The sequence below is a fragment of the Lithobates pipiens genome, unplaced genomic scaffold (genome assembly GCF_037356315.1).
Source record: "Lithobates pipiens isolate NorthernLeopardFrog02 unplaced genomic scaffold, aLitPip1_a1.2 Scaffold_22, whole genome shotgun sequence".
In the NCBI taxonomy this organism is placed as follows: Eukaryota; Metazoa; Chordata; class Amphibia; order Anura; family Ranidae; genus Lithobates; species Lithobates pipiens.
In genome coordinates this window covers 11,854,541-11,926,629 of record NW_027507784.1, presented here as the reverse complement: position 1 = coordinate 11,926,629, position 72,089 = coordinate 11,854,541, and the positions used below count along the sequence as shown (strand labels likewise).

General features: G+C 43.8%; 1 protein-coding gene across 1 annotated transcript; it reads left to right on the top strand.

Moving 5' to 3' along the window:
• Positions 1-41,597: 41,597 nt before the first annotated feature.
• On the top strand, positions 41,598-71,489 carry LOC144000381 (uncharacterized). The gene is made up of 4 exons (XM_077494187.1): positions 41,598-42,035; positions 48,324-48,447; positions 62,418-62,491; positions 66,909-71,489. The coding sequence occupies exons 1-4, from the start codon at positions 41,708-41,710 to the stop codon at positions 67,454-67,456; spliced, it is 1,074 nt and encodes a 357-aa protein (XP_077350313.1). The 5' UTR covers positions 41,598-41,707; the 3' UTR covers positions 67,457-71,489.
• Positions 71,490-72,089: the final 600 nt, after the last annotated feature.

The following is a 72,089-nucleotide window of genomic DNA, read 5'->3' as shown; positions in this document are numbered from 1 at the left end:
TATATAGGCAATGTGAGTTAGGAGATCAGGAGTGGCATCTATGCAGTGTCAGGAGGACACACCAGGGGGGACACCTTACAGGCAGGTGGTACAAAAAAGATTGGTTTTGTTAACATTCACCTGGTTGCTGACTCCACCTTACATTGGCAGCTTAGCATACAATTTTACAGACGTCTCCATTTTACAATTGAAGGATGTTGGGCAGGAAGATATGACAGGGCCACCCACCAAATGAATGCTGGCCAGTTCATTAGGAACCAGACAACATTCTTTCAGTGTTTGGTCAGCTTTAAGGTGCAGAGACAAACCAAAGTCTCAGCACAGCACAAAGGAAGCTGAAGACCTCCAATGTGTCTCAGCAATCACTAACCAACCTTTATAAAGGAAGGTGCACATTTCCAGAATTTATAACTGTTAGCATGGGGGAATTACATTTTGTATAATTACTTTCAGCAAGTGTTAGCATGTTGGAATTGCTCTTATGTGTGAGTTAAGCCACGTACACACGGGCGGACTGTCTGACCAACTAAGTCCGTCAGACAATCTGACGGACAGTCCGTCATACTTTCGAATGAATGGACTTGACCACACACGATGAACAAACAGTCCGTTTAAAGCTTGACGTGTACAGCACGTACGACGGGACTAGAAATAGGACGTCCAATACACAGCAATGCAACCTTCCGCCATGTAAATCCTTTCTGGGCATGCGCCATACTTAGTCCGTCCAACTAGCCTACTGACGAGCGGATTGTCCGCTGAAACCAAAGTTGGACGGACAATATTACGAAAATTCCGAAATACTTAGTCCGCCAGACTGCACGCTGAAAAAGTCAGCTGAAGCCCACACACGAGCAGACTGTCCGCTGAAATGTGTTTCGGCGGACTAAGTTGGACAGACAGTCCGCCTGTGTGTACGCGGCTTTAGCCTGAGGCCAAAGAGTTATACCATGCCCTACACCAGAAGAATAACATCTTCTCTGTGCCAATGACACCTATTTCCATCATTTTGAGGGAAGTAGCATGAAACACTGATTGTCCTCCACCATTTCTTTACATGTTACACTTGCTCTACAGGCCAAAGACATGAAGGAAAGCTGCTGTATACTATGCAATGCCTTGTTCACTAGTGGTCCATTCTGAGTCCATAGGAAGGTCTTGCTACACAGCAGGCCCCAACTTTCAATCTCTGCCATTAGAAAAGTAGACCATACAGCCACCAATCCATCCCTCCAACAGAACCTTCATCAAAGGCCACCACCACCTGCTTTCCCAAACTGGCTGTATCTCCTTCCTTTTACGTGTCACTCTCCATTAGCCGGAACATTAACATGAAGGTTTACACTTCGTTCCCCGATCCCCATTCACTGTAGGGTTTCACTTTCTCTCTGTACTCCCCAGTAAATCAGACTTGACAGTTCATTTAGCCAGCAACTTTATTTACTAAATAAAGTTGGCATAACATATAAGACTTCTTTAAAAAGCTTAATTCTAGCGCTCACATGGGAACACAGCAGTTCATCAACATGGATAGTGTTCCTCTTTTAAGCAGGCAGTAAGTAACACAGGAATGGGGGCTATGTATGGTGTATCATGCATTTAGCTTGTAATAGTTCCCAGCCAATGGTAAATGCCAACCAATAGTGATTCTTCTCCTTGATGCCATGTATTCTCTGGTCCTTTCTCAGACTTTGAAGAACGAAGGAGCCCATGCACCCCAAGTTTGCAGAGGCATGAGAAGCAGACTCCTCAGAATTACTGAGGATTACAGTATCTGAAACTGCCTCCTCCCAGCCACTTACTACTCCCAATGGTTCTGGCATTTACCGTAGCTTGTAATAGTTCCCAAACCATGGTAATTTGCTTGCTATACAGTCCCTTTTCAGGGTCCAACTAATGTTTAAAATTACATCTCTCCATGTATGGTCCTTCTCAGTCCCTTAACAAATCTCCAGCCACACACTGGCCCAACCCCCTTCCCACTCAGATAACACTGCCATGGGAAGCTCAACAGGCCACACAGCAGACACATCACATTATATTAACCCTTCCATTACTAGACAGAACTTTTTAAGGCAATACACAAATTACCCAATTGGCACCTGCCTACATACCGGCAAGTGAGCAAAGGCTTTAAATTCTATGTATGAATGTCCTTTAATCAGTATCACTGCTTGCGGTACCAATTAGTGATGGACGAACTTCCGCGGGACGTTTCACGAACGCAGACCGCGGACTTCAATGGGAGGCGAACTTTGCAAACCTATAGGTCAAATTTGCAGCCACAAAATAATTAATAGCTGTGCAAACATAGTCCCACCACATGGCCAATGACATAACACATGTATGAGGTGAATCTGGGATCGACAACTACAAGCATCTGGGACCAGGGTAGGCAAAGAAGAGGGTGCAGGAGATGATCACCAGCAGCGTGACATACAGCAATGACACCTGCACCGTGATAGAGTCATCTGACAACAGCACTGTGATAGAGAGCACTGACATCAGCAGCGTGACATAAAGCACTAACACCAGCACCATAATATACAGCACTGACAGCAGCACCGTGATAGAGAGCACTGACATCAGCAGCGTGATATACCGCACTGACACCTGCATCATAAGCAGCCCCAGGAGGAAGTCAGCATACCACAGGGATGGTGGGAGCCCCTAATAATGAGCATAGCACAGGGATGGTGGTAGTCCCTCATAATGAGCATAGCACAGGAATGGTGGGAGCCCCTCATAATGAGCATAGCACAGGGATGGTGGGAGCCCCTCATAATATGCACAGCAGAGGTACAGCCCCAGGAGGAAGTCAGCACAGCACAGGGATGGTGGGAGCCCCTCATAATAAGCAGCCCTAGGAGGATGTCAGCATAGCACAGGGATGGTGGGAGCCCCTCATAATATGCAGCCCCCGGAGGATGTCAGCATAGCACAGGGATGGTGGGAGCCCCTCATAATAAGCAGCCCCAGGAGGAAGTCAGCACAGCACAGGGATGGTGGGAGCCCCTCATAATGAGCATAGCACAGGGATGGTGGGAGCACCTCAAAATATGCACAGCAGAGGTACAGCCCCAGGAGGAAGTCAGCACAGCACAGGGATGGTGGGAGCCCCTCATAATAAGCAGCCCCAGTAGAAATATGACACCGCTCAACCTCTTCAAAGAGGAGGGTACGGGCATATAGTACGGTGTGCTTTTTTTGGACAAGGAAGTGAGCCAGATAAAGAAAGAAGGTCTTTGTGCTCGTTTAAAAAAATTGTTTATAGGCATATACATGGTCTACTGGTCACATGTGTTGAATTCCTCCGAGATCTATGCCTCATTCATTTTTAGAAATGTGAGGTAGTTAACACTGTCGTGAGCTAGACGTGTACGCTTATCAGTCACGATCCCCCCTGCTGCGCTGAACGTCCTTTCGGACAGGACACTAGGCGAGGGGCAAGCCGTTCGATTGCAAATTGGGCAAGCTCTGGCCAGAGGTCAAGCCTGCCCACCCAGTAGTCCAGGGGTTCATCACTCCTCAGAGCGTCCACATCGGCCGTTAACCCAATGTAGTCGGACACCTGACGGTCTAGGCGTTCCCTGATGTTGGATCCGGATGACACCTGTCGATGGGTCGGCTGAAAGAATGACCTCATATCCGAAGTCACCAACACATCTTCAAACCGGCCTCTTCTTGCAGGCGCTGTTGGATTGGTACCCGCAACTCCTTCTCTGGGAGTGGGAATTGCTCCTCTGCCAGCGCACGCAAAGGCACAATGCAGCATTTCTCGAAGCAAGGCCTGGAAGTGCTGCATTCTGACAGCCCTCTTTGACGGTGGTAACATTTCTGCCATTTTGTGTTTGTACCGGGGGTCTAAGTACCTTGCCACCCAGTACTGGTCCTTGACCCTTATGCTTTTTATACGGGGGTCCCTATTAAAACACTGGAGCATGAAGGCCCCCATTTGCACTAAAGTGGAAGCGGTGTGGTAGCCTGGCTCCTGCTCATCATCCAGGATAATGTCGTCCTCTTAATTCTCCTCTCCCCATCCACGCACAACAGGGATCCCAGAAAGGTTTAAAGCATGCTCTTCTTGCTCCTCCTCATCCGCCCCAGCACCATCCTCCTCTGACTCCTCTTCGGACTCCTGTTGTTGACTTGTTTCAGATAGAGTAGCCCCCCTGGGAATTCATCCAGCATAGCGACTTCCTCATCTTCTCGCTCCTGCTCCTCCACAGCTTGATCAATGACACGACGCAATGCACGCTCCATAAAGAAGGCATAAGGTACCATGTCACTGATGGCGCCATGGTTGCGACTGACCAGTTTGGTGATCTCCTCAAATGGGCGCAGAAGTCTGCATGCGTCGCGCATGAGCAGCCACTGGCACGGTGAAAAAAAACCCAGCTCCCCAGAACCGGTTCTGCCGCAGAGTTCATACAGGTAGACATTAACTGCACGTTTCTGCTGGAGCAGCCTATCAAGCATATAGAAGGTTGAGTTCCATCGCGTCGGGCAATCGCAAATAAGACGTCTGACCGGCAGATTGTGTCGCCGCTGAATGTCAGCAAGGCGAGCCATGGCCGTGTAAGATCTTCTGAAATGGCCCGAGATTTTCCTTGCCTGCCGCAAGATGTCCTGGACCCCAGGGTATTTGACAACGAATCGCTGCTCTACCAAGTTTAAGACGTGTGCCATGCATGGCACGTGCGTGATTTTGCCCTGTTTCAATGCGCTAAGCAGATTGGCACCTTTGTCACACACCACTTTACCAACTGTCAAATTGAGCGGTGTTAGCCACTGATCTGCCTGTGAGCGCAAAGCTGAAAGGAGTGCCGGGCCAGTCTGGCTCTTGGCTTCCAGGCACAACAGACGCAGCACGGCATGGCAACGTCTCACCTAGCACGTCGAATAGGTTCTGGGGAGCTTGGGCAGTGCAGCGGAAGAGACGCTAGCAGTGGAAAAGGAGGAGTCAGCTGAGGAGGAGAGGGAGGAGGATGGAGTAGGAGGAGGAGGAGAAGAAGAGTCAGCCCTGCATGAAATCCGTGGAGGTAAAGCCAAATCTACACGGGTGCCACGGGGTACATGCTTGACGGCCGTCAAAAGGTTCACCCAGTGGGCAGTAAAAGTGATATACCTTCCCTGCCCGTGTTTGCTAGACCACGTGTCTGTGGTCAGATGTATCTTGGCACCGACACTGTGTGCCAGAGATACATTCACTTGCCGCTGAACATGGCCATATATCTCTGGGATGCCCTTCTGTGAGAAATACTTCCTTCCTGGGACCTTCCATTGTGGTGTTCCAATGGTCACAAATTTGCGAAAGGCCTCCGAGTCCACCAGTTTATATGGCAGTAGTTGGCGGGCTATGAGTTCTGACAAGCCAACCGTCAACCGTTGGGCAAGAGGGTTATCCAGCGTCATCATTTTTTTACGCTCGAACATTAGGCCCACGGAAGCCTGTCTTTTTGCAGAAAAACGTGAGCTTGGTGTGATGGAAGGTGGAGTGGAGGACAATTGTGAGGAGAGAGGAGAAGGAGAAGTAGAAGACGGGGCTGGACGGTGAGAGCCTGGAGTGTGGCTTTGTGTGTTCCGTTGCTCCCACTCGACTCGGTGATGGCTGCTCATGTGCCTTCTTAAGGCGGTCGTCCCTAGGTGAGTGTTGGGCTTACTGCAACTAATGCGTTGACTGCAAAGATTGCAGATAGCAACGCTATTGTCAGCAGCGGACACGTTAAAAAAAGCCCACACTGCGGAGCCATGTGACGGTGTCCTGGGAGCGCCAGATATGACCGTACATGGTCGATGACTCGCTCCTGATACATTTGCAGTCTGCTTTGTCCCTCCTGTGCAATGTAAGTTATTCCTGCTTCTCCTCCCTATCTGCTGGTCCATATCTCCCTCTGAACTCCCCTCCTCTTCCTCTCTTGTGGGCACCCACGTGACATCACTAGACACGTCATCATCAACGTCACCTTCCCCACTGCTATAAGTAGAGATCTCGGAGTAGGCAGCAACACCGGGGACCAACCTCCTCCTTGGGCTGATCTGGGTAATGTCGTCAGACTGCTGAGTAGCGGTTGTTGCTACCTCCTCTTCCTGATCCGATACCAAGAGTGGCTGCGCATCAGAAAGGTCTTGATATGGATCAGAAAATAATTCCTGTGACTCAAGCGGAAGGTATGTGGTGGTGGTGGTGTTGTTGGTGGTAGTGTCTTTGGGGGTGCACATAGCAGAGAGTGAAGAAAAGGGTGTAGATCGAGAGGATGAGGAGGGTGCAGAAGAGTAAGGCTGAGCGAGCCACTCAACCAAGTCTGGTGTGTCCTTTAAAGTAATTGAACGCACCTTCTGCAACTTCCCACTTTGGCTCAAGCCTGTTGCTCCTGCCCTACCCCTACCACCCCTGCGGAAGGGCCTGCCTCTTCCTCTGCCTGTCATTTTTTAAATGACCCTGTGACAAAACTCTCAGGCCGCGTACACACGCGCGGACTGTTCGCCCAACCTTGTTCGGCAAACAGTTTCAGCAAACAGTCCGCTCAAAATTTGCATGAGCGGACTTGCCCACACACGAGCGGACTGTTTCAGCGAACTGTTTGCCAAACAGTTCGCTCAACTTTTGAAATGAACGGACTCGCCCACGTAAGGAGGAGGCAAATCCGCCCATTTCGAGCGCGTGTACAGGTAGGCGGGGCCCGCGACGGAGACGTCGCGGGCTCCGCCGCCTGGAATGGGCTTAAAGGGGAACCCCAACGCCGAAAAAAATCGGCGTGGGGGTTCCCCCAAAGTCCACACCAGACCCTTGTCCGACCACGCTACCCGGCCGGCCAGGAAAGGGGGGCGAGCGAGCGCGCCCCCCCTCCTGAGCCGTACCAGGCCGCGTGCCCTCAACATGGGGGGTGCCTTGGGGAAGGGGGGGCCGCGCGGCCCCCCCACCCCAAAGCACCTTGTCCCCATGTTGATGAGGACAAGGGCCTCTTCCCGACAACCCTGGCCGTTGGTTGTCGGGGTCTGCGGGCGGGGGGCTTATCGGAATCCGGGAGCCCCCTTTAAGAAGGGGGCCCCCGGATACCGGCCCCCCACCCTATGTGAATGAGTATGGGGTACAATGTACCCCTACCCATTCACCTGTGAAGTAAAGTACAAAAAAAAAACACAACACAGGGAAAAAATATTTTATTGCACAGCTCCGGGGGTCTTCCGTCTTCGGGGGTCTTCTCGCCGGACTCCTCCGCTATCTGTGTGTAGCTCTTTTGCTAGCGGAGGAGTCCGGCTTTCTTCCTCCCCGCCGCCGGCCTCTTCTCCCGACTTCGGGGGTCTTGTCCCCCTCTTCGGTTCTTCTGCCGGGCCACCGCGCCTTCTTGTAGCTCTTTTGCAGGCGGTGGCCCGGTCTTCTGTCGCCGCTGCCTTCCGTTCTTCTGTCGCCGCCTTCGGTTCTTCTGCCGGGCCACCGCGCCTTCTTGTAGCTCTTTTACAGGCGGTGGCCTGGTCTTCTGTCGCCGCTGTCGCCGCCGACTTCCGTTCTTGTTCTTCTTCTTGTTCTTCTTGTTCTTCTCCAGGAGATGTTGACACGTCGCTCCCTCCGGCCGGAATGCCAGAGCCGCGCTGTGCGGTCCCTTATATAGTGACAATGGGGCGGGGTCACATGGTATATGTCACATGGGTTGGTCACATGGTGACCCCGCCCCCTTACGATGTCATAGTCCCCATGTGACATCAACCCATGTGACCAACCCATGTGACATATACCATGTGACCCCGCCCCATTGTCACTATATAAGGGACCGCACAGCGCGGCTCTGGCATTCCGGCCGGAGGGAGCGACGTGTCAACATCTCCTGGAGAAGAACAAGAAGAACAAGAAGAAGAACAAGAACGGAAGTCGGCGGCGACAGCGGCGACAGAAGACCGGGCCACCGCCTGTAAAAGAGCTACAAGAAGGCGCGGTGGCCCGGCAGAAGAACCGAAGGCGGCGACAGAAGAACGGAAGGCAGCGGCGACAGAAGACCGGGCCACCGCCTGCAAAAGAGCTACAAGAAGGCGCGGTGGCCCGGCAGAAGAACTGAAGAGGGGGACAAGACCCCCGAAGTCGGGAGAAGAGGCCGGCGGCAGGGAGGAAGAAAGCCGGACTCCTCCGCTAGCAAAAGAGCTACACACAGATAGCGGAGGAGTCCGGCGAGAAGACCCCCGAAGACGGAAGACCCCCGGAGCTGTGCAATAAAATATTTTTTCCCTGTGTTGTGTTTTTTTTTGTACTTTACTTCACAGGTGAATGGGTAGGGGTACATTGTACCCCATACTCATTCACATAGGGTGGGGGGCCGGTATCCGGGGGCCCCCTTCTTAAAGGGGGCTCCCGGATTCCGATAAGCCCTCCGCCCGCAGACCCCGACAACCAACGGCCAGGGTTGTTGGGAAGAGGCCCTTGTCCTCATCAACATGGGGACAAGGTGCTTTGGGGTGGGGGGGCCGCGCGGCCCCCCCTTCCCCAAGGCACCCCCCATGTTGAGGGCACGCGGCCTGGTACGGCTCAGGAGGGGGGGCGCGCTCGCTCGCCCCCCTTTCCTGGCCGGCCGGGTAGCGTGCTCGGACAAGGGTCTGGTGTGGACTTTGGGGGAACCCCCACGCCGATTTTTTTCGGCGTTGGGGTTCCCCTTTAAGCCCATTCCAGGCGGCGGAGCCCGCGACGTCTCCGTCTCGGGCCCCGCCTACCTGTACACGCGCTCGAAATGAGCAGACTTTCCTCTGGGCGGGAACAGTCCGCTCATTTCGAAAGTACAGCGGACTGGCCCACACACGGGCGGACTGTTCGCTCAAACACAGTTTCAGCGGACAGTTTTTCGGAATTTCCGAAAGACTTTGTCCGTCCAACTGTCCGCTGAAACTGTCCACTGAAAGCCCACACACGAGCGGACTGTCCGCCCAAACACTGTTCAGCGGACAAGGTTGGGCGAACAGTCCGCCCGTGTGTACGCGGCCTCAGTCCCTATACCGATGAAGGACTGCTGCAGTATAGGGCAGCGGTCAGCAGTAGTGCACCTCAACCCTATGTACTGTGGACCTATACCAGTTCTTAAAGAATGGCAGACTATACCTCACTCAACCCTATGTACTGTAGCACCCTAGACAGACCAATTTACCAGTCCTTATAAGGGCCTTTGTGGACCAAGTAGGTTGTGTGTGAGTGATTAGCAGACTGTACGTCAGTCCCTATACCGATGAAGGACTGCTGCAGTATAGGGCAGCGGTCAGCAGTAGTGCACCTCAACCCTATGTACTGTGGACCTATACCAGTCCTTATAGAATAGCAGACTGTACCTCACTCAACCCTATGTACTGTAGCAACCTAGACAGACCAAGCTACCAGTTCTTATAAGGAGCTTTGTGGAACAAGTAGGTTGTGAATGATTAGCAGACTGCAGCAGAAGGGCAGCAGTCAAGTATAATATTCTTTCTATATTTGGAAGAAAGAATATTATACGTGTACAAGCCTATTACCATACCACTGATACCAGTCCTGAAAAGAACCTTTGTGGACCTAATATAGTAACAACTACTGATTAAACGGACCCTCACTGCCTGACACACTGCTTCCTGCCTGTCCCTATATAAACTGACAAAACAGAGGGTACTGGAACAATAACTGGAATAGCACTTTTGTGGACCTGATAGTAACAGCTAATGATGATGACTAACTGACTCTCCCTGCAGCACACACCGTCCTGTCCCTTTCTCTAAACTGACAAAAGACACTCAGGCTGCTGCAACAATCAGTAGCACAGCAAACCTATATACACCTAACACCTATACCAGTCCTGAAAATAACTTTTTTGTACCAAATAGCTAGCGATTTGGGTCACTGGAATCTCTCCCTGCTCCACACAGCAACCTCTCCCAATAGTGACAGAAGAAAGAATGTAAAATGGCCGCCGGATCGGGTGTATTTATAAGTTAGGGGGAATGTCCAAGTGTCCATGTGCTGTAATGTCTCAATTGGCTGTCCTGTACCCCATGATGGATGTGTCATCATAGGTCAAAGTTCTTTTACACAGTAAAAACGGAAGTCAGCCGAGCGAACGGCGCCAATAGTCCGCCGAAAGGGCGGACCGCGAACAGCCGAAATTCACCGCAAAACGACCGCCGGGCGAACCGTTCGGCCATCACTAGTACCAATGTCAAATTCTAAATGTAAGAAATAGAATGTACTCATTGTGGGTGACAGCATGGGCAGGATATTGAAATGTTTGGTTTCTGTTGCTGTCGGAGCCCCTGCTGGGTATATTGACCACTCTCGCTAGGGCAGAACGTGATGGCAAATACATAATTTTTAGACATGTGCATTAGTTTTTGTCCAAACTTCGGGTATTTTTGTTATCGTTTTAACAAACGATAACACATGTGTAGAATCCAAAAACCGAAAAATCCGACATAGGAGATTGGACATGACGCTGACAATAGTGATCTGTGTCCATCGAACCTGTGGTCGAATATGCCTAACCTTAGCTCTATTAGTCCAAGATTATTCTACATAGAGAGAAAAGGTTTGACATAGAGAGAAAAGATTCGACATAGAAAAGTTTTGACATTGAGAGAAAAGATCCGATATTATAGAGACAATAGCAAAAAAGGTTGAATGTGCCTAACCTAACTCTATTAGTCCAAGATTATTCTACAAAGAGAGAAAAGATTCGACATGAAGATTCAACGAAGCAGTCGCCGCGAGCGGACATTTATGGTGAAATGCTCCGCCCATAGGCTATAGAAGAATTCTAATGTTGGGTGACTAGTAATAATAATTAATAAATATAATTATTACTAGTGTCATACAACATTAGAATTCTTCTATAGCTTGTAGGCGGAACATTAGACCGGAAATGTACGATTGCGGCGTTGTACAGTTTAGCTGCTCCGTCAAATCTTCTTAGAACATTCGACAGACACCATAAGCCTTCAATGACAGATTCCACCTTAATAATTTTGGATTTTCAGACGAATGCTTTTATTAACAAAAAAAAAAATAGATGAAAACTAAATAAATGTATTTTTCCAGACGAAAACTAAATTCTGAAAAGAAATATTTCAGTGTGCACATGTCTAAAATTTTACAGTTGTCACCAAAACATGAATACAGGAGAAATCGTTCAATGCAATGGGGGTAATAACAACAGCCATCCAAAGGAAATTCCTCTCATATATGAGAGATTTTCCCCTCACTTCCCCCCCCCCCCCCCCCCCGATGTCCTCAGGACAGGATATGAAGGATAATCTCACCAATGGGACATGGACAGCAAAAAGTAAACTTACAGAGATTTTAACCTCTCCCTAATCTATTGCAAAAATACACTTTAATTCATGTTTTGAGAAGGCAACATTGTATGAGAAAATTGTTTATTTCTTTCTCTTTTTCTCTAAACCAACTGTATATCCTATCTTAGTGACTGTAGAATTTAATGTCTTTTTTCCTCTTGTCTAGCGTAAATTATATAACTTCTCCTGGGGAAAGGAATGAATTGGAGAATGTTTTTCAAGCAGCCAGAAGGCTGACTGGTAAGCCTAGAACTAAAATGCATGGCAGATTTCAATCGCCCCCCCCCCCCCCCTTTTTTTTTTTTCATATAAGTATACTGTCCTGGGTTTTTTTTTTTTTATATATGTGGGAGGCGGGATAGGTATCCAGGGGTTAACAAAAAAGTACACAGGGATCTCTACGAAGTTGTCCTTTTGCAATAAAAAAGTTTTAATAAGTTTTTATAATTTTAAATAAATTTACCTTGGTTTTTTTATAATATGTTTAATATCCATGAATTTGAATGAATGTACTATCTAGTATTTTGTTATGCATATGTTGAATTATGGTACTGGGATGAGGTAATGTGTCCGCTCTACAGCATCGTCCTGAGATCAATTGGTTATCAAACTATTGCTGTATATTTGTGAGTTCATGCCAAATAGATTGTATTATATAGGGCTATGGCATGATGGAGTAGGTATTAGGCCCTTGTAGTTAGTCGGGGGTCGATATGATTATCCAGCTATGGCGATCAACACTGCTATTAGATTACATTGAGCCTACGGACGATAGAGTGTCCTCAGGTTACAAGAAAATAGCCGCCAACAGATTATTTAAAGCGGAGCTCCACCCACCGCTGCAAAAATTAAAAGCCAGCAGCTGCACATACTGCAGCTGCCGACTTTTAATAATCGAACACTTACCTGTCCTGGAGTCCAGCGATGTCGGCACCTCAGCTGATGTTTCCATCAGCTGTCGGGTGCTGCCTCCATTGCGAGTAAAGCCCCATACACACTATCAGATTGTCTGCTGATTTTTTTCCATCAGATTTACCAAAACCATATAATATGAGGTCAAACCTTAGTAATTTCAATGTGTATGCAATCAGGCAGGCCCTTGTACTACATGGTTTTGGTAAACCTGAAAGAAAAAATCAGCAGACAATCTGATAGTGTGTATGGGGCTTAAGGGAACCCGGCAGTGTAGACTTTCGGCTTCACACTGGGAACCCTACTGTGGATGCGCAAGACTCTGACCCTCTCTCCTACTGGCCCGGCGACAGGGGGAGGAGGAGGAGGGAGCCCCAGTCGTGACGTCAATAGCCGTGACTGAGGCTCCCAGAAGTGGGGAAAGCATACCTGTGAAATAAAGGTATCCTGCCCCCCCCCCCCCCGAAAGGTGACAAATGTGGCACTGGAGGGGGGGAGGAGTACAATGAGTGGAAGTTCCACTTTTAAGTGGAATTCCCCTTTACCAGACTTGCCAACTGTCCAATCACAATCCCCCGAGGAAGATACATCACATGCCTGTATCGACACGTGTTGGGGAGGGGACAGGACGATGCAGGAGATAGCTGGTCTGTCTCTAGGTGGAGGAACCTACGATCTCATACGATTTCAGCTTTTTATGCTTTACATAGAGTGGTGCACTGAAGCACCTGTTCCATGTGAGTATCCCAGACTGAGACGCTTGTTCAATAAATATATTTATTAAACAGTATCACAGTATCTAGCCCTTTTTTTTTATCCTATATGTATGTGGAGACAGCACTATTGGGCAGCCCAGGATCCCACAATATTCACAGAACCCAGAGGTGGTTCACATGCGTGGTTTGACTGAACTTAATTGTGAGGTCACACGCTCTGAGGTGAGCGATTAATACCTAAGGGGTGGGAGCCCCAGTGTGTGGTCACATGAACACGTTTAGATTACCATAACAATAATCAACTTTTTTTTTATATAGACTTTATGAATTAATTACGTTGCACTGACCCAGGAGATTCACTGTCAGTGCATCATATTCATGCACATTAGCACTTTATTGCTGGGTATATTGACCACTCTCGCTAGGGCAGAACGTGATGGCAAATACATAATTTTTAGACATGTGCATTAGTTTTCGTCCAAACTTCGGGTATTTTTGTTATCGTTTTAACAAACGATAACACATGTGTAGAATCCAAAAACCGAAAAATCCGACATAGGAGATTGGACATGACGCTGACAATAGTGATCTGTGTCCATTGAACCTGTGGTCGAATATGCCTAACCTTAGCTCTATTAGTCCAAGATTATTCTACATAGAGAGAAAAGGTTTGGCATAGAGAGAAAAGATTCGACATAGAAAAGTTTTGACATTGAGAGAAAAGATCCGATATTATAGAGACAATAGCAAAAAAGGTTGAATGTGCCTAACCTAACTCTATTAGTCCAAGATTATTCTACAAAGAGAGAAAAGATTCGACATGAAGATTCAACGAAGCAGTCGCCGCGAGCGGACATTTATGGTGAAATGCTCCGCCCATAGGCTATAGAAGAATTCTAATGTTGGGTGACTAGTAATAATAATTAATAAATATAATTATTACTAGTGTCATACAACATTAGAATTCTTCTATAGCTTGTAGGCGGAACATTAGACCGGAAATGTACGATTGCGGCGTTGTACAGTTTAGCTGCTCCGTCAAATCTTCTTAGAACATTCGACAGACACCATAAGCCTTCAATGACAGATTCCACCTTAATAATTTTGGATTTTCAGACGAATGCATTTTTTAACAAAAAAAAAAAATAGATGAAAACTAAATAAATGTATTTTTCCAGACGAAAACTAAATTCTGAAAAGAAATATTTCAGTGTGCACATGTCTAAAATTTTACAGTTGTCACCAAAACATGAATACAGGAGAAATCGTTCAATGCAATGGGGGTAATAACAACAGCCATCCAAAGGAAATTCCTCTCATATATGAGAGATTTTCCCCTCACTTCCCCCCCCCCCCCCCCCCCGATGTCCTCAGGACAGGATATGAAGGATAATCTCACCAATGGGACATGGACAGCAAAAAGTAAACTTACAGAGATTTTAACCTCTCCCTAATCTATTGCAAAAATACACTTTAATTCATGTTTTGAGAAGGCAACATTGTATGAGAAAATTGTTTATTTCTTTCTCTTTTTCTCTAAACCAACTGTATATCCTATCTTAGTGACTGTAGAATTTAATGTCTTTTTTCCTCTTGTCTAGCGTAAATTATATAACTTCTCCTGGGGAAAGGAATGAATTGGAGAATGTTTTTCAAGCAGCCAGAAGGCTGACTGGTAAGCCTAGAACTAAAATGCATGGCAGATTTCAATCGCCCCCCCCCCCTTTTTTTTTTTCATATAAGTATACTGTCCTGGGTTTTTTTTTTTTTATATATGTGGGAGGCGGGATAGGTATCCAGGGGTTAACAAAAAAGTACACAGGGATCTCTACGAAGTTGTCCTTTTGCAATAAAAAAGTTTTAATAAGTTTTTATAATTTTAAATAAATTTACCTTGGTTTTTTTATAATATGTTTAATATCCATGAATTTGAATGAATGTACTATCTAGTATTTTGTTATGCATATGTTGAATTATGGTACTGGGATGAGGTAATGTGTCCGCTCTACAGCATCGTCCTGAGATCAATTGGTTATCAAACTATTGCTGTATATTTGTGAGTTCATGCCAAATAGATTGTATTATATAGGGCTATGGCATGATGGAGTAGGTATTAGGCCCTTGTAGTTAGTCAGGGGTCGATATGATTATCCAGCTATGGCGATCAACACTGCTATTAGATTACATTGAGCCTACGGACGATAGAGTGTCCTCAGGTTACAAGAAAATAGCCGCCAACAGATTATTTAAAGCGGAGCTCCGCCCACCGCTGTAAAAATTAAAAGCCAGCAGCTGCACATACTGCAGCTGCCGACTTTTAATAATCGAACACTTACCTGTCCTGGAGTCCAGCGATGTCGGCACCTCAGCTGATGTTTCCATCAGCTGTCGGGTGCTGCCTCCATTGCGAGTAAAGCCCCATACACACTATCAGATTGTCTGCTGATTTTTTTCCATCAGATTTACCAAAACCATATAATATGAGGTCAAACCTTAGTAATTTCAATGTGTATGCAATCAGGCAGGCCCTTGTACTACATGGTTTTGGTAAACCTGAAAGAAAAAATCAGCAGACAATCTGATAGTGTGTATGGGGCTTAAGGGAACCCGGCAGTGTAGACTTTCGGCTTCACACTGGGAACCCTACTGTGGATGCGCAAGACTCTGACCCTCTCTCCTACTGGCCCGGCGACAGGGGGAGGAGGAGGAGGGAGCCCCAGTCGTGACGTCAATAGCCGTGACTGAGGCTCCCAGAAGTGGGGAAAGCATACCTGTGAAATAAAGGTATCCTGCCCCCCCCCCCCCCCGAAAGGTGACAAATGTGGCACTGGAGGGGGGGAGGAGTACAATGAGTGGAAGTTCCACTTTTAAGTGGAATTCCCCTTTACCAGACTTGCCAACTGTCCAATCACAATCCCCCGAGGAAGATACATCACATGCCTGTATCGACACGTGTTGGGGAGGGGACAGGACGATGCAGGAGATAGCTGGTCTGTCTCTAGGTGGAGGAACCTACGATCTCATACGATTTCAGCTTTTTATGCTTTACATAGAGTGGTGCACTGAAGCACCTGTTCCATGTGAGTATCCCAGACTGAGACGCTTGTTCAATAAATATATTTATTAAACAGTATCACAGTATCTAGCCCTTTTTTTTTATCCTATATGTATGTGGAGACAGCACTATTGGGCAGCCCAGGATCCCACAATATTCACAGAACCCAGAGGTGGTTCACATGCGTGGTTTGACTGAACTTAATTGTGAGGTCACACGCTCTGAGGTGAGCGATTAATACCTAAGGGGTGGGAGCCCCAGTGTGTGGTCACATGAACACGTTTAGATTACCATAACAATAATCAACTTTTTTTTTATATAGACTTTATGAATTAATTACGTTGCACTGACCCAGGAGATTCACTGTCAGTGCATCATATTCATGCACATTAGCACTTTATTTCACTATTTGTCACTTTATATTACGTCTGTTAGTGATAGAGATTTTCTGATCGGATTAAGCCATCGTACACACGATCAAACAATCCGGTGGAAAAGTCCAGCCCAGCATCCTCTGGAACCGTGACATCATAATGGGCGAGAACATCATCATCCGGTGATGTCCCTATATAAGTCGCCGCACGCCGCGTGCCTGTCAGCGACAAGACAACAGCTCAAGAAGAGAAGAACAGAAGACAGCGGCGACAGAAGACCGGGCCACCGCTTGGAAAAGAGCTAGAAGAAGGCGTGGTGACCCGGCAAGAAGAACCGAAGAGGGGGACAAGACCCCCGAAGTTGGAAGAAGATGGTGGCGGCGGAGAAGAAAGCCAGACTCCTCCGCTAGTAAAAGAGCTAGCAAAAGAGCAGAAGATAGCGGAGGAGTCCGGTGAGAAGACCCCCGAAGACGGAAGAAGACCCCCGGAGCTGTGCAATAAACTATTTTAACCCTTGTGTGTTGTGTTTGTTTTACATTTTTTTCACAAGTGAATGGGTAGGGGTACATTGTACCCCATACTCATTCACGTAGGGTGGGGGGCCTTATTAAAGGGGGCTCACGGATTCCAATAAGCCTCCCGCCCGAAGACCCCGACAACCAATGGCCAGGGTTGTCAGGAAGAGGCCCTTGTCCTCATCAACATGGGGACAAGGTGCTTTGGGGTGTGGGGGCCGCGCGGCCCCCTTCCCCAAAGCACCCCCCCATGTTGAGGGTACGTGTCCTGGTACGGCTCAGGAGAGGGGGGCACTCGCTCGTCCCCACCCCCTTTCCTGGCCGGCTGGGTAGCGTGCTCGGATAAGGGTCTGATATGGACCTGGGGGGGCCCCCACGCCGTTTTTTCAGCGTAGGGATTCCCCTTTAAGTCCATACAAGGGACGGGGCCAGCGACGCCTCCTTTGCTGGTCCCAGCTACCTGGAGCCACGTTCAAAATGAATGGACTTTCCTCCGTGTGTGTGGGCAAGTCCGTTCATGTCAAAAGTACGGCAGATAGTCTGGCGGTATGGCGGACCTAGTCTGCCACAAAAGTGTCATGTGTGGGCAGGTAGCTCGTTCGGAAAGTCCGGCGGACAGTCCGGCGGATAGTCTGATACGTGTGTACACGACATAAGAGTGGAAAAAGCAGCTATATTATTGATATCTCCACAAATAATGAGGTGGTCTCTGCAGTAAGGTGTCAATGTTTCCATCAATGTTTTATAGAATTTCCTTTGGTGTGAGTTTGGACAGTAGATGTTGACAATTCTGATGGGGTGATTATCAATGATAGCGAATAAGATAATATACCTACCAGAAGAATCAATAGCTACATGTCGTGATTGAAAAGAGACCGAATTACGTATGGTAATCATCCCACCACAATGTTTTTTTAGGTGCATTAGTGTAGAAACAATGAGGGAAAAGCTTATGCACACAATTTGGGGGATTAGCGCTTGGAGAGTGCGTTTCTTGGACAGAGAACACATCTGCTGTTTGGCACAGTGCTTCTTTCCAGAGAAGGTTCCTTATACATAGCGAGTTTAAGCATTAAGGCTTTTGGCATTGTAGCACTACCCCCAGAAGGAGCTGCTGGTTAGATTTGGGCTTACCGTTACCGTCTGTTCTCCTCGCATCATAAATAAAGTAAATGGCCCAGTAATTTGAGAGACCGACAACAGATCCACTTGAATGGATTTTATTTGCAAAACGTAGACAATGAAACAGTCTCTTAACTTAGGATCAGAGGGTTGGAAAGGAAATTCAGGTACTCATAGTGTCAATGTGAAAATGTTAAAGAACTTGCTTACTTTGACTGCATCCAGAGAATAGCCATTCACAACTGGATGTTCACTCAAGTTGGACAGTCCTTCTCTCACAAGGCCTAGCAGCCAACGAGGTGCTTTCTCAGGAACAAGTCCCTACCACAGATGTTGTTGTAAAACATACAAGATCATTTTTCTGCCACAGATGTTGTTGTAGAACACGTAGGGAAACAAAACTTGAAGAACACTCGTGGGATACCTGGATCTTTCAGCCAGCTTGGTGATATCCACGAGACCGGATTCTCTTGGGTACTTCAGCTCCTCCAGGCTATTACTAAGAAACCAACCCATACGTGGCCTTCTTCTGAAGAGTCCTCCCCTGGATAGCGTGAATTCACTGGGTCTCTCCCAAACCAGAGATGACACACAAACACCTCAGAATCCTCCTTTAGTTTCCTTGCCTTGGGCTAGCCAGCCCCGAGACATCAAAATCGGGTGAATCCGCACCCCAGGCCAAAGCCTTCCTGGGGGCTGGTCAGGAGGACCAGAACCATGAAGTCAGTACATCATTCTGGACCGGAACCCCGAACCACGTGACCTCCGCATCTTAAATACCCTCTCCCAGAAAACACAGCAAGAGCGCCACTCCCACTGGACGGGCTCCGAGAGAGAGTAACTTAAGCTCCTAACCAGACCATAGTTCCATGCCTGTCAGAAGAGACAGTGCCCCCTGTGGCCAGGCCGAACATCTCATAGTTCAGTCAGACTGATGCTGAAGTCCAAATTTAGACAATTGTATACGAACCAAACTGCAGTTCAGGCATAACTTTAACTTTGAAAAACGCATGCTCTTCAGGAGCCGCCACTACAGCATTAAGAAAAATAATAAGAATAGCCATGTATAAGGAAAGGGAGAGGAATGCCCAGAGGAATAGAGAAGGATTATACCAGTGATTATTATATTATAACCAACCGACATATCAATGTATCTTACCATGCAGTATGGCAGAACATGGAAACCACAAAAAAAAAAAAAAAAACAGTAACAGAAAGGATAGGATGCTCCAGCTCCAGGAGCAGTAGAAACCAGGATTAAGAAGATGGTTTGTTGCCTAAGGTGGTCCAGGATTGGGAGATTTGTGGCAGAGGCTTACGCTGCTTGAGAGTAGGTGGAGGAGAGCTGAGGATGAAGACTAGTTGATTCTGGTAGGTAACCAGGCATTTTATTGGAAAACCCCACTTGTAATGCATTTGACATTCCTGAAGAATAGATGTAATCTGAGAAAATTGCTTGGGTTGCTGAGCTGTGGGAGTAGATAACACATCTCTAAGGGTGGCTGCTGGCATATGTTTCAGTTTGAGGCTCCTACTGTATGTGAACAATCAATAATTTTGTCATGATGTGTGAGACGAGTCAACAATTTAACAAATAGAGAGGTCAGCTCAAAAGGTTTAACGGTCTCAGGAATACTTCTGAATTTTATGTTATTTCTCCTAGAGTGATCCTCTAATGCCGCGTACACACGATCGGAATTCTGGTGAGAAAAAGACCGATGAGAGCTTTTCATTGGAAAAATGCGATTGTGTGTGCGCTCCATCGGGATTTAGCTGTCTGAATTTCCGCCAGCCAAAAATTAATAGCATGTTTTCAATTTTCCAGAAGGAAAAACTTTCTATGTATGCAATTCCGACACGCCAACATTCACGCATGCTCAGATTCAACTACGAGATGGAAGCTATTGGCTATTGGCTATTGAACTTCCTTTTTCTAGTCCCGTCCTATGTGTTGTACGTCAATGCGTTCTAAACTATCGTAATTTGGTGTGATCGTGTGTAGGTAAGTCAGCTTGAGCGGAATTCCGTCGGGGAAAACCATCAGAGCTTTTTCCGACAAGAATTCCGATCACGTGTACGCGGCATCAGGCTGCAATCTTGGACTTAAGCCATTGGATTTCCTCATTGTGTTCCTCATAAACATCAACCACATCATTATGTGCCCTGGTATGACCACTGATTTGTGCCTCCAAAAGATCAGAGCACTCTTTCAGCTTATCAAATATAGAGTGTAAGCGAGTTATGGATGCATGCAGATCCTTATGGAGACCTTTCTGTAGGGTCAGAAACATACATTTCAGAGGAATTTTAGAAGCAGGGAGTGTAGCCAGAGAGGCAGACGTTTCCTCCTCCAAAGATGGTGCCTCTGAAGAAGCCCAGGGTTGTTTTGTGGATGAGCCAGGGGCATGTATTTAATTATAATATCTTTTCATTAAATTTACTCTCTATTTGCTTGCCCTTAATATCGAGTATTAATATATACATGTACCGTGGTTAAGGTACCAGGCGGTATTCAATTATTTATATTTTGTATAATAATTGTCTGTTCATTTGTTATTATTCATAGTTATTGTTTGTCTTCCTTTGGATCAAAAAAATGGTTCCCCTGAAGAAGCCATGGTAATGGTGAAACATGTTGGGACTCTTGACCAGCGATTAAATTTCAACTATACTACATTGAGTAGACGACTATTTTATCCAATGTACTGTGCATTGTTATGAACTATTTCTGACAATACATAATTTTATGATTATTTTTTCAAATAAAGAACTATTGTTTAATTCTTTTAAATCATGTTTTTTACTCAATTGTCTGTAATTATTGGCACCCCATTGCTGTATCCCACTATATATTAGGCACCGTAATAATCTCCCACTCCCTAGTTCCGTATATTTTTTTTCTAGCTATAACATATGAACACCAAGAAGGCCATCCCTCCTACTGGAAATTATTTTATTTTTTAAATTATTATTATTCATGCCAGGTCATCACCTTAACAGACATTTGAAATGTTCAATATTTAAATGTAACCCACTTCTCTTCTTTCTAGGCATCTACCCCATTGTTGTTCTTACCCACAGGAACATTGGAAATCTAACCAATGTTGAATCCACATTCAGGGATATGGGCGTTGAAAAGATTTTTGCATTGGAGAATTACACTCCAAAGGATCACCTGAAAACCAGAGAAAGACACAAGGAAGTGTTGAAGTTCTTGTATGAAGTCATTAAAATTGCTAAATTCCGAGTAGAACACGAGACATGCGATGCTGAGAACCATATGCAGGAAAACAAAGTGTTTGTCATAAATTATGTTTACGAGAGAGAGAAAAAGATAGAGCAGGAAGAACTGGAGATAATGAAAGCCTTTGAAATAGCAACGAGGGAAAAAAAAATAACAAGACAAGAGGAAGAGTTAGAAAAAGAGAGGCAAAGAGGAAGGAAAGCCGAAGAAGATCTGAGGAAAAAGATAGAAGATTTGGAGAAACAGAGATCAGCTGATCAAGCCAGACATGAAGAGGAACTTAAAAATGCAAAAAAAAAGAAATACATTATTTGGCAAAAAGAAATAGAAATAATACATAGGACTAAACATCACCCATGTAGGCATTATAAAAAAAATAATAATAACAATACCACATCTGAAAGAGTTAGGTATTCCATAGCCACTTAAAGTGGAGGTCCACCCTGACAAAAAAAAATATATAAATGACATACAAATGCACCAAAAAAATGCACGAAAAAAAAAAATAATAATAATTTTTACTCACCTGAAATGTCTGTTGCTAGGCACATCGTCCTAATCTGCCACTTCCCATTCCGCGAGGGTCTTCAGTCTTCTCCTCCTCGTGTTGATTTCTGGGAGATTTGGGGGGGCGTGGTGTCTTCTGGGACCTGTGTGTCACAGAAGATAGCCGCCCATTCCGAAATCGCTGAGGGGAATCGAGCATGCGTAGTAGGAAACTGGCAGTGAAGCTGCAAGGCTCCACTGCCTGTTTCCCTTATGCCGCGTACACACGATCAAATTGTCTGGCACACTTAGTCCGCCGGACCGCATTTCACCGGACAATTGGATCGTGTGTGGGCTTCAGTGGACTATTTCAGTGTAATGTCCGACGGACTTAGAAAGTAGTTTTGCAGCCCAATCTTTCCGCCGGACTTGGGTTTCAGCGAACAATACCTTCGTCAGTATGCTAGTCCGGCGGACTAAGAATGACGCATGCTCAGAAGCAAGTACGAGAAGGAAGCTATTGGCTACTGGTTATTGAACTTCCTTTTTCTAGTCCCGTCGTACGTGCTGTACGTCATCGCGCTAGCAATCGCCGGACTTTCCGTGTGTCCTTGTGTGGCCAAGTCCGTTCAGTAGAAAGTCCGTCAGACTATCCGCCGTATTGTTTGCCGGAGTAAGTACGCCGGACAATTCCATCGTGTGTACGCGGCATTAGTGAGGATGGTGGCGCCGGCACACAATACGAGGGTCGGATCGGCCAACATCGTGGGCGCCCTGGACCGGTAAGTGTCCTTATTTATTTTTTTTTTTTAAAGTCAGCAGCTACAAACACTGTAGCTGCTGACTTTAAAAAAAAAAATAAAAATTTTACAGCTTGAACACCACTTTAAAGTGGGGTGACCCCTAAAAAAAAAAAAAAATTTAAAGTTAGCAGCTACAAATACTGCTGATTAATCGGACACTTACCTGTCCCAGGGTCCAGCGATGCGGGAGAATGAAGCCTCCCCTCGTTCCTCGCTCAGTTGGCGGCGCTGTCATTCTTACTGTGGGCACCCGGCTGTGGCTTCACAGCCGGGTGCCCACTGTGCATGCACGAGCGGTGCAGGGCGCTGTGATACGCCACACAGTCATTTGGGACACGTGACAGGTCCCAGGTGACTGTGCGGTGTGAGGGGAAGTGATGTCACCAGCCCGGGCAAGGAAGAAGGCAGACAACAACGGTGCCCCTAGAAACAGGCATTTAGAGGTGAGTACATTTTTTTTTCCAATTATTTTTTTTTAAGAATTTTAAACTATTTTTTTATTTTTAGGTGGCAACACCACTTTAAATACTGAGCCTCTTTTTTCAGACTCGGTGTTTACAAGTTAAAAACTGTTTTTGTTTTTTTTTGCTAGAAAATTACTTGGAACCCCCAAACATTATACATTTTTTTTCTAACATCCTATAGAATAAAATGGAGGTCGTTGCAATACTTTCCGTCACACCATATTTGCGCATCAGTCTTACAATCACACTTTTTTTTTTTTAAACACACTTTTTCGAATTAAAAAATAAGACAACAGTAAAGTTAGCCCAATTTTTTTTTTTTTATATTGTGAAAGATAATGTTACGCCGAGTAAATTGACACCCGACATGTCACGCTTCAAAATTGCACTCCGCCCGTGAAATGGCGACAAACTTTTATCCTTAAAAATTTCCATAGGCGACATTTAAAAAACTCTACCGGTTGCATGTTTTGCGTTACAGAGGAGGCCTAAGGCTAGAATTATTGCTCTCGCTCGTGGCGTGCGAGATCGTGGTGATACCTCACATGTGTGGTCTGAAGACCGTTTTCATATGCAGGCGCTACTCACGTATGCGTTCACTTCTGCGCGCGTCAAACAAGATATTTGGGGGGCACACCCTAAAAAAAAAATGCATAAAGATGGTGCTGCCATAGGACCATACAACAGAACAAAAATATTACAGCGCACACATGCAGAACTAACATTTACCTCCAGCAAGGCTTTTTAAAAACACCTATACATTTTCAAAAAACATTATCAAAAAATATGGGGATTTGGTCACACCATATTGCTATATGGTGCTTAAGCCCACTTACTGCGACAAAGTACCCCACGATTAGTGGGTCCTACACTATCCATAGATTGGAAGATCCTGCTTCTCAGAACCATGGGAGCTATACTCCTCTATATGGGAGAACATGAGGTCCCTACCTCTAATGAGAGGTACTTACTTAGGGAGTGGGGTGCTCCACCCAAAAGGATTTGGTCAGAATCCATGTGATAGACTCCTCGTCGGGACGGGGCACGTTTAAAAAAAAAAATAATAATAATAATTTATTTATTTTACCTTTTTATTTTTTATTTTTTCACTGTTTCAAAAAAAAAAAAAAAATGTCACTTTTATTCCTATTACAAGGAATTTAAACATCCCTAGTAATAGAAAAAAGCATGACAGGTCCTCTTAAATATGAGATCTGAGGTCAAAAAGACCTCACATCTCATATTTGAACTTAAATGTAAAAAAAAAAAAAAAAATTGTCATTTTAAAAAAATGACAACAAAAAAATGTGCCTTTAGGAAGTATAGGTGGAAGTGACGTTTTGATGTCACTTCCGTCCTGCTATGGTATGGAGATGGGTGGGGGCCATCTTCCCCTCACTCGTCTCCTCACTCGTCTCCATACCTAGCAAGGAGACAGACGCGATCGCCTCCGCCGCTGCCGACGGCTCCGGTAAGTGATGGTGGGCACCGGATCACAGTGGGAGGGGGGGACCTCTCCCACCACCCATAAAAGTGATCTTGCGTTCCTCACAGAGACCACTCTTATCTTGTAGCCGACCGTCGGCTGAACATGAGGATACCGGGGTTAGAGAAGCTAGCTGCTGCCATAACAACGATATCCGTCCCCAAAACAGGGACGTACATCGGCGTGCGGCGGTCAGCAAGTGGATAGAAGAGAAGAAACAATAGGGGGTACAAAAGTTCTTATCTTTTCTTCATGGCACCAGCCTTGTACTGAGCAATACACTTTAGGGGCTCCTCCACACCTCCACAGAAGTTACTAGTCATTAGACATGTGCATTCGTTTTCGTCCGAATTTCGGGTATTTTCGTTATCGGAAAGTGCAGAATCTAAAAACCGAAAGATCCGACATAAACAAATGCTTTATTTTCTTTTTTCGTTGTGATAACATTTGTATATAGATAGGAGATTCGACATGACGCTGACAATAGCGATCTGTGTCCACTGAACCTGTGGTCGAATGTGCCTAACCTTAACTCTATTAGTCCAAGATTATTATACATAGAGAGAAAAGATTCGACATAGAGAGAAAAGATTCAACATAGAGATAAAAGATTCGATATAGAGAGAAAAGATTTGATATAGAGAGAAGATTTGACATAGAGAGAAAAGATTTGACATAGAGAGAAAAGATTTGACATAGAGAGAAAAGATTTGACATAGAGAGAAAAGATTCACCATAGAGAGAAAAGATTCAACATAGAGAGAAAAGATTCAACATAGAGAGAAAAGATTTGACATAGAGAGAAAAGATTCAACATAGAGAGAAAAGATTTGACATAGAGAGAAAAGATTCAACATAGAGAGAAAAGATTCAACATAGAGAGAAAAGATTCGATATAGAGAGAAAAGATTTGACATAGAGAGAAAAGATTCGATATAGAGAGAAAAGATTCAACATAGAGAGAAAAGATTTGACATAGAGAGAAAAGATTCAACATAGAGAGAAAAGATTCAACATAGAGAGAAAAGATTCAACATAGAGAGAAAAGATTCGATATAGAGAGAAAAGATTCAACATAGAGAGAAAAGATTCAACATAGAGAGAAAAGATTTGACATAGAGAGAAAAGATTCGATATAGAGAGAAAAGATTCAACATAGAGAGAAAAGATTTGACATAGAGAGAAAAGATTCAACATAGAGAGAAAAGATTCAACATAGAGGGAAAAGATTTGACATAGAGAGAAAAGATTCAACATAGAGAGAAAAGATTCAACATAGAGAGAAAAGATTCAACATAGAGATAAAAGATTCGATATAGAGAGAAAAGATTTGATATAGAGAGAAGATTTGACATAGAGAGAAAAGATTTGACACAGAGAGAAAAGATTTGACATAGAGAGAAAAGATTTGACATAGAGAGAAAAGATTTGACACAGAGAGAAAAGATTTGACATAGAGAGAAAAGATTTGACATAGAGAGAAAAGATTCACCATAGAGAGAAAAGATTCAACATAGAGAGAAAAGATTCAACATAGAGAGAAAAGATTTGACATAGAGAGAAAAGATTCAACATAGAGAGAAAAGATTCAACATAGAGAGAAAAGATTTGACATAGAGAGAAAAGATTCAACATAGAGAGAAAAGATTCAACATAGAGAGAAAAGATTCGATATAGAGAGAAAAGATTTGACATAGAGAGAAAAGATTCGATATAGAGAGAAAAGATTCAACATAGAGAGAAAAGATTTGACATAGAGAGAAAAGATTCAACATAGAGAGAAAAGATTCAACATAGAGAGAAAAGATTCAACATAGAGAGAAAAGATTCGATATAGAGAGAAAAGATTCAACATAGAGAGAAAAGATTCAACATAGAGAGAAAAGATTTGACATAGAGAGAAAAGATTCGATATAGAGAGAAAAGATTCAACATAGAGAGAAAAGATTTGACATAGAGAGAAAAGATTCAACATAGAGAGAAAAGATTCAACATAGAGGGAAAAGATTTGACATAGAGAGAAAAGATTCAACATAGAGAGAAAAGATTCAACATAGAGAGAAAAGATTCAACATAGAGAGAAAAGATTCGATATAGAGAGAAAAGATTTGACATAGAGAGAAAAGATTCAACATAGAGAGAAAAGATTCGATATAGAGAGAAAAGATTTGACATAGAGAGAAAAGATTCGATATAGAGAGAAAAGATTTGACATAGAGAGAAAAGATTCAACATAGAGAGAAAAGATTCAACATAGAGAGAAAAGATTTGACATAGAGAGAAAAGATTCTACATAGAGAGAAAAGATTTGACATAGAGAGAAAAGATTCAACATAGAGAGAAAAGATTTGACATAGAGAGAAAAGATTCAACATAGAGAGAAAAGATTTGACATAGAGAGAAAAGATTTGATATAGAGAGAAGATTTGACATAGAGAGAAAAGATTCAACATAGAGAGAAAAGATTCAACATAGAGAGAAAAGATTTGACATAGAGAGAAAAGATTTGACACAGAGAGAAAAGATTTGACATAGAGAGAAAAGATTTGACATAGAGAGAAAAGATTCAACATAGAGAGAAAAGATTCAACATAGAGAGAAAAGATTTGACATAGAGAGAAAAGATTTGACATAGAGAGAAAAGATTTAACATAGAGAGAAAAGATTCAACATAGAGAGAAAAGATTCAACATAGAGAGAAAAGATTTGACATAGAGAGAAAAGATTCAACATAGAGAGAAAAGATTTGACATAGAGAGAAAAGATTTGACATAGAGAGAAAAGATTTGACACAGAGAGAAAAGATTTGACATAGAGAGAAAAGATTTGACACAGAGAGAAAAGATTCGATATAGAGAGAAGATTTGACATAGAGAGAAAAGATTTGACATAGAGAGAAAACATTCGATATAGAGAGAAGAGATCATCTAAACCCTTGTACATGTAGCGCTACACCCACATGAGCCACTGATTTTAATTGATTCTTCCCCAAACAGTGTAGAGGCCGCCACTAACCCAAAGAGCAGTTCATTTGCTCTGACACTCTTTACTAGGCTAGACTTCTCTGAATAGACTTTAGGTCAGGAACCAATAGGAATGTCCATCTCAGTAAGAGCTGCCACTGCCACTTATCCTTTAGCCACTTCAATACAGGGCACTATCACCCCGTTCTGTCCAGGGCCGATTTTCAGCTGTCAGCGCTGTTGCATTTTGAATGACAATGCACCCATATTCAATTTTTATAATTTTTTTTTTTTTTTTCACACAAATAGAGTGTTCTTTTGGTAATTAATCACCACTCAGATTTTTATTTTTTTGCCAAATAAATAAAAATCCACATTTTGAAGAAAAAAGTTTGTTTTTGTTTATTTTATAAAATTTTGTAAATAAATAATTTTTCTCCTTCACTGATAAGCAAAAATTTCTTAAACAAATGCGTTTTTCTTTGTGTCTGTTATAAAATTTTGCAAATAAATAAACTTTATTCATCAGTTTATTCCAAACTGTTTTCCTGCTACATTTCTTTGGTGAGAAAAAAAAAAAAACAGTGTATATTGTTTAGTCTGTAGGAAAGTTCACAAACTATGGGATATATACCTGAAAATTGATCAGCCCTGGCGTACTGACGGACAATCTCATTTCTTGATGCTCAAAAATGACAGAACAGTACAAATACCCTACGAATGACCCCCTTACAGGACGTAGACAGTCCAATGAATTTAGTAAGAGACATGGCAATTTTTTTTGAAATTTTTTGTCACATTTTTGGGGAAAACGAAGAAATGAGAAAAAAAAATCTATTTTATTTTTTTATTTTATTTACATACTGTCCCTAGTGAAGTACATTGTCACCATATACTGTAACTTGTGCTGTGGTGATCAGGGACCGGCTATGGGGTTCATGCCTGGGGTCCGGTGCGTTCCTCTTCACCGGTTCAGGTGCCGATCATGTCCAAATTTTTGCCTGAATTTGCACCTGAATCAGAACCAGAGATGTCCAGGACCCTTTTCTAATGCGGACCGCCGGACCAGTGTGAACCTGCTCTATTGAGAGCTGGTCACACTCGCCTGTCATTTGAATTGGATGCGAGGAAACCCACATATAATTCACATGGACTGTGAGACCCCTTTCACACCAGGGCGTTATAGCGTCTGCAATCCGCCCTAAAAAAACTGCACCATTGTCTGTAGTGTGATCCCCCGAGGGCTTTCACACTGGAGCGGTGCGCTGGCAGGACGTCAGGGAAAAGTCCTGCCAGCAGCTTCTTTGGAGCGGTGAAGGAGCGGTGTGTGTTTACCGCTTCTCCACCGCTGCTCCCCATTGAAATCAATGGGGCAGAGCTGTAATACTGCCAGCAAAACGCCGCTATTGCGGCGTATTGCTGGCGGTTTTAACCCTTTCTCGGCCGCTAGCGGGGGTAAAAGCGCCTCGCTAGCGGCCGAAATGCGCCACAAATAAAACGCCGCTAAAAATTGCAGCGTTTTACCGCCGATGCTATGGGCGGTGTGGTGTGAAAGGAGTCTAACTGTGATGAATGACAGTCTATAAACAGTGATCCGTGCAGAAACAAAATAAAGGTGACTCTTCAGTGCTCCCCTCCTTCATCAGTATCCCCCTCTTATATCTACACTCACCAGAGCGCCTCGCCCCTGCAGGGGTAACAGGCATGATAGCTGCATCCAAGTGGCGATGTCCCCCTTGACGAGATATCCCTCCAGTTTTCAGACCTGCAATCCTCAGTCACTATCCACCTCACCAGTGTGATTTAGAAGTCCTCAACAACGGGCATTCCCATGTATATGGAAAAGATGAGCCTCATCGCGTGAATCCATAAAACCAGGCTTTTATTAAATGTACGTATTAAAAAAGTTTTTTATAAAAGCTAGATGAAGCTATAATGCCGGGACATATTTGGTATGCAATACATCATTTCCGGTATCTTCAAACTCCCAGTTTCTGTCAGCTCAGCCGTGGAACGCACGCCGCGATTACGCGATTACGCCATGACTAGGGAAGTGCCCTGTTTTACGCTAGTTGAAGCATTGGAGCTCCTTTTAGTTTTTATAAAACTTTTTTAAATGTACATTTAATCAACAAAAAAAGTTTTTTTTTATTGATAGGAACACAAGGCAGTACATAAGACACATGTATGACAATTTAAATACAAATAGCCAGAGTACCAGCAGTCTTAATTTTTCACACCAACATATCTGTACAGTTAATACTGTTATCATACTCCTTTACAGCTAGGGTAATGTCGCAACCAAGTGCTCACTCTAATTATAGAGAAAATAAAATGGAAAAAAAACAAAACAAGTAAGAAATAAACAAAGTATTAACTATTAACCACTGGAGCATTGTGTAAAATATATAACAGTTGTGGCGCCCAGATCATTTTTATAAGGTTGACACAGCCAGTCACCGACAGCGCCAACTTGCTCCAACTCGCCTGCTTCTGCTGGAATTTTTTCAGTATAGGTTTTAGGTTTAGGGCTATGTAGTCCCGTGTTTCCCCAGTCACCACTACACCCAAGTACTTAAACAAAGAAACCACTTGTATGTGGGAAACGTCCTCCAGCAAAGATGCAAGGGCAACGGATTCAATGGCAACAGGGCTGACTAATGCCAGTAAATGGCAAAATAGGCTTGTGCAATTCGTTTCGTAACGAATCGAAATTCGGCCGAATTTTGCATCTTTCGGACATGAGGATGCATCCGAATGTCCGAATAAAAAAATAACAAATTACAATGAATACGAAAGAAATATAACGAATGAATTCGAATGAATTCGACATGATTCGAAATTATTTCAACCGCATTCAAAATTATTTCAACTGCATTCGACATTATTTCAACCGCATTCGAAAATATTTTGTGACCTGACTTTAGGGCCATGTATCTCGGGGTCACTTAGTGCTAGACACTTCAAATTTGGATATGTTATAGTGCTAGTATTATTGTGTTTGCATACCAAATTTGGGGTTTCTAGCTATAAGTGACCCCGAGATATGTGGCCCCAAAATCGGGTCGCAAAATGTTATTAGTTATTAGAGCAGAGAATGACATTTTGCGACCCGATTTTGCAGCCACATATCTCGGGGTCACTTATAGCTAGAAACCCCCAAATTTGGTATTCAAACACAATCCTACTAGCTCTACAACATATCCAAAGTTGGAGTTTCTAGCACCAAGTGACCCCGAGATACATGGCCCTAAAATAGGGTCACAAAATATTTTCGAATGTGGTTGAAATAATGTCGAATCATGTTGAAATCATTTCGAATCCGGTAGAAATATTTTCGAATTTCGTTGAAATATTTTCGAATGTGGCCGATTTTTCGAATTCAGTAGAAAACTAAACGAAATCCGAAAATGAATTTAAGGAAGTTAACGAATATAACTAAACGAAATTAATGAATTAACGAATTAAAACGAAACGAAACTAAACAAATTTTTTCCTTTTGCACATGTCTATGGCAAAACCAGATAGTTGCCCAAACTGGTCTGTTAATTTCATTACTGCTCTCAGAGAGAGGTCAGTATCTCCAAAGTATAACAGCATGTCGTCCGCGTATAAGGAAATGTTTTCCTCCCCCTGTCCTCTGAGGAAGCCAGTGATTTCAGGGGAGGTCCTTACCATCGCTGCAAGCGGCTCCAATGCAAGGGCGAACAGCAAGGGTGATAACGGGCACCCCTGCCGTGTGCCTCGAAACAAAGGAAAGGGTTTCCGATAGGGAGTCATTTATGCTCACTCTAGCCACCGGAGCAGTGTACAGCAGCTGCACCCAGGAGATAAATGTATCTCCCAGACCAAACCGCTGCAGAACTTCTCACAGATAGTTCCACTCCACGCTGTCAAAAGCTTTGGCAGCGTTGAGGGAAAAGATGGCTCTATTACCTGGGTTAACCACTGGTATCTGGGTATTAAGAAACAGTCTTCTGCCATATATCTAGCCGGAATGAAACCAGACGGGTCAGAATGGACCAGCTCAGCCACAACTCCAGAAAGTCTAGCGGCTAATACTCTTGCTAATAGTTTGACATCTACGTTGAGCAGAGATAAAGGGCCTATAGGAGTCTGGCTCATTGAGGACATTTGAGGACTCTAGTAACCTGAAAGACCAAATGGACAGAAGGGCTTGGACGCTACTGCAAAGAGCGTGGGATGCCAATGCGGCAGCCATGGCTCCTGATTTGGCGTTAAGCCTGCGTGGCAAGAAATGTGGATGCATGGTTGGGCAGGCTCTCCGACCATGCTGCTAGAGGGAGTAATTCCAAAGAAGTCACAGACTCTCTGGAAATAATAGGCAAGGCTGTGGCATATTTAGCAGATGCGGCAGTGGAAACTGTTAGGACCATGGCTAAATCAACGGCCCTCCTTAACTCTGCAAGAAGGGCCGTGTGGGTCAAGTCATGGGAAGGGGACCATATGTCCAGGTCACAACTCTGTGGTTTGCCCTTTGAGGGTTTCCAGCATTTTGGACCTGGCTTCGATCAGGTCTTGTCACTGTCAGCGGAAAAGGGGGAAAAAGTTTCCGGTAAAAGCCACGAGAGACAATGGCAGGAAGTTTTTCATTCCGCCCCCCAACCAGGGCCAATTCGAGGCTAAGAAGGACGCAAATAGGAGGTGGGGTAAGGGAAGGAGCTGACAAAAGGGTGGTATGCTCTTTTCTGGACCTAAGGATACCACCAAGCAGTCAAAGTGATGCCAGCGTCAGGGTGGGGGGAGACTTTCTCGCTTTGCCCCTCATTGGAGCAAGATCTCCGAAAGCCCATATATCTTACAAATCTTGACAGAGGGATATTGGCTGGAACTTCTCTCTCCTCCCCCTCAAAACTTTATTCTGACCAATCTCTCCAAGGATACTTTGAGGGCATCAAGGTTGTTGGACAACTTGCAAGGATTGGCGTACCAGGAGGTGATTGTCCCCGTTCTACCGGAAGAGCTTTACCAGGGATTTTACTCCCATGTTTTTGTTGTCCAAAAACCATGAGGGAAATTTTGCCTGACATTAAACCTCAGAAAGCTGTGCAGGTTTTTGTGACATTAAAACTATTAAAAGACGCCTTCTTGGCCACTATAGAGCTGAGGGACGCGTACCTTCATATCCCGATTTCCCGGGAACAACAATTACTGTTGAGATTCACAGTCCTTACGAGCAAGGGGATACAACATTGGCAATTCCAAGCTCTTGCCTTTTGGATTAACTGCAAGCCCTAGAGTTTTCACAAAGGTCCTAGCGGAAGTTGTAGCTTACCTGTATCTACAGAGGGTATTCCTTATACCCTACCTAGACGACCTCCTGGTCTATGGGCAGTCTCTAGAACAGGTGGGGATAGACATAGACAGAGCGATCCTCACTCTGGAGTTCTTGGGATGGATAGTGAACTGAGAGAAATCTTCTCTGGTACCATCCCAAAAAAAAAACTTCCTGGTATATCTGGTGAATACAGGGGCTCAGAAACTGTTTCTCCCAGAGGAAAAACGGTTAAAGGTGGTGACAGCAGTTTCCTCTTTAACCACTTAAGCCCCGGACCAATTGTCAGCCTAAGGCTTTAACTGGTAATTGCACGGTCATGCAATGTTGTACCCAAACTAAATTTGCGTCCTTTTCTTCCTATAAATAGAGCTTTCTTTTGATGGTATTTGATTGCCTCTGCGATTTTTATTTTTTACGATATAAAAGGAAAAAGACCGAAAATTTTGAAAAAAAAAGATATTTTCTACTTTTTGTTATAAGAAAAATCAAATAAACTCAATTTTAGTCATACATTTAGGACAACATGTATTCAGCCACATGTCTTTAGTAAAAAAATGTCAATAAGCGTCTATTTATTGGTTCGAAAGTAGACACCCCAAGGAAATTGCTGAGGGGCATGTTGAGCCCATTGAATATTTTTTTTTGTCCCAAGTGATTGTATAATGACAAAAAAAAAAAGTTTACAAAAAGTTGTCACTAAATGGTATATTGCTCACACATGCCATAGTTATATGTGGAATTGCACCCCAAAATATATTCTGCTGCTTCTCCTGAGTATGAGGATACCACATATGTGGGACTTTTTGGGAGTCTAGCTGCGTACGGCACCCCGAAAACCAATCACTGTCTTCAGGATTTCTAAGGGTGCAAATGATTTCACTCCTCACTATCTATCACAGTTTCGAAGGCCATAAAATGCCAAAATAGCACAAAAACCCCCCAAATGACCAAATCTTGGAAAGTAGACACCCCAAGCTATTTACTGACAGGCATGTTGAGTCCATGAAATATTTTATATTTTGCCACAAGTTGCAGGAATATTACAAACTTTTTTTTTTTTTGCACAAAGTTGTCACTAAATGATATATTGCTCACACATGCTATGGGCAGAAGTCAAATTACACCCCAAAATAAATTCTGCTGCTTCTCCCGAGTAGGGGGATACCACATGTGGGGGACTTTTTGGGAGCCTAGCCACGTACGGGACCCCGAAAACCAAGCACTGCCTTCAGGATTTAAATATAAAACGCTACCAAAAAAAAAACCTGTTAGCGATGGCAGGGATCAGGCCTGACTCAGCGAACGCTGCAGTTATGTGTTTAGTGTTTTGTAAGTGACAGTGATCGATCGATACTGCAATTGGGTGGGGGCGGAGGGGCAAAACGCAGGTGCTAGCAGGTATCTGGGCTGATCCCGCTAACAATACGTTTTTTGGAACCCTAAACTGCTGGGGATGCTAGTGGAGATCTGATCAGATCAGATATTGATCTGTTCAGATTCTATACCACTACGGGAGGTTTATGCTTTGCGCGTGGGTGTTAGCGGTACTGGCACTAACCTAGCGCTGCCTGGGGCGACGCAGACCCTGACCCTAAAACCTAATTAATATCACCCGCCGGGTGATCAGGGGGTTAAACCCCTATTGGGTAATAAATGGTGGGTGCCCTGATGCTATAAAAAGCAAACTAACCAGAGTCACCCGTAACACTTATACGGTGATCACTGGTGAAAGGGTTAACTAGGGGCAATCAGGGGGTTAAAACTTTTATTAGGTAGTATATGGGGGTCCCTGGCGCTATATAAAAACCTGACGGAGAACCTAAATAACTAACTGGCTAATCAGCGTCACCAGTGACACTTATACGGTGATCCCTGGTGAAAGGGTTAACTCTAGGGGCAATCAGGGGGTTAAAATCTTTATTAAGTAGTATATGGGGGTACCTAACACTATAAAAACCTGGCGGTGAACATAAAAAATAACTAGCTACCTAGCGGCACAAGTGACACTAATGCAGCGATCAGAAAAACGATCGCTTAGTGACACTGACAAAAGGGGGTGAAAGGGTTACCTGGGGACAATCAGGGGGTTAAAACCTTTATTAGGGGGGTAGGGGGCTACCCTGGACCTAACACTAACTGTCCTGACACTTTTTACAGTCACAACTGACACTAAATGCAGTGATCAGTAAATAAATGATCACTGCAATCAGTGACACTGTGACTGGGGGGGGGGGGGGGTGATCGGGAGGGGCGATCGGGGGGGGGGGGGGGTGACAGTGTGCCTATGTGTACCTACATGTCAGTGTAGTGATTGGTGCACTCACTATGTCTTCTCTCCTCGCCGTCCATTCAAAAAGACCGCCCCGAGGAGAATGACATCACTTCCTCCCTGCCTGTGTTTACACTACACAGGCGGGGAAAGCTTCTCATTCGCCAGGAGCGATCGAGAGGGGATGGCCAGAAAACAATGGCCATCCCCTCATCCCGGATCGCTCCTGAAGCGAAACGGACTGCCGCAGCCAGCGGGAGGGGGTCCAATCTTGTGCCATTCTGCCAACGTATTATTATTACATGCGGCGGTCCTTAAGTGGTTAATGGAACCCAGGAATTGTTCTCACAGGCAGATTATGAGGCCGCGTACACACGCGGGGACTGTTCGCCCAACTTTGTCCGTCAAACAGTTTCAGCGGACAGTCCGCTCAAACTTAGCATGAAGGAACTTGCCCACACACGACGAACGAACAGTCCGCTGAAACCGTGCGCGATGACGTGAACGGCACGTACGACGGGACGAAAAATTCGACATCCTATACACTGCAATGCAACCTTCGGCGTGGAAATCCTTTCTGAGCATGCGCGCAACTTAGTTTGTCGAACAAGCCTACACACGAGGGGACTGTCCGCTGAAACAAGGTTTCAGCGGACAGTTTTTCGGAATTTCCGAAAAACCTTGTTCAGCAGACTGTTCGCTGAAACTGTCCGCTGAAAGCCCACACACGAGCGGACTGTCCGCCGAAACACTGTTCAGCGGACAAAGTTGGGCGAACAGTCCCCGCGTGTGTAAGCGGCCTCAGAGTATTAGGTTTGACCTCATGTATTCCAGTGGTTCCCTGGGCTCAGCTCCATTCCAGGGAGCTGCAGTTTTTCCTTCTATCCTCCTGGAACAAAAAGAGGGAGTTGTTGAATGGAAAGGTGTCCATTCCAACAAATGTAAGGGCCTCCCTAAATTGGTGGCTGGGTCAGGACAAGTTCGTGTTGGGTCACCCCTGGGCCCAGTGTATCTTATAAGAATTACTTCCAATGCAAGAGCTTGGGGTTGGGGCGCTCACTTGGGGGACCTCCAGGCACAGGGAGCCCCTTGCGGTGGGTCAGGCAAAGGCCTTCGGAGGCAGAATTCAGAAATTAGAGGTCCAAGTCCTGTCGGACAATGTGACACCAGTTCCAGGAAGCTACTGAAGCTAGCCTTGGATGTTCTGAATTGGGCAGAAGGAAGCCTTCTATCTATCCAAATCTGGTGGCAGATTTCTTAGGCCGCGTACACACGGGCGGACTGTCTGTCCAACTTAGTCAGCTGAAACACAGTTCAGCGGACAATCCGCTCGTGTGTGGGCTTCAGCTGACTTTTTCAGCAAGCAGTCTGGCGGACTAATTCTTTCCGAATTTCCGTAAGACAGTCCGTCCAAACTTGGTTTCAGCGGACAGTCCACTCGTTAGTAGGCAAGTTGGACGTACTAAGTATGGCACATGTTCAGAAAGGATTTACACGGCCGAAGGTTGCAGTGCAGTGTATTGGACGTCGTATTTCTAGTCCCGTCGTACGTGCTGTACACGTCATTGCGCAAGTTTTCAGCGGACTGTTCGTTCATCGTGTGTGGGCAAGTCCGTTCATTCAAAATTAGGACGGATTGTCTGTCAGACTGTCTGACGAACTAAGTTGGGCGGACAATCCGCCCATGTGTACGCGGCTTTAAGCCGACAGCCCATCCACTAGGACATTTTTTTCTCCAGATAGCTCAGATGTTTGGGATTCCGGACATAGACCTTTTTTGCCCACAGAGGGAACAGAATGTGGAGTATTTCTTCTCTCTCAACAGAGAGGGGGGGTCTCTGATGTCCGATGTGTCCGCCATAATGTTGCAGTCACAATAAAAATCGCTGATCGCCGCCATTACTAGTAAAAAAAAATTATTAATAAAAATGCCATAAAACTATCCCCTATTTTGTAGATGCTATAACTTTTGCGCAAACAAATCCATAAACGTTTATTGCGTTTTTTTTACCAAAAATATGTAGAAAAATACATATCGGCCTAAACTGAGAAAAAAAAAAATTTTTTATAGATTTTTGGGGATATGTATTATAACAAAAAGTAAAAAATAATGTGTTTTTTTCAAAATTGTCGCTCTATTTTTGTTTGTAGCGCAAAAAATTTAAACCGCAGAGGTGATCAAATACCACCAAAAGAAAGCTCTATTTGTGGGAAAAAAAGCACATCAATTTTGTTTGGGAGCCACGTCGCACGGCCGCGATATTGTATGTTAAAGCGACGCAGTGCCGAATCGCTAAAAGTGGTCTGGTCTTTGGCCAGCAAAATGGTCCGGGGCTGAAGTGGTTAAAGTCCATTCAACAATATCTTTGGCGGCCTCTTGGGCAGAAAGAGCTGGGGGCCTCAATAGAACAGATCTGTCGACCAGCCACATGCAGAACACCACCTTGAAGCATTATAGAGTGGAACTGCTATCACCTCAGAATCTTACATTTGAAAGAAAGGTCTCACAAGAGGTGGTCCCGCCCTAAGGTTGGCCTTGAACTCCTTGTCCATCCTCTCAGGTTGTGCCGTCCTGGAAGATGACTAGAGAAAATTAACAGACAATAACTGCTTTTCTAGGATATCTTCCAGGACGGCAGGCCTACTTCCCACCCCTGTCCGCAACCAGACTGGTGGTAGCTGGCCTTCTCTCTGATGAATTTGGTCTCCATAAAGGCACGAGACAAGGCTGCCCCCTCTCCCCGCTGCTATTTAACATTGCATTAGAACCCCTTTCTAGATACCTAACCCAAAAGGCCTCACTACATGGGATCAACATTGGCGAATATGAACTACGCACCTTCCTCTTTGCAGATGATGTGCTCATGTTCTCAGCGAATCCCTCCTTTGTCATGTCCACGAATAAAACAATATTTGATGAATTAAAAATTTGTTCAGGTCTCCGCATTAACTATAAGAAAAGTGAAATCTTCCCCATAGGCACCCTTTTAAATCCTCTGTGGTCCTTCCATTCACCTTTTCATGGTAGCCAAATCACACATAACCAACCTAGGCATCAAAATAGGGAAGCTACCATCTTCTATATACCACCTCAATTAACCCCCTCTGGTCAAAAAGATATCCCAAGAATTGGAAAACTGGATGGATCTGCCTCTCGCTTCTGGGAAGATGCCACTTAGTAAAAATGGTCAGTTTTTCATGCTTATTGTACCCGCTTCAAACAATCCCACTACTCCTGAAACACAAGGATATTAAAATGTTAAACAAAGCTATCTCTAAATTTATCTGGCAAAACAAACGACCATGCATTGCTTTTGCGGAATTATATCTTCCCAGACGTGAAGGGGGTATTAGTCTTCCTAATGTCAGAGCATACAACTTGGCATGTCTTCTCCGAATAGGCCTAGATTGGATATTGCAATCCTCCTGCTATTCAAACTACCCCATTGAATCACTAATGGCCCACCCTTACTACTTGATTGCCCTTCTTCACTGCAAGTGGAAATCTATTCCCTCAACTATACAACATAATCTCCACTTACGGGACATTGCCATAGCCTAGAGAGAAGTAAGAAAAAGCCTGAAGCTCTCCTCCTTCATGTCAGGCACCTTCCAATCCAGGGCAACCCAAACTTCCCACCGGGGATGGCGCACCAATCCGTCTCCATTTGGCAACAAAAAGGCCTCACCAAATTCTCTACATTATGCCATGTGGAAACGGGGCAACTCCACGCTTTCTGTCATTGCTGAAACATTCTCCCTTCCCCAGTCTCATGCGTTCCACTTTGGGAAATGTGTCAGCTTCATTCGCAACTCATGCAGAGAGGAGTGCAAAAGATTCAGAGCAACTCTAAAGGATCATCTGCTCCAAGAAGGCTCCTATACTGACATCTACAAACCTCTCCTGCAAAAGACCACCCCTACGATAGCATCCTCATCAGCAGAAAATTGGGGCAGAGACTTCACTGACACGGATATAGTAGATAAACTACTACTAGGCTACAAGAAAATCCTACAACTGATCCCCAACGAATATTGGAGAGAAACCCAACTGAAAATTCTTTACCGTGCCTATATTCCTTTCCTCTCGGAAAAGAACAACGAGGCAACTCGAGCTCCGCCACCTGCCCCCTATGCCATCAAGCTAGACCTTCCTTAACTCGCCGTTTCTGGGCATGCACTTACATCTCTACCTTCTGGGATAAAGTCATTTCTTTCATATAGGGTAAAACCCTGCTGAAATTGCCAAAAGTAGGGTACTGGGACAAACTACTTACATGGCCCCCTAATGCCTACCCATTAAATTTGACTTCCCCCTGCTGTCCCAAGATCTCACAGGTCAAACGGGAGATTTTGCACTTATTACACAAAAACAAACTCAACACCGACCTCGTACACGAAGCGTCCAGCAAACGTCTCTACTCCAGATGGCAGCCTTTCAAGAAATCGACACTATCTCAAGAGGAACTCAATAACTTAAATTCATTCTCATACTATGGAGCTCCCCCACCCCCCACAAAGAGGACACCTCCGACTAACTAACTCACAAATAGAGGGACTCGAAATCATCCATGCCATTAAAACATGATCACTCTCCTTCCTCACCGATATCCCAATCGAGAGCACCCAGATCATGACTTCAGTCAGTCCTAGTGCCTTTCTACAGTATAGTGGTGTCACTGCCCCCACCCCCATCCTTCTATATTTCTCCCCCTTTTTTTTCCCACCTTCCAGCTTTAAGGATCTTCCATAGAGGATCCAGCTAGTTATCTCTATGCGAAAGTTCTTCTTATAGGATGATGCTCATTATTACTCCTGTTCTACAATCCACCTATGTAAACAAAGCTTGGCTACATGGTTTATGCCAAACGTTATATGAAAATGTATTATCGTCTTTCCTGTATCCTGTAATGTAATTTTCTTTTAATAAAATCTATTTTAAAAAAAAAATACACAATAACCATAGTGTCAATTTCTAAAAACAGTGGGAACTGATAATAACATGGTTATAAATTAATAGCACAATGAGGTTACAGAGTCCACCAAATTCCATGATTGGGTTATTATATGTTACCACGGTTTTAGAAATTTACACTACGGTTAGTGTGTATTTCTATGTGTATGGAATTAAGGTATGTAATCATGTGTCTACAGAATATTAAATATTTTAATATCGCCCGTTTTATTCAATTGCAACCACTTGCTTCGTTTAAAGTCCCACCCCTTTGCTTCTACTACTCTCTGGTGGAAGTTAACAAATAGATATTGAACAAAACTGAAATGTTGGACAATGCCAGTCCTCTTCACCTCCCATGGAATATAGGGAAGGGGTGTATACTTTTTTATGGGACTTCATCCCAGTCGAAGTCACGTGGCGTGACGTAACGCGTAGGATACCAGAGGCAATCGAGACACCGGAACAGACGCATAGGTACGAGCTCGGCGCTCGTTTTTACAGTGTATCACTGACATTAAGAAAATGTGAGTTTTTTATTGTTTTATTTGAATAAACGCCAATATTTTTCGCAACATACTGCACCATGGTAGGCCTCTTTATCTTCTCTCTAATACACTGAGTATCTGCCTGAGTGATTCAAGTTACTGATGCCCAGCGGAAAGGCAAAGAAAGGACCCCCCCTCCCCCTGGCTTCACTTCATACGAACGCCTAGGAAAAGACTGATCCGGAGGGATCCATTCCTTTAAATTTTACTACATGCTGTGTACCTTACAGCAGTAAGGTAACCATTTATTTTAGCCACGGGTGTCAGTGACACTGAAGACCCATAGCTTATCACTTAAAGGCACAGTACCACTGAATATCAAGATAGCAGCACAAAGTGTTCTTGTGAAACACTTCCACACCTGCACCACTGTTGCACACTGGACCAAGAAACATACGTCCATTATTTGCACTAAGAGACTTGATACACTTATTTTACTTTAATATTTTTTTCATTTTTTATATATATTCTTTCTATTTTTCTGTGTTTACATATTTATATATATATATATATATATATATATATATATATATATATATATATATATATATATATATATATATATTTAATTTTTTACGGATCTCTCCTTGATGAAATAAGTTACTGTATGAATTATTTATATATTTTGCACATTTTTGAATCACATATCACTTACTCACCGATATATTTTTATGCAATTTTGCACATGTTGGATATATATTTTATATATAATTTTTAAAGATTTTTTGCACTTTAGGTATTTTAAGATGAACATTTATGTCCCTTTTTAACGTATCTATTTATTTATGTTATTTTTTTGGCATATGATATCTACACATTTGCACTTTATTTTGTGATGAATGTTTTCTAGTTATTATCACTAGCTGATAATTCCACATATAGGATAATATATAATCTTATATAAGGAGCGCAACACCACCCCTCATTTTTTTGTATACTTTTTTATAGCTATTGAGTGACTAATTCTCTTGTAACGAAGGCTGTAGGAGGAGATCCTAGAGCTTTCCTTTTTGCTATTACTTTAATGACTTTAATCTTTGCACTTTTGACTTCAGGTCATAAGGAACACCCTTAAGGTAATTGCTGCAGATACTATCAGTTGAAAATGAGCAGGAAGTTCTTTTTCAAAGTATAAAGCCAAAGAACATTGGGATTTCCATTCACTGCAGTAAGCAGAAGGACATAATTCCCGGGAGGTAGACATGGACATGGACGAGCTCAAACACGTCATTAATAATTTTAGCTTTGACAGATGCAAAAAGGGCAACCAGGGCTTCAACCGATGCCTCATCCAGCTGTTTGGTTTGGCGGGACATGGAAAGTCCTCATTCATTAACACCTGTATATACGTCTGGCAAGATGGTGAATACCAGAACTGGGCAAAGGCGGACGAAGAGCATGGAGGACACCATGGAGGCCATACATTGGAGAGAATTCCACACAAAATCACAAGTAACATCATGCTGGTGGATAATCGAGGGTTGCCGAAAATGGACGGATATGGCAGTGGAGAGATCTTTGCTCAGCTCGGTGAGTGTGAACAGATCAAATGATTACATTGTTTATAGAAATGAAGTAAGATATTGTAATCTATATAAAAAAAACAGAAAGCGGGGAAAATAATCTCGTAGAAAATAGCAACCAGTTTGTTTTCTGTGAAGTTGTAAAGTGGTTGGTGGAAAACGATGGGGTTTGTTGCTGTGGCCAGAAAAAAAAAAAACAACACTTTAGTAAACAGCATTTTAATGTACCATTCAAGTCAGTGGTTCCCAAACTTTTCTCTGAGTTATTAAAAACAACCCCTGAACCTTAATTTGTAAAAAAGTTATCCCATGTGTAAAAATAACAGCTATCTAGTCATAAGTATTAGGGCTTGTGTGGGCAAATATAGTATACTTTCTGGTGCATTCACCTTGTATTTGACATCAGTTTAAAGTGATTGTAAGGGTTCGAGTTAAATTTTTTTTTAAATAATAAACATGTCATACTTACCTCCACTGTGCAACTCATTTTGCACAGAGTGGCCCCGAACACCGTCTTCTGGGGTCCCTCAGCTGCTCTCGGGGCAGCACAGTGGTGTAGTGGTTAGCACTTTCACCTAACAGCAATAGGGTCGCTGGTTCAAATCCCAACCATGACACCATCTGCCTGGAGTTTGCATGTTCTCCCTGTGCCTGCGTGGGTTTCCCCTGGGTACTCCAGTTTCCTCCCACACTCCAAAGACATGCAGGTAGGTTAATTAGACCTTGTCTAAAAAAAAAAAAAAATTGGCCTTAATATATGTGTATGTCAATGTTGTATGCGTTTGTAAGCATGTCAGGTCCTTACAGGGTAAAAGGACCACACAAAGCCACAGATGGACTCTGGTGGCAAGAAAGCGCCCTTAGGCAATTCAGTTAGCATAGGTAGCACTATACAAGTCACTGACTCATCCCCACATCAGATAACCTCCTGGGGGCTTACCTTGCAGACATGCTCCCAAGTCCAGCATTTGGCATCCATGGACAACACAATTGCTGGATTCAGCCCTGCCCCCCGGCACCCACGTCATTGGATTTGATTGGAGGAGCTAATGTTATTCAATCTATCTGCTATCAGTCTATCCAATCAAGAGGTGAGAACCCCAGGCAGAGGAAGAGCGTGTCCCCAGCTGGGAAATTCCAGGGTTTTAGGGTTAGGTAAGTGAAACGGTGGGTGGGTGGGGCTTGGGAATGTCCGGCCACTGCCAGTTTTTTTTTTTTACCTTAATGCATTAAGGTGAAAAAAAAAAACACGAGGGTTTACAACCCCTTTAAGATCATTCAGAATTCATTGGCAGGTGTATCTGACCACCTTCTGACTTGTAGTTCTGACTTGCCTTTCACCTGCTTCAAACTGCTTTTGCATTCCTATAAACTTGCATGGGGAAAAAAAATTAAAAATCGAAGGGGAAAATATCCATCCACACAAGTCCTATTGGAATCTTCAATTGCAATACTTGTAGGGATGAGCTCAAAGTTTGATCTGGACACCTTACTCTATCATATATAGGGACGTGGTATCTGGGATATTCCATATTCCAATAAGCCCCCCATGCCCAGACTCCCACAACCACTGGGCAAGGTTTGTAGGGATGAGGTCTTTGTCCTCATCAACATGGAAACAATTTTCTTTGCCAGGTGTTGTCCTCCCTGTCAAGGTACCCACCTTGTTGTGTGCATGTACCCTGCTGTGGTTCAAAAGGGCGGGGGGGGGTACTCCTCCCAGCCCTTTTCTGCCTAGCCCAGCTGCATTCTCAGATGAGGGTCTAGCAAGGAGTTTTGGGGAGACCCCATACTTTTTTTCATTTTTTTTTTGGGTGGGTGGGGTTCCCTCTTAAGGTGGAAATAAAGGGGTTCATTTACTAAAGGCAAATCCACTGTGCACTACAAGTCACTGTAGATCTGAGGGGAAGATCTGAAATGAGGGGAAGCTCTGAGGATTTCTATCATCCATCCATGTACAAGCAAAAATGCTGTTTTTTTTTAAATTTTCCTTGCATGTCCCCCCTCAGATTTACAGCGACTACACTTCCAAGTGCACAGTGGATTTTCTTTTAGTAAATCAACCCCCCCCCCCCAGGGTTGATTTACTAAAAGGAAAAAGACTGTGCACTCTGCATGAGCAGTTGCTCCAGAGCTTAGTAAATGAGCAGAAACTCTGCTTACTTCCATCATCCAATCATGTGTAAGCAAAAATTATTTTTCTTTAAATTGTCCTTGCATGTGGTTGGGTACTCTTTTGCCGCATACACACGATCAAATTGTCTGGCGTACTTAGTCCGACATACAATCCGGCGGATAGTCTGGCGGACTTTCTACCGAACGGACTTGGCCACACACGGACACACAGAAAGTCCGACGTTCGCTTGCGCGATGATGTACAGCACGTACGACGGGACTAGAAAAAGCCAGTATCCAATAGCTTCCTTTTTCGTACTTGCTTCTGAGCATGCGTCATTCTTAGTCCGCCGGACTAGCATACTGACGAACTTATTGTCTGCTGAAACCCAAGTCTGACGGGAAGATTGGAGTGCAAAAATACTTTCTTAGTCCGCCGGACTTCACGTTGGAAAAGTCCGCTGACGCCCACACACGATCGAATTGTCCGCTGAAATGCGTTTCGGCGGACTAAGTGCGCCGGACAATCTGATCGTGTGTACGCGGCATTTGCCTTACCTCATTTACTATTATTTTATTATTATTATACAGGATTTATATAGCACCGACAGTTTACGCAGCGCTTTACAACATTAGGGCAGACATTACAATACAATTCAATAAAGGGGGAATCAGAGGGCCCTGCTCGTTAGCGCTTACAATCTAGGAATTTACTAAGCAACTGTAAAGTGCACAGTTTGTTTGCCTTGAGTAAATCAACCTCAAATTGTGCAGGCATCAGAGTAAAGCCTCATACACACGATGGGACTTTGTACAAACTTTCCCTTGGATTTTTGTACAAAGGGCATCGGCCCTGAACTTGTATTGCATACACACAGCAGGACTTTTTCAGCCAACTTTCACCAAATCATGTGGTTTTTCTGCTCTTTACCGCCACCTTTGGTCAACTTCTGTATTGTTGTCTGATCTTTTGCATTGGTTCTGAGCATGCGTGTTTGTACTTTGTACAAAAGTCCTATGGTTTTCTGTACACACGATCAGACTTTGCTCCATCGGACTTTTGTTGCCAGAAAGTTTGTCCGTTCGCACAGCCAACAAAAGTCCGATGAAAACCAAAAAAGTTTGTCCGATGGAGCGTACACACAGTCGGATGTTGCTCCAAAACAGCTAATTTGCATGTTTGTTGTCAAAAAGTCTGATCGTGTGTATGGGCCTTAATGATGTGCAGCCTACCATGGAGCGAGTGCATGTAGACAGGAAGTGGCTGATGGAGTGCAGCCTCAAACAGTCACTTCCTGTCTAGATGCACTCACTTTATGGTGGGCTGCATGTCATTGCCCTGGACCATGCTTGCACATTTTGTGTCAAATAGGGAAAATTAGAAAAAAAAGGTAAAAACATGACATTGCGGAGGAACAAAAAACATTAGTTACATAGTTACATAGTAGGAGAGGTTGAAAAAAGACACAAGTCTATCATGTCCAACCTATGTGTGTGATTATATGTCAGTATTGCATTGTATATCCCTGTATGTTGTGTGATTATATGTCAGTATAAAGGCCCATACACACGATCAGACTTTTTGACAACAAACATGCAAATTAGCTGTTTTGGAGCAACACCCTACCGTGTGTGCGCTCCATCGGACAAACTTTTTCTGTTTTCATCAGACTTTTGTTGGCTGTGCGAACGGACAAACTTTCTGGCAACAAAAGTCCGATGGAGCAAAGTACGATCGTGTGTACAGAAAACCATCGGACTTTTGTACAAAGTACAAACACGCATGCTCAGAACCAATGCAAAAGATCAGACAACAATACAGAAGTTGACCAAAGGTGGCGGTAAAGAGCAGAAAAACCACGTGATTTGGTGAAAGTTGGCTGAAAAAGTCCTGCTGTATGTATGCAATACAAGTTCAGGGCCGACGCCCTCTGTACAAAAATCCAAGGGAAAGTTTGTACAAAGTCCTATCGTGTGTATGAGGCTTTACATTGTATATCATGTATGTTGTGTGATTATATGTCAGAATCACATTGTATATCCCTGTATGTTGCGGCCGTTCAGTTGCTTATCTAATGCCCCGTACACACGAGCGGACATTCCGACAACAAAACTGGAATTTTGTTTGAAGGGTGTTGGCTCCAACTTGTCTTGCATACACGCGGTCACACAAATGTTGGCCAACAATTATGAACGTAGTGATGTACAAGGAAATTCAATAGTCATGTGCTATCTCCATTACGAGCAACAGTTTTACAAGACTGAGCGCTGCCGGACTTTCCTTGTGTACACACACGATCAGAAAGTCTGACAACAAAGTTTTGTTGGCGGAAAATTTGAGAACCTGCTAGCCAACATTTGTTGGTGGAAAGTCCGAAAAAAAATGTACTATGGAGCCTACACACAGTCGGACTTTCAGCCAACAAGCTCACATCCAACATTTTTTGGCGGAAAGTCCAACAACAAATGTTCGATGGAGCGTAAACACGGTTGGACTTTCAGCCAACAGGCTCGCATCCAACATTTGTTGGCGGAAAGTCCAACAACAAATGTACGATGGAGCGTACACACGGTCGGACTTTCAGCCAACAGGCTCGCATCCAACATTTGTTGGCGGAAAGTCCAACAACAAATGTACGATGGAGCCTACACACTGACGGACTTTCAGCCAACAGGCTCGCATCCAACATTTGTTGGCGGAAAGTCCAACAACAAATGTTCGATGGAGTGTACACACGGTCGGACTTTCAGCCAACAAGCTCACATCCAACATTTGTTGGCGGAAAGTCCAACAACAAATGTACGATGGAGCCTACACACGGTCGGACTTTCAGCCAACAGGCTCACATCCAACATTTGTTGGCGGAAAGTCCAACAACAAATGTACGATGGAGCCTACACACGGTCGGACTTTCAGCCAACAGGCTCGCATCCAACATTTGTTGGCGGAAAGTCCAACAACAAATGTACGATGGAGCCTACACACTGTCGGACTTTCAGCCAACAGGCTCGCATCCAACATTTGTTGGCGGAAAGTCCAACAACAAATGTACGATGGAGCCTACACACTGTCGGACTTTCAGCCAACAAGCTCACATCCAACATTTGTTGGCGGAAAGTCCAACAACAAATGTACGATGGAGCCTACACACGGTCGGACTTTCAGCCAACAGGCTCACATCCAACATTTGTTGGCGGAAAGTCCAACAACAAATGTACGATGGAGCCTACACACGGTCGGACTTTCAGCCAACAGGCTCGCATCCAACATTTGTTGGCGGAAAGTCCAACAACAAATGTTCGATGGAGCGTACACACGGTCGGACTTTCAGCCAACAAGCTCACATCCAACATTTGTTGGCGGAAAGTCCAACAACAAATGTACGATGGAGCCTACACACGGTCGGACTTTCAGCCAACAGGCTCACATCCAACATTTGTTGGCGGAAAGTCCAACAACAAATGTACGATGGAGCCTACACACGGTCGGACTTTCAGCCAACAGGCTCGCATCCAACATTTGTTGGCGGAAAGTCCAACAACAAATGTTCGATGGAGCGTACACACGGTTGGACTTTCAGCCAACAAGCTCACATCCAACATTTGTTGGCGGAAAGTCCAACAACAAATGTACGATGGAGCCTACACACGGTCGGACTTTCAGCCAACAGGCTCGCATCCAACATTTGTTGGCGGAAAGTCCAACAACAAATGTTCGATGGAGCGTACACACGGTTGGACTTTCAGCCAACAGGCTCGCATCCAACATTTGTTGGCGGAAAGTCCACATAATAGTTTTATAAAACATTGCAATTGTTTATGATGTACAAAGCTAACCAAATATTATCCAGGATTTACATCTACATTACAATCAAACAGAGCCCTCATCATTTATTATCATAATGCAGTCAAGTTGCATATACAACAATACGTGTTGTGGTTTTTTTTTGTAGCAATGTAAGCCAATCAGGGTTTTCCACTATGTACAGGGTACAGGGAACCATCTGATTGGAGGAGAAATAGTAGAGGTGACCTTCATTATTTCACTTTTCATCCATCCCCACTATCTTATTCTCAGGGTCGGGTTGGCTTTGCTTCGGAATATATATTTTTTTTTTGATTTAGAGGTTTTGATCAGGAATTGTTCATAGTTAGTAATTAAGAGTCTTCTTCCTTCCAGGTAATCTGCTTCCACTGGGGAGAAACGTGGAATTTACCAAGGGGTTCGGACTTGTTGACAGAATCGTTAGGTCAGAGAAATTGGTGAAACACTCCGATTTCATTGCCCCGGTCTTTGTACACAGGTAAGTAGGGGACGCCACCTTCATTTTTTAAAGTTCGGACTTCAATGCAATAAAAAAAATAGATACGTTTTTGCACATGTATCTCTAATATGGTTCCAAATTTACATTTTTCTTCAAGCGCAACTGTTCTTGGCTGGACATTAGCCCCTTCATCTTGATCAAAGGACTTTGATACCCACATATCCAAGCCACATTCAGAAGGTTCAGTGCTTAGCAATAAATATATAACCAATTTATCTAAATAAAGTTTTTTAAGAATATGTAAGGCTTTCAGCTGGTGTGCTGATTTGAATGCACTGCTCACATTTGTTACTAAAAGTGGGCAATAGAGTTGGGCAAATGGTTCGGGCCGAGCAAAAGTTCAGCCTGAACATCGCCTGTTCGCCCATTCAGTGAACACCCTAATTTGCAGGGCTGCCGCACAGTGCATTGTAAGCCCTGATTGGGCAAAGCCTTGTCCAATCAGGGCGCAGTGAATAGCTGGTTGTTAAGGAGCGGAGTTAGGAAGCGGGTTGTGGCGTCCTTCACAACCGATGAGTCATCAGCTGTCAATAGGCTTCCCCGCTGACAGCTGAATAAAAAAAAGAAAAGAAATCCATACCAGACCCTTATCTGAGAATGCAGTCCAACAGGCCAGGAAGGTAGAGAGATGAGCATCCCCCCTTCCTGAACCATACTAGGCCACATGCCCTCAACATGGGGGGGGGTGCTATAGAGTGGGGGGTTCTGCCCTTTATGGATGGGGACAAGGGCCTCTTCCCGACAACCCTGGCTGGTGGTTGTGGGGGTCTGTGGGTGGGGGGCTTATCGGAATCTGGAAGCCCCCCAGATCCTGACCCCCCCATGTGAATGAGTAGGGCCTACCCACTCACCAAAAAACTGTTAAAAAGTAATAAAAACACAGAGACAGTTCTTGACAATTTCTTTATTAAAAAATAAAAAAGCAATGTCCCCCTAAAAAGGGTGAACATGTAACATGTTTCAAAAGATAGACTTATCCTTTAAGACCAATTAAAAATAGTTTTAAGTATGGTACATATGTACTTACAAGCACAAAAAAACATCTGCCACGGTCATTCATCTATATAGGGCTAAGAGATCAATCATACATTAAAATGTGTATACAGGTGTATAAGAGTGTATATATGTCAACCACATGATGGCCCCTTATCATCCCCTGGTCAGCAAAATTCTGTACTGTACACGAACAAAACATTTCATTAGCCACTTCCCGACAGGCAAACTGGCGTACTGGTACGTCCATTTGAAATTGCTGCCGTGCCATCACGTGTGCGCTGCCAGTCGGGACCCCCGCGAGTCTGGCCGCGGGTCGCCGCGGGGATACCCGCGATCGTCTTACGGGGAGGCTGAATGGGGAGATGCGGAAGTAAACAGCATCTCCCTGTTCTGCCTGGCAACAAGTGACACTGATCTCTGCTCACTGTGATTGGAGCAGAGATCAATGTTCACTAGCACACAGCCACATCCCCCCCCCCTCCCCACAGTTAGTAAAACGCCCCTAGGACACACTTAACCCCTACACTGCCACCCCCTGGTAAACCCCTTCACTGCCAGTGTCATTTACACAGGAATCACTGCATTTATATAGCACTGATTGCTGTATAACTGACAATGGTCCCAAAAATGTGTCAAAAATGTCTGATGTGTCCGCCATATTGTCGCAGTCACAATAAAAAAAATCGATGATCGCCGCCATTACTAGTAAAAAAAAAGATTAATAAAAATGCCATAAAACTATCCCCTATTTTGTAAACGCCATAAATTTTGCGCAAACCAAAAAATTGCTTATTGCGTTTTTTTTACCAAAAATATGTAGAAGAATACGTATCGGCCTAAACTGAGGGAAAAAACATTTTTTTTATATATTTTTGGGGATATTTATTATAGCTAAAAAGTAAAAAATAATGCGTTTTTTTTTTTTCACAATTGTCGCTCTTTTATTGCTTATAGCGCAAAAAATAAAAACCACAGAGGTGATCAAATACCACCAAAAGAAAGCTCTGTTTGTGGGAAAAAAAGGACGTCAATTTTGTTTGGGAGCCACGTCGCACGACCGCGCAATTGTCAGTTAAAGCGACGCAGTGCCGAATCGCAAAAAGTGCTCTGGTCTTAAGCCAGCAAAATGGTCCGGGGGCTGAAAGTGGTTAACTTGAAAAATGATTGAAAGTCACAGAGGAATGTGGATAGCTTCCAACGAGTTTCCCAGAATCCACCCTGCTTCCTCAGGGAGATATGTGCCATCTATGTATGTCAGTGCAACAAAGACTATATTACTACATTATAATCACCATTTATAAATACGCAAAGTTTTTACAAAGTTCTCAATAGTATGTGACGGATAGGTAAAGATTTATGTGAACATTTTATGTATTCAAATTCCTATTTTCTTTGTTGCTCTATCACAGATATGTGCAGAAAAATTGCACAGGAATCTGAATTGACATTGATTCTTATTTTTGTATATAATATGTATACATTGTGATTGTTGGATTATTTTGCCCCGTTTAGAAAATAAGAATTTGAGAGATTATATAGCGGGGGTGGGGCTGAATATATATTTTTTTTATTGTTTGTTCACATAACATTTGTGTTTGTGGTTGAACTGGATGGACTTGTGTCTTTTTTCAACCTGACTAACTATGTAACTATGTAACATATTCTTATTTGCACAGCTACTAAACAGGGGTTAGGCTTGATTTGTTTTTTTAGAATGGTGTATTTGGAGCTTGAGAGGACAAGGGTAGCCTCTCACACTGTTCCTGTCCAAGCTTCCCTGGGAGGGTCTGCAAGGGTGATAGAAGGATGCAGGGGCCAGGGAGCTGGAACTAAAGACTGGAACTTGGGAACACTGGTATAAGACAAGCAGAATACAGCAGGTAGGGTATCCAGAATACACCAAGTTCAGTTATGAGCGGAGTTGTGTCATAAGCTGGATTCGATGGCATCCAGAATATACCAAGTTCAGTTACAAGTGGATTTGGGTCATAAGCTAGGTTTGATGGGATCCAGAATACACCAAGTTCAGATATGAGCAGAGCTGGGTCATAAGCTGGGTTCAATGGCATCCAGAATACACCAAGTTCAGTTATAAATGGAGTTGGGTCATAAGCTGGGTTTGATGGCATCCAGAATACACCAAGTTCAGTTATAAATGGAGTTGGGTCATAAGGTGGGTTTGATGGCATCCAGAATGGACCAAGTTCAGTTATGAGTGGAGTTGGGTCATAAGCTGGGTTCAATGGCATCCAGAATACACCAAGTTCAGTTATAAATGGAGTTGGGTCATAAGCTGGGTTTGATGGCATCCAGAATGGACCAACTTCAGTTCTGAGCGGAGTTGGGTCATAAGATGGGTTCAATGGCATCCAGAATACACCAAGTTCAGTTATAAATGGAATTGGGTCATAAGCTGGGTTTGATGGCATCCAGAATGGACCAACTTCAGTTCTGAGCGGAGTTGGGTCATAAGATGGGTTCAATGGCATCCAGAATACACCAAGTTCAGTTATAAATGGAGTTGGGTCATAAGGTGGGTTTGATGGCATCCAGAATATACCAAGTTCGGTTACAAGTGGATTTGGGTCATAAGCTAGGTTTGATGGCATCCAGAATACACCAAGTTCAGTTATAAATGGAGTTGGGTCATAAGGTGGGTTTGATGGCATCCAGAATGGACCAAGTTCAGTTATGAGCGGAGTTGGGTCATAAGCTGGGTTCAATGGCATCCAGAATACACCAAGTTCAGTTATAAATGGAGTTGGGTCATAAGCTGGGTTTGATGGCATCCAGAATACACCAAGTTCAGTTATAAATGGAGTTGGGTCATAAGGTGGGTTTGATGGCATCCAGAATGGACCAAGTTCAGTTATGAGTGGAGTTGGGTCATAAGCTGGGTTCAATGGCATCCAGAATACACCAAGTTCAGTTATAAATGGAGTTGGGTCATAAGCTGGGTTTGATGGCATCCAGAATGGACCAACTTCAGTTCTGAGCGGAGTTGGGTCATAAGATGGGCTTGATAACAAAGCAAGGAAGGACACTGGGGATTTAAAACAAAACCCCGGGACTTTTAAGGTGCTAAACTGTAAAGTTAATTAAGGTCACATAAGCAATATGCTCAAACGAATTTTTTTTTTTTTATTATTTACAAACAATAAAAACAATAGTATTATCGACACAATGAATACAGTTCATAAGTTCACTAGGATGGTGAAACCATAAAACAAATGATCATTCCATAATATACCACTCTACATGTTTCGCTTGTTCAGCTTCTTCAGGAGTATTTTATGTGACCTTAATTAACTTTACAGTTTAGCACCTTAAAAGTCCTGGGGTTTTGTTTTAAAACCCCAGTGTCCTTCCTTGCTTTGTTTATAGTTTCTGGGATGTGGTGCTTTTTTGTCAGAGCTCTCCTCTCATTGCCTGTTTGGGCTTGATAACAGTTGAGCTGGAAGGCACCAAATTGTAGGCAGGATCAAGGTCAGGAACAAGCAGAGGATGGCATTGTGCAGGCAGAGAGGTGCAGAGTTCATAGGCAAAACATTTTTTTCAGAAGTCCTGGCCAAGGTCAGTAATAGGGATGAGCAGTAAACATGTGCATGAGCCTTACAACTGTCGTGATCTTTCTGATGGCTGTCCTGGCACATAGATGTACATAATTGTAGGGGGTATTGTGACAACATAACTAATTACGGTTTGAACTAAGTCCACACATTAAGGCCAAACATGAATCCAGCTCTGTATTATTAATATATCCTAAGTAAACATGTGCAAAAGAAAAAAAATTGTTTCGTTTAGTTTCGTTTTAATTCGTTAATTAATTAATTTTGTTTAGTTATATTAGTTAAATTAGTTTAATTTGTTTTCGGATTTTGTTTCGTTTTCTACTGAATTCGAAAAATCGGTCGCATTCGAAAATATTTCAACCAAATTCGAAAATATTTCTACCGGATTCGAAATTATTTCAACTGCATTGGAAACTATTTCAACCGGATCTGAAAATATTTTGTGACCCGAATTTAGGGCCATGTATCTCAGGGTCACTTGGTGATATAAACCCCAAATTTGGAGATGTTGTAGTGCTAGTTCTATTGTGTTTGCAAACCAAATTTGGTGTTTCTAGATATAAGTGACCCCTGAGATATGTGGCCCCAAAATCAGGTCACAAAATGTCATTCTCTGCTGCAGAAAAGTGCTTGACATTTTGAGACCTGACTTTGGGGTCCCGTAACTCGGGGTCACTTAGAGCTAGAAAAATTTGGTATGAAAACACAATAGAACTAGCACTACAACATCTCCCAATTTGGGGTTTCTAGCAGCAAGTGACCCTGAGATACATGGCCCTAAAGTCGGGTCACAAAATATTTTCGAATCCGGTTGAAATAGTTTCCAATGCAGTTGAAACAATTTCGAATCATGTTGAAATCATCTCGAATCCGGTAGAAATATTTTAGAATTTGGTTGAAATATTTTCAAAATGATTTCAACATGATTCTAAATTATTTCAACTGCATTGGAAACTATTTCAACCGGATTCAAAAATATTTTGCGACCTGATTTAGGGCCATGTATCTCGGGGTCACTTAGTGCTAGAAACCCCAATTTGGAGATGGAGTAGTGCTAGTTCTACTCTGTTTGCATACCAAATTTGGGGTTTGTATCTGCAAGTGGCCCCGAGATACGTGGCCCCAAATTTGGGTCGAAAAATGTAATTTTTCGAATTTGATTCGAATTTCGTTTGAATTCGCTAGCATTGTAATTCGGTTATTCGGATGCATCCAAATGTCTGAATAATGAAAATTCGTCTGAATTTTGATTCGGAACGAAACGAAATGCACATGTCTAATCCTAAAATCATTGTCTACATGTAAGCAGTGTAGGTATCTAAATTAGACTCAGTATCAACCTCTTGCAGTCCCTTACAGCAGACCTAAGGCTGGAGGAGAAATAAAAAGTAAAAGGAGACCATAATTTGGTTTGCCATCCAAGGGCTTGTTGATAGTAGAGGAAAGCAGAGTACAGGCATACCCCACTTTTAAGTACACAATGGGGATTATTTACTAAAGCTGTAAAGTGCAAAATCCGGCTCACTTCTGCATAGAAACCAACAAGCTTCCAGGTTTTATAACCAAAGCTTAATTGAACAAGCTGGGGTTAGAAGCTCATTGTTTTTTTATGAAGTGAGCCTAATTTTGCACTTTCCAGCTTTAGTAAATAAACACCATTGTGTACTTAAAAGTGGGATATGCCGGGAGTGCGCATGCACGAGGCTTCCAAGATGGCCGCGATCATCTAAAGCTCCGCTGCCTCGCGGAACAACGGAACCCCTACCGCACGGCACGGCTACCCTTCCGCTTCCCGAGCTATAGGGGCGGAATCCCGAAGTGTTGGGGCACATTTCTGAATGACCGGTGGACTGGCTAAACGCAATCTCGGCCCGCTGTTCGCTTCATTGGACGTGAGGGAGAAATCCAAGATGGCCACCGCAGCACAGCTCCTGTCTCAGGATCACAGATCCGCAGGCACAGTGGATTTCAGGTCAGATACAGACTTTCCTCCTCTCCACGCCACCCCAGGCAACCCCAGGGGTCTCCCCAAGGAAGCCACACCGTCCCCGGCCTCCACGGTCTCTCTGCTGGAACGCACCATCCAGGAGTTCTCTCCCTCCCCAGCGGGGACCTACAGAGTTACCCAGACCGCCATGGCCCCCCCCGAGGCTGCTCATACAGACCCAGTCTCCCACATGGATGCCCTGTTTGGCAAATTCTCTGAATTATTAGAGAGGGGCCTCTCCCAAACTGCCTTGCAAATCACGGGGGAATTGAAAGCTGATTTTATTAACCTAGGCTCCCGGATCGAAACGATCGAACATAAAATGGAGGATACCATAGCCAGATCCATCCAAAACTCCAGACACATCTACTCAGTACAGGAGCAATTGGACATAGCCATGGCCCGTATAGATGACCTCGAAAATAGGTCACGCAGATATAACGTCAGAATTCGCGGGCTTCCAGAATCAATAACTGATGTGTCCAGGGCGGTGCAAGACCTCATTCAACAGCTAATCCCAGACATCCCAGCTACCAAGCTTGAACTTGACCGGGTCCATAGAACCCTCGGCCCCCCTAGGAAGGATGGCACCCCGCGAGATGTTCTGGCCAAGCCACATCACTTCTCGGTGAAAGAAGAATTCATGAAGAGAGCCAGATCCCTGCAACACGTCAATTACCAGGGACACCAGGTTCAGATCTTTGCGGACCTCTCCCCCTCCACGATACAGAGACGAAGAGCTCTAAAACCCCTCTTGCTTGCAATGTCCCACAAAGACATAAAATACAAATGGGCATTCCCTTTTGCGGTCAGGTTCACGGACAAAGGGAAGTCTTTTGCCTTCTCCACTTTTCCCGAGGGGGAAAAGCTCCTCCCCAAGCTGAAAATCATCTCTCAAGAAGCTGACATGGACACTTCTAACCCTAGCCAGGGATCTAACAAACGACCCACTCCTAACAGCCCACAATCCCCGTTATGGACCTCCGGAAGAGCCAAGAAGGTCAAGGATAATGCACCCACCTGAGCAACTTCCAGTCCCATTATCAATCTCTCCATTTTGTGACTGACCGTCCGAGGTCCTGGAGAGGGCCGGAGGACTGCTCCCCAAACTTGGAAAGTTTGGCCCTCCAACCCTTTTTTCCCTCCCCTTGCCTAGGACTTGTGCTACCCTTGTTCTACCCTTATCCCCATTGCCTCCAATAATCCGGGACGCTATGCAGTACTTTGTCCATCTACTGGACTGCCCGTAACCCCGCATATATTTTTTTTGTTTTTGTTTACGTACCCTCGAAATGGGCCCTAAGGTTGCTTTGAGGATTTCCCAGGGGGCTGCATTCCTCAGCACCCCCCCTGGATGTACCATCCTTCCTTATGCCTTAAGAACAGCGTTCATTTCTTAGCCCCAGTGTCTTCTAGGCATTATGTTTAGCCGTGCCTCAAAAGAAAAGTTCCTTTTTATGTATATTGCAGCTTTTATGTTATTGCTATTTAAAGTTGTTTTCACAGTTCGGGTAGTTACCCGACTAGGGGTCCCCAGTTCCGCGAGGGACCACATGTGTAACTCTCCATCCCTCGGCCTTTCCCAGGCGTCTGAGGGTCGGGACTCCTGACCTTATGGGTCGGTTGTCTTCATTGTGTTTGCTTGGGATTTCGGGGGGTGTCTCCTGCCCTGATCTCCTCTTTCTCTTCTCAGGAACCCTTTCTTTCCTTGCCCTTTCTCCCCTTCTCTTCCCCCTTGATGGTAAGCTTCCCCCGTTGAATGTTTGCATGACACTATTTTTTTTCTCCTCAGGTTGGGCTGAGCCAACCCAGTCGACATGGCATCCTGGGAGACATCCTCGGGCCACCGATCTCAATGCCCTTACCAAGAACCCAGCTATAGATTGGGTAAGTGAGGTCGTTTTCAGATGCTGGGCTCCCCCTCTGCTCCATGGCTGATCCACAGGCTGCTAGGCTTAAGATAGCCTCCCACAACATTCAGGGTCTTAATTCCCCCATCAAACGGAGAAAAGCCCTCGATTACTACAAATCCCTGAAACTAGATATAATTCTGCTTCAGGAAACCCACTTTCCTATCCGGTATAGTCCCAAGTACCTACATGCCCACTTCCCTCAGTTCTTCTTAGCCAACGCGGAATCCAAGACCAAGGGGGTGGCCATTTTGATGGCCAAAACATGCAAATTCAATAAGAGTTTTGAAAAAGCGGATCCGGAGGGCAGATTTTTACTTGTAAAGGGCACTGTGGGGGACCAACTGTACTCCTTGGTCTCCTACTATGCCCCGAACACGGGTCAGGCCAAATTTTTCGAATCCATGCTACGTACCTTAGCACCTCTTTTAGAGGGGACGGTTATTGTCGGAGGAGACTCTAACGTCGCCTTTGATCAAGGACTTGATAAATCCTCCCCCTCACGTCCCCGCTTAACCAGGCCCACAAAGGCAAGCTTACGGATTGCCAAATTGCTACACGCTCATGGGCTATCCGATGTCTGGCGGGAATTAAACCCCACAAAGAGAGACTACACTCACTTCTCAGCGCCTCACCAATCATATGCACGCATAGACCACATACTTGTCCCCTCCTCGCTCCTTCCCAGGATGCTCAAAGCCTCCATCACTGACACAGTGATCTCAGATCACTCTCTTGTAATTGTGACGGCCCTGGGGGGCTCGAGTGGGAGACATCCTAGGCATTGGAGGTTAAATGAATCCCTCCTTTCGGAGCCATCACGAGTTATAGATCTCGACAAAGCATTGAAGGATTATTTTTCTATTAATGCGACTCCTGATGTCTCCCCCGAGACCCTGTGGGCGGCGCACAAAGCTTACATTAGGGGAAAATTCATGCAATTGGGTTCTCAAATAAAACGGGAAAGGCAATCAACCATCCTGAAGCTAGAAGAGGAATACTCTAAACTCAGAGCTCTTCACAAAAAGGACCCCCTCCGTACCCCCACGGCCATACTAGACAGGACTCGCTTAGAACTAAATCTCGCCCTCACCACGAAAGCTGAAAAATCAGTTAGGTGGGCTGGCCACAAATTTTACTCACAGGCGGATAAAATAGGCACTCTCCTGGCCAATAGACTCTCCCCTAGAACCAAGCTGAGCACCCTCCCTCGGATCAGAAGCGCGGGACTCCCGCCCACGTCTAATCCGGTCACAGTTCTGATTGCCTTTCAGAAATTCTACACCTCTCTCTACAGTAGCTCCCCACCCCCCAAAGATAACCTCCTTCCAAAGTTTTTGGAGGGTCTGCCCATCCCGGCCTTATCGGACGTTCACAAACAAGTTATGGAAGCCCCCTTCCAGACAGAGGAGATACTGGAAGTCATTAAGACTCTTAAAAAAAGCTCCGCCCCTGGTCCCGACGGCCTTTCGATCCCTTACTATAAAGCCTTTGCCAACACACTAGCTCCCCACCTGGCCAATCTCGGTAACCATAAAGCTAATGGAGACCCCCTGGATCCCCACCTTAACACGGCGTATATCACGGTCATCCCCAAACCTGGCAAGAACTTGGAAGATGTCAGCAACTACAGACCGATTTCCCTTATTAATAATGATCTCAAAATTCTTACGAAAGTTATGGCCAATAGGTTAGCCTCCTTTATTGGACGCTATGTCCACAAGGATCAAGTTGGTTTTATTCCCGGCAGACAGGGACCTGACCAAATTCGGAGGGCGATCGACATTATCTCCATTTTGCAGTCTAATTGGGAAGGGGGATCCGGACAATCTGGCTTCCTCCTTTCCTTAGATATTCAAAAGGCTTTCGACTCGGTCTCATGGCAGTACATCTTCCAGCTCTTTGACAGGTGGGGATTTGGGGCTCGCTTCCTTGGCTTATTACAGGCCTTATACTCCCAGCCGAGGGCCCAAATTCGAATGCAGGGATACCTTTCTGAGCCAATTCCCATCACCAGGGGGACCAGACAGGGGTGCCCCCTATCCCCCCTCATATTTGCAATAGCCATTGAAACACTGGCGATCGCAGTCCGCCACAATATGGACATTAGAGGTGTCCAATGCGGTAGTCAAACGCACAAATGTGGACTCTTCGCGGACGACATACTGTTGTTCCTCACTTCCCCCCTCACAACCCTACCCAACTTATCCCGGGTATTGGACGACTTTGCCAAGGTCTCAGGCTTGAGGGTTAATTACTCCAAGTCTGTGGCGTTGAATGTTTCTCTCCCCACTCACCAAGTCCTCTCTCTCAAACAATCCTTTCCGTTCCAATGGAGTGACACTGCCATCCAATACTTGGGTATCTCCCTCACACCTAAAATAGAGATGCTATATGCCCACAATTACCCCAAATTATACAGACAGCTGGAAACCGACCTCTCCTCATGGTCTAAACATGAATTATCCTGGCTTGGCCGGATTAACTCCATAAAAATGACCTTTCTCCCCAAAATCCTTTACTACTTTCGAGCCCTGCCAATACCAGTTCGGAAGGACCACCTTTGCTCTCTGCAAAGCAAAATACTGAAATATATTTGGGGTAATAAGGGATACCGTCTACCGCAAAACACGCTCTTCCTGCATAGACGCAGAGGGGGGCTGGGTCTGCCTAACCTCCACAAATACTACCTTGCAGCTCGCCTAGCCCAACTCTCCTCGATCTACTCCAAATTTGAGAAACCGGACTGGCAGTCCATAGAACGCTGTGCGGTACCCTCCTATACACTAGATTTTTTATTATGGTGCCCGCCCAAAGCCAGGCCGCCCATCATGTCCCCATCCCTTTCTCACTCCTGTGCCCTATGGGACAGCCTTCGCAAAGAGCCTTCCCTAGTCTCCACTATAAGACCCCTTGCTCACATGTTCCGTAATCATGACTTCCCCCCCGGTCTGAACATTGAGGCCTTCAGATGGTGGTTGGACAAGGGACTATACCGGATAGGTCACTTTTTTAATTCCAGGGGTCCGATTTCCCTAGCTTATTGTATCGAACACTTAGAGCTACCAAACACAGAGAGGTTCCGCTTCCACCAAATATCTCACTACCTGAACTCACTTTGGAAAAACAAACCCCTTCCTCCTCCCTTTACTGAATATGAAGCCTGGTGTGGTGGAGTCGGGGAGCAGAGGGGTGGTATTTCAGTGATCTACACGGCTCTCACTTCCCCAACGGGTAAATCCCCCTATATGACGGCTTGGGAATCTGATCTCCAGACCTCTGGGAGTCTCGAATCCTGGCAGCTGGCCTTAGCCAGATCCTTTCGGGGGATCCAGAACACCTCACTAATGGAGGCTAGCATCAAATTGATAACCAGGTGGTACCTCACTCCAGTAAGGCTAGCCAGAATATATCCCACGGCTAATCCCTTATGTTTCAGGGGGTGCCAACTTCGTGGCTCCATGATCCACATCTGGTGGGAATGCCCTAGACTCCGTTCGTTCTGGACTAAAATATTCAACTTGATTTACTTAGTCACAGGCTGCCGGGTTTCGAGAACTCCAGAGGTTGCGTTACTCAATACCCCGATTCCTTTGATGTCTGGTAACATTCAGAAACTAACTTATTTTATTCTATTAGGAGCCAAAATTGCGATTGCCTCCGCATGGAAGCAACCCAAACCCTCCTTCCTCGCAGTTAAGAGGATGATATCGTGGATAATGTCCCAAGAAAAACTATCAGGTATTCTGTCAGACACCACACCTAAATTCCGAAAGGTGTGGGACCCTTGGGCCCGTTACATGGGAATCTCTCTGCTGCCGGGGGTACCCCCAGGCCCTCCCCTAGGAACCAGACCTCACCCCTAAAGCACCCATCCTTACATCGATTGTGAAACATTCCCTCGCTATATCCTTCCACCCTTTCAGGACATAGCTTACCTCCCCCGACCCCTCTGTTCTCCTCTTCTCCTCCTTTCTTCTCTTCTCTGTCCTTCTAGTCGTTCTAAGATTTTGGTTTGCTCAACAGAGCTGTAATTGACAAGTTCACCATACAGTCCAATTTAATGTTGCGGTACCCACGGCAGACGATCCCCCGACTGTTTTTCCCCTCTGCGAGGGAGGGGCCTGGGAGGACACTCCCTCATCCTGGCACAGCAAGTTCCCTATTAGGGGTGTCGGGATGGGGGCTCCTGGGAGTTACCCTAATAGTCCTACCTGGTGGGCTCTCCCGGGGGAGACACCCTCCGTTTACCTCTTATTGATGTAGCCCCTCGATAAGGAAGGGCTTGCCGACTGTACACTCTTGATATTGTCTGTTTTTCACTAATGTCTCATGTTTTTTTACTTACATTGTGACAGCAGGCCCTCCCTGCTACTGCTAGTTTGTGTACTGTTTTAAGTATGTAAGTGCCTTTAATATAAAATAAAATATTTTGAAAGTAAAAGTGGGATATGCCTGTAACAGCTATATGAGCTCACTGGTCTCCCTCTTCATTGTCCAATCACGATCTGGGGGAGGGATAAGACCTGTAAATGTTACTGAACTCTGGTAAAGACAAAGTAGTTCCCTTCCTCTACTAGTATCTAGTGTGTGGCAGAGCTGTGAAGACCACAAGACTGAGTGGACGGAAATATACAGTAAACCCTTTGCAGGTAAAACATTTCCCATATATGTATTTAGTTGGGTTCCTTGAGTTTGTTTGAAAGGCTTTATAGTACCGTACTTGTTATACATTCTATACATAGCCCTACAGAACATAGACAGTGCACAGTCCACATGGGCTTTGCTGCTTAACTGCAGACAGGAAACAGGAACTTTTATTCAGGGAAAGACATTGAGCATACCTGTCAGGAACCATGAAACAGACAGAGAAAGAAGTACAATCAAATCACACTTGTTTATTAATAAAAATAAAAAGGTAAATAGGAAAAAGCGTAGTCAAGTATAGCCAGAGTCCAGTAGCCAGATCGGGTAGTCAGTCAGTCCAAAGTTCATAAACCAGATCGGGTAATCAGCCAGTCCAGACGTCAGGGATCCAAGGAGAGCAACTGCAAGCAGGATAAGAAGCCAGGAGGGATGTCAGCAAGCCAGTCTTGAAACAAACAGCAGGAGATGGTTCCTAGTGATGTGACCAACGCGAAGGCAAAGGAAAGTGTGAGCTGGAAGGCTTTAAATAGGCAGGTCAGACGAGCATCATCAGGAACAGCTGGTAACTGTGGAAAGAGAAGAGAGCTGGCAATTAGCCGACAGCTGAGCAGCCAGCCCAGAGGAGGAAGGGCTAAGCCAGCCCTGACAATACCATAGATGCAGTTACAAATGTATAAACTCTGCCATCTACTGGTTAAAGAATATATCTCGAAATACTGATGTACAGTAGTTGTTGCACAAGTACAATTCTGTATTCCAACAGCATGGCCCCTTTGGTTGAAACTAACTGTATCAGTACAACTTTAGAGATTCTTTTTTTTCATCCCTGTTGTTTAGTGTGAAGCATATAATTCCCCCCGAGGAAATGAATGAATTGAAGAGCGTTCTTCATACAGCCAGAGATCTGACTGGTAGGTTCCAACTTTATTTCTCTGAAATAAAATTTTGGACAAGAATTTTTTAACATAAGGTGGCAAAAGTATCAAACCTTCCTCTCTCTTTGCTTGTCATCCAGTCTTCTCTCTGATGGAGGAAGAAGTATTATTTTTTCCCAAATATCCCGTGTCATCTGTGAATGCGGGAATCCCTGCGGCTAATATACAGGAATGACAACTTCCTGTCCAATGTGACCACCAACGCTGTCAACTTCTCCAGTCAAATTTTATTTTTTCATTTTGTATAAAATAAAAAGGCCTTAAAAGCTCGGCCAGTTTTATTTTTTATTTTTTTTATTGCTGTCTGTGTCTCATTAATTACATCCTACCCATGCAGTAGAATAAGAGTCAAGGTGGAACTAAACTCTCTCAATCGACATGAACTATTTTTAATCCTTATGCTGTTAGCATTAGTAAATAGATAGCAGGGTATATTATATTTTCTTGTGTTATACTTTTGTTTTACATATCTTCAGCTGCTTCCTGATCTCTAGGCCAAAAATGATGTCATACATCCCAGACGTCTTCATGGGAGGAGGGGCTTTTTCAGCTAAGCACACGCATGCCCGAGCTAAGGACAGATGGATTCCAGGAAGAAAATGCTCCATTAATCATCTGCCTTACTCAAGGTGGCCGCTGCTAGAAAATGAGAGGAGGGTGTTTTTTTCAATAAAATAAAGCTTGGAGACGCTGATGGATGGGTTGGCCTTTACATATTAAAAATTATGTTTTTTCATAGATATGTGTGAACAGGTCAGTCTCCCATCTCCACCTCCACTAACACACAGACCGGGTTCTGGCCCCGCCCATCACATATTCCAATGAGCAAAAAATGATTCTGGTTGGCCGCACATCCAGTAAAATCACCTTTATTTCAGTCCATAAAAACATGTCCAAAAACACAAATAGAGGGGAAAAGCATCACCAGCTAACGTGTTTCACGCTCCCTTAGTGTGTAGTCATAGCTTACATACAAATGTCCACTACATATATATATATATATATATATATACACACACATATATATATATATATATATATATATATATATATATATATATATATATATATATATATAATATAATATATATTTATAATGTATATATATATATATATATATATATATATATATATATATATATATATATATATATATATATATATATATATATATATATATATATATATATATACATATATACATATTAATATATATATTTATTTCAGTCCATAAAAACATGTCCAAAAACACAAATAGAGGGGAAAAGCATCACCAGCTAACGCGTTTCACGCTCCCTTAGTGTGTAGTCATAGCTTACATACAAATGTCCACTACATATATATATATATATATATATATATATATATATATATATATACACACACATATATATATATACATATATATATATATATATATAATATAATATATATATTTATAATGTATATATATATATATATATATATATATATATATATATATATATATATATATATATATATATATATATATACATATATACATATTAATATATATATTTATAATGTGTGTGTATATATATATATATATATATATATATATATATATATATATATATATATATATATATATATTTTATAAATATTTTATAAATAAATAAATATATATATATATATATATATATATATATATATATATATATATATATATATATACATATACATGCAACAATTACTTGTGATTGGAACAATCTGTGTGAACCAATTGATTTTCGGCTGCCAATAATTGGCAGATGACGACCCCTGTTTAGCGATGCAAACGCAGAAAAACTCTGATATATATAATAGATATAAAACATAATAAGAACCATATAAAGAACAGACTGAATACAAAATAAAAATGGAACTCAATTTTTATAAAAAGTTAGGGAAAAAAATAAAAATAAAAATGTCTGGGTCACCAGTAGCAAAAGTTTTAAAAAATGGCTATTGGGGTTACCAGTAGCAAAACCCCAGGATGCACATTATTCCTTCATAAAAATGTGACACATCCCATTCATGGTTGAGCCCTACCGGTTTCCGTGTACCCAGACAGAAATCCAGAAAACATCATTTTTACAAAGTCTGAACTTATCACCACCTCTCCTGGGGTCTATGACATTTTCTACACCCTGTATAGATACAGCTGAGTGGTCACCTGCATGACAACCATTGAAGTGGTTATCTACATTGGTTGAATGCTTCTTGGTAATGTCATAAAGATGGTCATGCAGGCGATCCCTCAACCTGAGGGGAGTACGGCCAACATTATGAATTTTGCAAAGGTTGGACGCAATTGCATATATTAAATACCTAGTGTTACATTTAAAGAATGTAAAGCCATCATTTCTGTCATTACTAATAGAATGCAAAGAGTCTCCCCTCTTAATGTGTGAAAAGTAGGGGCAACCACTAATGCCATATGCAAAAGTGCCTTTGAACTGAAGCACATAGTGTTTTCAGTTTGTGGTGCTCTGTTAGGGCTAGTTTACACTTTGCTTCAAAACAAGGCTTTGGACAGGCTTTATTAAAGCTCTCTGAATGCCAGTCAAAGCCCCTGTCACTTCAGTCCTGTTTACACCTTGCTTTTCCTTGGTGCTTTGATGAGGCTTTGATGAGGCTTCAGTGGGGCTTTAATGAGGCTTTGGTGGAGCTTAGATGAGTCTTCGATGAGGCTTCGATGTGGGGCTTCGGTGAGACTTTGAGGGGCTTCAATGAGGCTTTGATGAGGCTACGGTGGAGCTTAGATGGGGCTTTGATGAGGCTTTGGTGGAGCTTAGATGGGTCTTTAATGATGCTTCGATGTGGGTCTTCGGTGAGACTTTGAGGGGCTTTGATGAGGCTTTGGTGTGGCATCAGTGGGGCTTCAAGCAAGCTTTGCCATAGATTTCTATGGAGGCTTTGAAGATGTTTTGAAGCACCACTAAAGTTATACGGGGTATAATTTTTGAAGCGAAGCAGGACTCGGGCCCCACCATCATATTAATGGGCAGGAATCCAACACGAAAAACGCTCCACTATTGGGAATCCTTGCTTTAAATGTGTAGAGCTGCTGGAAATTTTCCCAGGTTCTTTTTTTCAGTGCTTGCCCCACAGCCAGGTACATGATTACAGTCACTCTTTTCCTAAAAAACAGTCTAGGGGTGTCGCTGTTTTTGTCGTTTTAATTTTTGGAGTAACTGAGAAAGGGTTGAGGGAATTGAGCGGATTACTCCAAAAACAGAACTACTGTATGTGCAGATGAAGGGACAGTAAACTCCTTTCTGAAAAGCTGAGGCAATTGCAAACTGTGAACTTGGCTTTGTAGTAGAAGAAGTTAAAAGCAAGCTTCTTTCTTTAGTCAAACCAGAGCATAGTCCCCTGGCATAGAATCAGATAGACTTAGCTCTTCAGGACACCAGCCAATGTCCCATTTGGTCAACCACACAGCTGACTCTCTAGCAGCAGCCCCAAAGTTTCTAAGATCTCTCACAGCCAGTCTGTCCTCACAAATCTGTAGGGAAAGTTGGTCGCCTCCTTTCAAACATCCAAGTCACACTTTCCTCCAGTGATACCAGACTAGATTTTCCGCAGACAGCCCCACCAGCCTGTAGTCTCAGCTTCCAAGCTCTTAGGTCGACCATCCGAGGCCTCACAAATAAGGATGAGCCCAGGCGTGTTCGCAAACAGCATGTGCAAAGCCCGCCAAGAGGTCGGCACTGCGGAGCGCTAATCACAAGCAGTGAGACATTGTCCTGATGCGTAGTTGCAGAGATCGGGAAATGTCTCACTGCTTGTGATTAGCGATCCCCAGTGCCGACTTCCTGGTGGGCTCTGCATGTGCTGTTTGTGAACACGCCTGAGCTCATCATTACTCACAAACAGTAAGCACATGGCAGCGTTGCCCTGGAGGGAAACAAGCTCTCCAGGCTGGACTTCCCCTCTGCAGGCAGAGACCCAGCAGCTCTGAGTCTCAGAGTATTTTCACAGACTCTCAGCAGTCTTCAGGGATTGGCCATGGCTGTATCAATACTCTTGCTACTATTTGTATTGCTTCACACCTATGTTCCAGAGAGTTCTCCAGCTCTCTGGAAAGCAGAGGAAACAGTCTAAACTAGCAGCAGCTGAAACATTGAACATCCCAAATCACATGCAGTTGCAATGGCTACAGTGAGCACAACTAAATGTACCTAACACAATATTTACTGCCACGCTGGTTACAATGAAGCAAGCTAAATTTACCTAACAACAAAAATACAGCTCCTCGGAACAAAGTGAGCCACAACTAATTCTAACCTATCCCAGCACCTATCTAGGAGGGTGCTACACATGTGGCCAACACATACTGTATGAACTTTTCTATATTTGAAGTAACTAATTTCTCTTCTCCTTCCAGGGATCTATCCCATTGTGGTCCTCACCCACAAAAACTATGGGAACTTAACTACCGTTGAGTCCTCTTTCAGGGACATGGGCATAGAAAGGATTTTTGCATTTGAAAATTACACCCACGAAGACCACTTTAAAACCAGAGGAAGACACGAGGAAGTGCTGAAGTTCCTACAGGAAGTCATTAAAGATGCTCAGTTCCGTGTAGAACATGAGACACGGAATCCAGTGAAGGAGATGCATGACCGCAAACAGTTTGTCGTCAATTATGTTCACCAGCGAGAGAAGAAGATGGAACAGGAAAGTCTGGAGAGAAAGAAAGCCTTAGAAAGAGCAATTAGGGAAAAAGAATTAAAAAGACAAGAGGAAGAGTTAGAAAGAGAGGGACGGAGGAGAAGAGAAGCTGAAGAAGCTGCGCTGAGGAAACGGAGAGAAGAGTTGGAGAGGCAGAGATCATTTGAACAAGCCCAATATAATGAGGAAATCCTGGCACAACAGCAAGCCAATAAGAAAGGAAACAAGAAATTTCTTGGATTGTTTGGTAAGAAGAAGTAGAAATCATAAATAAAAACACTCAAAAACATTATAGGGATTCTAGAAAAAAACATATTTGTGCTATATCTGTAAGCATGAGGGTGAGGTCTTTGACGGAGTTTATATCTACTGAAAGACACAAGCCTGGTACTGAGTAGTACAGTCTGGAAAACTTTTCTCCACCTCCACAGAATCGTCTACACCTCCATGGAATCTACTACATCTCCACAGAATTGACTACATCTCCACAGAATATCTACACCTCCGCTAAATCCTCTACATCTCCATGGAATCTTCTACGCCACTAAATCTTTTATACTTCCACAGAATCTTTTACACCTCCATGGAACCTACTACACCTCCACAGAACCATCTACACCTCCACAGAACCATCTCCACCTTCACAGAACCATCTCCACCTCCACAGAATTCTATACACCTCCACAGAACCATCTACACCTCTACAGAATCTTCTACACCTCCATAGAACCATCTACACCTCCACAAAATCTTTTACACCTCCACAAAATCTTCTACACCTCCACAAAATCTTCTACGCCCCCACCAAATCTTCTACACCTCCACAGAATCCTCTACACCTCCACAGAATCCTCTACACCTCTACAGAATCCTCTACACCTCCACAGAATCCTATACACCTCCACCAAATCTTCTACACCTCCACATAAGTCTATACACCTCCACACAACCATCTACACCTCTACAGAATCTTCTAAACCTCCACATAATCTTCTACACCTCTACAAAATCTTCTACACCTCTACAAAATCTTCTACACCTCAACAGAATCTTCTACACCTCCACAGAATCTTCTACACCTCCACAGAATCCTCTACACCTCCACAGAATCCTCTACACCTCCACAGAATCCTCTACACCTCCACAGAATCCTCTACACCTCCACCAAATCTTCTACACCTCCACATAATTCTATACACCTCCACACCTCCACAGAACCATCTACACCTCTACAGAATCTTCTACACCTCCACATAATCTTCTACACCTCTACAAAATCTTCTACACCTCTACAAAATCTTCTACACCTCAACAGAATCTTCTACGCCTCCACAAAACCTTCTACACCTCTACATAATTTTCTACACCTCTACATAATTCTATACACGGAATAGTTTTGGGGGAAATGGGATTATTGCGGTGCCTATTTGTCTAACAAGCAAATATAAATTAAATTAAATATAAAGATAACAAAGAAAACAAAATTTATATAGAGTACATAGTTGAAGAAAAAGCTGGGTGGAGTATTGGTTCCCCTGAAGAAGCCATTGTAATGGCGAAACATGTTGGGGCATTCTTGACCAGCAAGTAATTTCTGACCAAGTAGATTGAGCAGACGTGTATTTTAACTTATGCATTTGTACTTATGGTCTATGTATTTTGACCACTCTTTTATTGTATTTAATAAATAAAAAAGAACTTTTCTTCAACTATGTACTCTATATAAATTTTGTTTTCTTTGTTATCTTTATATTTAATTTAATTTATCTTTGCTTGTTAGACAAATAGACACCGCAATAATCCCATTCCCCAATACTATTCCATCTAACTAAAATTCTGGGATGAGGTGCTTTAATGTATCGGATTCCCCCGCCTGATTTCCTTTTTACCATATTTCTATACACCTCCACAGAGTCCTCCACATCTCCACAGAACCATCTACACCTCTACAGAATCTTTTACACCTCCACAAAACATTCCATACCTCAACAGAATCTTCTACACCTCCACAAAACATTCCATACCTCAACAGAATCTTCTACACCTCCACAAAATCTTCTACAGCTCCACATAATTTTCCACACCTCTACATAATCCTATACACCTCCACAGAGTCCTCCACAGAACCATCTACACCTCTACAGAATCATCTACACATCTACAAAATCTTCTATACCTCAACAGAATCTTCTACACCTCCACAAAACCTTCTATACCTCCACAGAACCATCTACACCTCCACAAAATCTTCTACACCTCCACAAAATCTTCTACACCTCCACAGAACCATCTACACCTCCACCAAATCTTCTACACCTCCACAGAACCATCTACACCTCCACAAAATCTTCTACACCTCCACAGAACCATCTACACCTCCACAAAATCTTCTACACCTCCACAGAACCATCTACACCTCCACAGAACCATCTACACCTCCACAAAATCTTCTACACCTCCACAGAACCATCTACACCTCCACAGAACCATCTACACCTCCACAAAATCTTCTACACCTCCACAGAACCATCTTCACCTCCACAGAACCATCTACACCTCCACAAAATCTTCTACACCTCCACAGAACTATCTACACCTCCACAAAATCCTCTACACCTCCACAGAACCATCTACACCTCCACAAAATCTTCTACACCTCCACAGAACCATCTACACCTCCACAGAACCATCTACACCTCCACAAAATCTTCTACACCTCCACAGAACTATCCTCACCTCCACAGAACCATCTACACCTCCACAAAATTTTATACACCTCCACAGAACCATCTACACCTCACAAAATCTTCTATACCTCAACAGAACCTTCTACAGCTCCACATAATTTTTCACACCTCTACATAATCCTATACACCTCCACAGAGTCCTCCACAGAACCATCTACACCTCTACGGAGTCTTCTACACCTCTACAAAATCTTCTACACCTCTACAAAATCTTCTACACCACTACAAAATCTTCTACACCTCCACAAAATCTTCTACACCTCCACAAAACCTTCTACACCTCCACAGAACCTTCTACACCTCCACAGAACCATCCACACCTCCACAGAACCTTCTACACCTCCACAGAACCTTCTACACCTCCACAGAACCATCTACACCTCTACAGAACCATCTGCACCTCAACAGAATCTTCTACACCTCCACAAAACCTTCTATACCTTAACAACATCTTCTATACCTCTATAGAACCATCTACACCTCCACAGAACCATCTACACCTCCACAAAATCTTCTACACCTCCACAGAACCATCTACACCTCCACAAAATCTTCTACACCTCCACAGAACCATCTACACCTCCACAGAACCATCTACACCTCCACAAAATCTTCTACACCTCCACAGAACCATCTACACCTCCACAAAATCTTCTACACCTCCACAGAACTATCCTCACCTCCACAGAACCATCTACACCTCCACAAAATCTTATACACCTCCACAGAACCATCTACACCTCACAAAATCTTCTATACCTCAACAGAACCTTCTACAGCTCCACATAATTTTTCACACCTCTACATAATCCTATACACCTCCACAGAGTCCTCCACAGAACCATCTACACCTCTACAGAGTCTTCTACACCTCTACAAAATCTTCTACACCTCTACAAAATCTTCTACACCACTACAAAATCTTCTACACCTCTACAAAATTTTCTACACCACTACAAAATCTTCTACACCTCCACAAAATCTTCTACACCTCTACAAAATCTTCTACACCTCCACAAAATCTTCTACACCTCCACAAAATCTTCTACACCTCCACAGAACCATCCACACCTCCACAGAACCTTCTACACCTCCACAGAACCTTCTACACCTCCACAGAACCTTCTACACCTCCACAGAACCATCTACACCTCTACAGAACCATCTACACCTCAACAGAATCTTCTACACCTCCACAAAACCTTCTATACCTTAACAACATCTTCTATACCTCTATAGTATCCTCTACACCCCCACAGAACCATCGACACACCTCCACAAAATCTTCTACGCCTCTCCTGAATCTTTTACACCTCCACAGATGTTTTTTCTACAGTTCAACAGAATCTTCTATACCTCCAGGGAACTTTCAACATCCCAACAGAAGCCTACAGCCATTCTATGGGGTTTTTCCAGTATTTTATTAGCAGAACTGAAGCAACAATAAAAGCCTGGAAACTTGAAAGAACTATTTTGTGAACACCGTATTTTAAAGCTGCTTCTTCTTGTGGATATACCTGCCTGAAATAAATATATAACGAGCATCATATTTTCTTTTCTTCAGCTGGACTGCTACTTTTGTATCACTGTACTCTGTGCTTTGCACTTGTGCACACTGCACTGCTACTTATATAATTCAAGAAATACATGCTATGGGTATTAAAGCTGAACTAAAATTCATATATGAGAGTTGTTTTATCTGCCAAACGGTTTGCATTACTGTCCATCCAGTCCTCAAATTTACCAAGCAGTCTCACACAGCACAGCCAGGTAGAAAGCATTACTTATGCCCTGTAGACATCGTCGGAAATTCCAACGGAAAAGGTTATATTGTTGGAAAATCCGATCGTGTGTGGACTCTATCGGACTTTTTCCATCGGAAATTGCGAAAGAAAAAATTTGAGAGCAGGATCTCAAATTTTCCGACAAAAAAAATCAGATCGGACTTTTTGTAGAGAATTCCGATCGGACAAAGAGCCACACATGCTCAGATAAAATTATGAGACCAAAGCTATTGGCTACTAGCCTCTACGTAGTCCCGTCGTAACGAACGAACGTCATCACGCTCCGAACGATCGGATTTTCCGACAACTTTGTCCGACCGTGTGTATGCAACACCAGTTTAGGACAAAATCCGTCTGAAAAAA

What these genes read in the sequence shown, in the direction of transcription:
- LOC144000381 (XM_077494187.1), top strand. Translation starts at nt 41,708, where the DNA reads ATGGACATGGACGAGCTCAAACACGTCATTAATAATTTTAGCTTTGAC. An exon ending in AGAGATCTTTGCTCAGCTCG is followed by an intron (nt 42,036 to 48,323) that starts GTGAGTGTGAAC and finishes TCTTCCTTCCAG; the next exon opens with GTAATCTGCTTCCACTGGGG. An exon ending in GCCCCGGTCTTTGTACACAG is followed by an intron (nt 48,448 to 62,417) that starts GTAAGTAGGGGA and finishes CCTGTTGTTTAG; the next exon opens with TGTGAAGCATATAATTCCCC.